The 72,089-nt window shown below is 42.8% G+C and overlaps 1 protein-coding gene across 1 annotated transcript; it reads left to right on the top strand.

Moving 5' to 3' along the window:
- Nucleotides 1-47,167: 47,167 nt before the first annotated feature.
- LOC148138179 (putative G protein-coupled receptor 139) lies at nucleotides 47,168-55,608 on the top strand. The gene is made up of 2 exons (XM_087981870.1): nucleotides 47,168-47,234; nucleotides 54,701-55,608. Exons 1-2 carry the CDS (start codon nucleotides 47,168-47,170, stop codon nucleotides 55,606-55,608), a joined length of 975 nt encoding a protein of 324 aa, XP_087837996.1.
- Nucleotides 55,609-72,089: the final 16,481 nt, after the last annotated feature.

Below are 72,089 nucleotides of genomic sequence, written 5' to 3'. Positions count from 1 at the left end.
TAGTTTGCACGTTTCCTGCTTCAGTAAAGAATCAGTATGAATATGTGTCTATTAACGCAGATGATTGAGATTTCTTTATAATTAAGATTGTACTGTAATAGGAAATAAACAGAGAATCGATTTCTTATCATTTTGCTATTTGCATCGGGTTCAAAGGGTTCGCCTTTGAGAAAGTGGCGACACAGATGAACTGGCCAGAGACAAGGTGGGTTTTGTTGATCTAAATAAAGTTAGAGCTAATGATTTTTTTGCAGGATGTATCAGAAGATAATGATAAAAAAAATGACTTTTTTAAAATAAGAGGCTATTTTGAGTACTTACGAATTGGTACCAGAGCATATCAACAGCGTATCAAACATTTATGAAAGGAACCAAGTCAGACTTATATCAAGTTTGAAAGAATTAAACAAAACAACTCTGATAAATTGATGAGAGCATTAAAGATAGAAAAGACGCTTTAGGCTCTTAGAGGTATCATTCTGCTTATCGAGTTTGCAAACTTACCTACAGAAATGATAAGAACTCATGCTGAGGAGCCGGAAGTTATAACAGCGAGAAGAGCTGCAGCGATGGCGGATGAATATGTATTAGGGCACAAATCTAAATCTAGCTTCAGAATGGAATTTCATTCCGTGAGGGCTAGAAATTGGGAAAGAGGAAGATCCTTCAATGAAAAGCAAAACTTAGATCACACTGGGAACAATTTATCACATATAATGAAAAATAAAGAAATCCAGGAGTTTGGAAAAGAGATGAAAGAACTCGTGTTTTCGTTGCAATAAGGTGGGGCACACAAAGTCAAAGTACTGGCAGTTTAAGAAAGAGACTGGGAAAAAGAATGTGGTAAAAGGCGCTGAACAAATGGGATGAGTTAAAACAATGAAGAAAATACTGCGAGAATTCGAAGAGCTGCAGCAGAATGCACAGCCTCGTTATGGGCTGGATAGCATGTTAGCACCCGATGTACTCAAAGACTTCACATGTGTATGTAAGATTAATTCAGGGGACTGAGGAAGATAAGTTAAAACATTGAGAGCTATGGGAGGTGGTCTGTTTCTAATAATAAGAGATGAAAAGATTTGCACTTCTTCTGAAATATTGCCCGAGAGAGTGGAAATCTGAGGTATAAATGGAGAAAAGAGTAATGTTCTCCTGTGTAAATTAAGGCTAAAATGTACAATCAAGACTGGGGAATGATAGCATGAGGATTGGAAAAATTGGCTATTCCAGGAATACAGTTTATTCTTGAAAATGGTGTAGCTTGACCACACGTTGGATTGATGCCTATTGTCGTAGAAATACCAGAAGAAAACAGGGGAACTGAGCAGTTACAAGAAAAGAAATGCGCTGAAATTGGAACATGGAACATAAAACATTACAGTGCAATACAGGTCCTTTGGCCCTCAATGTTGTGCAGATCTGTGAAAACAAGCTGAAGCCCATCTAACCTATAATTTTCCATTTTCATTCACATGTCTATCCAATGATCATTTAAATGTCCTTAAATTTGGCGAGTCTACTACTATTGCCAGCAGGGTATTCCAAACGCATGTTACTATCTGAATAAAAACATTACCTCTGACATCTGTCCTATATCTATAACTCCTATATCTATAACTAAAGCGACGTCCCCTCATACGAGCCATCACCATCTTAGGAAAGAGACTCACTGTCCACCATATTGAATGCTCTGATTATCTTATATGTCTCTATTAAGCCACCTGTCAAGCTTCTTCTCTCTGACGAAAATAGCCTCAAGTCCCTTCGGCTTTCTGCTCAATACCTTCCCTCAATGTCAGGCAACATCACAGTAAATGTCCTCTGAACTCGTTCCAAACCTTCTACATTCCTCCTATAACGCGGAAACCAGAACTGCATGCAATACTCCAATATTTTGTACATCTGCAGCATGACCACATGACTCCGAAATTCAATCCCTTGACCAATAAAAGCTAGCAGACTTTTTGCTTTCTTAACAAACCTATCCACCTGGTCCTATCCGACAAACCTATCCACCATAGTCCTATCCGACAACGCCTTCTCATATCACCTCCTGGATTTTCTTAGCTCTCTCTTTCGGTCTTTCCTGACAACTTGTAACTCTCTAACGCCCCAACTGAACCTTCACGTCTCATCCTAACATAAGCCTTTTTATTCCTCTTAACAAGAGATTCAAATTCTTTCGTAAACCACATCGCTAAAGTAAACATAACCGAACTGTGGTCACTATCACCAAAGTGCTCATGACCCTCCAGATCGAACTCCTGGCCGGATTCATTACCCAGGGCCAAATCAATTATGGCTTCACCCTTATTGACCTGTCTGCATACTGTGTCAGGAAACCCCTCTGCGCATAGGACAAAAACTGACCCATCTAAATTACTCGAACTATATTACTTCCAGTCAATGTTTGGAAACCACCTTAAAGCCACCACCCCATAACAATTATCCTGTTACTCTCGCTCCTATCCAGAATCATCTTTGCTACCCTTTCTGCTACAGCTCTGGAGGTTTGCAGAAAACTCCCAAAAGGTTGAGCTCTCCTTTCCTGTTTCTAACCTGAGTCGACATACTCAGTAGACGAGTCCTCAAGCGTGGTTTCTGCCACGGTAATACTATACTTAACGAGAAATGCCATATCTCTCCCTCTTTTACCATTTTTTATGTTCTTACTGAAACGTCTAAATCCTGGAACCTGCACTAACCATCTCCGAAATGGCCACAACATCGATGTCTAAGCAATTAACCCATGCTGTACGTTCACTCACCTTATCCTGGATTCTCCTGGCGTTGAAGTAGACACACTTCAAACCACCTGACTGCTTGCGACCTTGAACCCGTATTTCTATCCTCACCACTCTCATCCTCCTGTACACTGTAACAATGATTCGGTTACCAAACACCTGCTGAATTAATTTTAACCTTCCCGAAGACCATTAGCAAATTCCTCCCCGCCAAATGTATTGGTATCTCTCTGGTTCAGGTGTCGAACATCCTGTTTATCGATGTTCCATCTACCTCAGAATGAGCCCCAAATATCCAGGTATCCGTACCCCTCCCTCTTTCGCCATTTCTGTAGCTAAGTGTTGAACCCCTCTCTCTCCTTATTCCTCACCTCGCTAGCACGTGGCACGGGCAATAAACCAGAGATAGCAACTCTGTTGTTTCTAGCTCGAAGCTTCTACCCTAGCGCCTTGAAGTTCTGCCTTAAATATCTATGCCTTTTCCGACCAGTGTTGTTAGTGTCTACATGGACCACGACTTGGGTATGTTTACGCTCACTCTCAACAATCCCAAAAACATCACGAACGCTGACACCTGGGAGACACCACACCAAACATGAGTGTCTCTCGTTCGCACAGAATCTCCTATCTGTCCGCCTAACTATGAAATCCCTAATGACTACACCTCTCCCCACTTCCCTTCTGAGCAACAGGGACAGACCCTGTGCTAGACACCTCATGGTTTTCCCCTGGTGAACCGCCCCTCCCGACAGTATTCAAAATTATAAAATTGTTGCGGAAGGGAATGGCCGCAGGGATCCCTGCACTGTCTGCTGTTTCCCTTTCCATTCCCTGACTGTGACCCATCTGCCTTTTTTCTTTTACCTGGTGTGATTACCTACCTGTAACTCCTTTCAATAACACCCTCTGCCTCACGAAACAACCAACTTTCATCCAGTTCCATTTCCAGCTGCCGAACACGATTTGTGAGGAGTTGGAGTTTGGTGCGCTTCCTGCAGATGAAGTCAGCACGGACGCTACTGGCGAGCCTTACCTTCCACATTCTGCAGGAGCAGCGTTGTAGTGCCCAAACTTCAATTCCCACTATTTTAAATTTCCAAAGAGACTTTTGAAAAATAAAGAACGAAAAACTAATTGCCTTACCAAACCGGCACACAGAACATATTGTTTTGGTTAGAGGAGGATGGGTGGGAGACAGTATGTAAGTAGTGTATCAGATAACACAGCCCCCCAAATATTCACCAACTTCACTTACTCAGCAGTCTCGGGTTTGCTCCTGCTCAGCGTGCAGTCTGTCTGTTCACTTGGTACGTTTTTCAGTCAGTGATTCACGTTCCCGGCAGCTCACTGGTCGACCCTCCAGCTCTTCCTGCTGCTGAACCAACAATTGAGGTCGCCGATGCTCAAAGTCAGTTTTTAAATCAGTGATTCACCTTTCTGGCAGTCCCCTAGTCGACGTTCTGAGACTTTCTTGTGACAACGTGCCACAACCAATAAGTCCAAAATGAAGGGAAAACCAGAAAGAAAGATGAATGAGTTGAGGTTCATTTTGCAGAGATATTTGCTGAGATGGGAAAAGAAAAACCTATGCAGGTGAGGATAAGGTAGAGGTGTTTAGTTCCGTAATATTAACGGATCTACAGCAAAAAGATGAGGTGGGAAATAATTTATCTCATAAAGCCAACTCGGAAAGGCACCTGAGCGTATTCCCAAACATTAAGGATAAAATCTTATGGCAGAAATGGAGATCTTGGCAACTTTTTACAGATGAGAAATGGGCCAAAGTACACGAGATTGTGTTGCCAGTAGAATACAAACAGGAAGCATTGCAGTTATCACATGAAATACCTGTAGGAGTTCATCGAGGAGTGAGGAAGGCAAAGGTACAAATGCATTTCCATCGGCCTGAATTAAAAACAATTAATGTGGTTTAATTTTTACGTCCATGGCATAAGTATCAGATGGAAGGAAAGCCACAAGTGGTGATAAAACCGGCGACTTTAGTATTAATTCGCGCATTTGAAGAAACTTCTACACGGGTTGTAATGGATTGTATAGGTCTCTTCCATAAAATAAAATTTGTGAATCGGTGTACGTTACCGTAATGGATGTATCGACCAGGTTTCTGGAGGCAATTCCATTACAGAATCTCAAGGCCAAAAAAAAAGATTGTGGAGTACTTGATTGCTTTATATACTCATTATGGACGACCGAGGGAGTTTCAGTCAGACCGAGGTTCCAATTTTACTGTCAAATTAGTTAAGGATGTCATGAGCAGTTCAATTATCAAATACTGCAAATGAAGTGCGCATCACCCATAAAAAAAGCACAAAATTTCAGTAGAAAGAACAAGGCCAGGAGACATCTGAGATTTTAAAAGCCGTGTTAATCAACGCACCAGTTTTAGCCATGCCAAATGTTTTGAACCTCTACAAAGTCGCCACTGACGCAAGCAATGCAGTTTTTGGAGCTGTATTGCTCCAGGATGACGATTACACGAGGAGGAATTGAAAGGTCTATAGTTTATTTACCAATAATAGACTCGATAATGCACTTATTCATTCACTGGGATGTGACAGTCGCTGACAAACCAGCATTTTTTGCCCGTGAATACTTGCCCTTGAGAAGGTGATGGTGAGCTGCCTTCTTGAACTGTTGCAGTTCACTTGCTGTAGGTTGACCAGAATGCCACTGAGGAAGGAATTCCAGGATTTTAATCGAGCAACAGTAACGGAACACCGATACAATTCCACTTCAGGATAGTGAGCGACTTGGAGGGGAACTTGAACGTGATGGCGGTGTTCCCAAATGCCTGCTGTATTTGCCCTTCGAGATGCAAGCGGTCGTGGGTTTTGAAGGCGTTGTCTCAAGAGTTTTGGTGAATTTCTGCAGTGCATCTTGTAGATAGTACACACTGCTGTTACTGAGTGCCAGTTGTGGAGGGCGAGGATGGTTGTCAACTCAGTGCCAATCAAAGTGGCAGCTTTGACCCGGATGATGTCAAGCTTCTTCCATGTTGTTAGAGCTGCGGTCATCCAGACAATTGCGGAGTATTCCATCGCACTCCTCACTTCTGCTTTGGAGATAGTGGGCAGGCTTTCAGGAGTCAGGAGGTAAGCTAGTCGCCACGGTCATCCAGCCTCCAGCCTGCTCTTACAACTGTGCTTATGTGGTGAGTCCAGATGAGTTTCTGATCAATGATAATGTTATGAAGTTGGAAGCGTGTACTGTGCCTTTCAGATAGAATGAATGCTACTCTGAACTGGGAGTAGCAGTGCATATGACGAGTTGGCAGTCCCAGATTGTACTGGAAAATTTGAAATATGTAACATTTGGCTGTGACAGTGATAACTGGATTTTAGTTGCTGTTTTGACAACAATTCGAATTTAACCAATCCGTTTAAATTATGCCCCAGAATCCGAAAACCTAACCGAGTTTGAGTTGATTGTTTTGCCAACATCGAAACAGTGGGACTATGCCGTGTTCTGGATATAAAGGTGGAGGCATTTTGATTATTGGAGAGAGAGAAACTACAATCGAGAGAAACCCAAGACATTAGGAAACACTCTCTATCAAAGGCATATTTTCATTTGAAACGTATTCACAGTAAAAAGAAAGCAGACGACCCAGGGAAACCTTCAGCGAGAAGAAGGCAAACACTAAAGACGACAGCGGTTGTGTGGTTTTGAGATTAAGTTGCTGCAATTTTACTGTGTGACTTATTGGAATAGCATATTGTTTTGGAGTTGGAGGAAGATAATAAGCAGTTAAGAGAAGGCGGGTGGGTTGGAGCTGTGAATAGTTATTATTTAATGTTCACATTTAGAGCTAAAAAAATTGGTATTATTTCCTTTAAGCAGTGGAATTATAGAGTTCTCTGTCACTCATAATTTAACTGAGCTCGAGGTGAGGTGAGCTTTTCTGCGTGCTTGGTTTAATTGGCAGAAGGATTCCCCATAATGTCGTAACAATAACTCCCAGAATGTTGATAGGGTTTCAGACGTGGTAACACCATTGAATGTCAAAGGCCAGTGTTCAGACCATCGCTTATAGTTGATGGTCATAGCTTGGCATTTTTGTGGCACGCATGTTACTTGCCACTCTTCAGCCCAAGTCTGGATTTTGTCGAGAATTGTTGCATTTTACACGGATTTCTTCAGTATCTGAGGATTCACGAATGTTGCTGAACAACGTGCAATCACTGGCGAGCATTCCGACTTCAGATCTTGGGTAATTGACGAAGCAGCTGAAGATGGCTGGCCCGGGGACTGTACCCTGAGGAAAGTCTGCAGGGACGTCCTGAAGCTAAGATGACCTAACTCCAACAACCATGCCTGCCGTGCTATGTGACAGGCAAAACTCTCACCACGGGAGATTTGATCCCCTGTAACACGTTGATTCCTGTTTTGAGAGTAATCCTTAATGCCACATTCATTCGAATGCAGCCTTGATATTAAGGTCTGTCACTCTCACGTCACTTCTGGAATTCTGATCTTTTGTCCATGCTTGAACCAAGGCTGTAACGAGGTAAGGAGTTCAGTGGCCTTGGCAGAACCCAAACTGGGCATCACTGAACGTGCTGTTGGTGAGTACGTGCTGTTTGATGGCACTGTTGCTGTCTCCTCCCATCTCTGGACTGATGATCGACAGTACACCGATGGGGGTGGTAATAGGCCGAGTTGGCTTTGCCCTCTTCTTATGTCCAGAACGTGACTTGGGCAATTTTCCACATTGTCAGATAGATGCCAGTGTTGTAACCTTACTAGAACAGTCTGGGTATGGGGCGAGACAAATTCTGGAGCACTAGTATTCAGGATTATTACCGGAATGTTGTCAGGGCCCTTAGACTTTGCAGCATCCAGTACCTTCTTGAAATCACGGGGAGTTAATTGAATTGCCTGAAATCTGGTATCAGTAAGATTGGTAACCGCTGGAGGAGGCCAAGATGGATAGTCCATTCGGCATTTCTGGATTGAGATTGCTGTGAAAAATTCAGCCTTGCATTGTGCAGTATTCAATGGTAAGAAATATATTCAGCCGTTGACAAATACTTATTGAGGTTGGTAATGGCCTTGCGACATTTTAATGTTTACGTGGCAAACGAAGTATTAGATATGATTATGTATACTGATCACAATCCTTTAATATTTCTGCAAAGATTTACGATAAGTACATCAGATTATTTCGTTGTAATGTCAGGTTACAAGCATTTACCCGACAGATTTTACATATTGTGGGTCGTGAAAAAAATGATCACGGATGGTTTATCCTGAATTGAAAAGAAAAATGGTTATATAGGATAGAAACGGTAGTGTTAAATATTATAAAAAATATAATGTGAACAAAACATGCAAGTGTAGGTCTAGGTCTGAGCTTTTATCTAGTAAGATAATGGAATTACAGTTTGAAAAATTAAATGAAGCCATGTTTTCATAACGTTGGTTCGTCCCTTTCCACGTGCGAGTTGTTGCGAAGTTGGTAGAGCAATTGCAGATTGGGAAGCAGGAAGTTAGCGCTTGGTGTTTGTAAAATTGTAGTTGTCAAATGGTGGTGGTGGCGGGGGGGGGGGGGGTGGGTGGGGGGTGGGGGGAAGCATGGCGTGAGCTGTTTGAGAGATGGTGCTTCGTCGGTGCAAAGAGATTGAAAATGGATGTCTGTGATCACCAGGTGAAAGTTTGTAAAGTACACAAACAACCCAAGCTGAGACATTTGAATTGAAAGACCGTGCAATTAGCAGGCCAAGCAGCAGGTTTACGAAGAATTTAACCAATCAATTTACTCAAGGCACTTCGATACCAAAAACCTATTAAATTTAACTCTGACAGTTTTGCCAAAATCTGTAAGAAATATTGACATGTCATCAAGGGTAAAAAAGAAGGTGACAGTTGTAAAAAGACCTCAGAACTAGCTGCCATCAGACAAAGTAAACGGCCTTCAGCTGTCCAGTGTCAATCGTTGGCTGTCACAGCCTCATCGTTCTCTTCGAGACATCTAAGCAACAAATGAATGAGAAGGTATTCCTGACAGACGAAACGACGGAGAAAGCACAGAACATCCCGGAAGACTTGTATACTGGCTGTAATTTCAACAGCATAAATGTTGTTCATTTTATACTTATGAATGGGAGTGATGTGGAACAGCTTACCATCACAATATTGTTTTATTCGGGGACAGTATTTAGTTGAAGGGATTTATTCTACTTGTTAATGTCTTAGTAACTGTTCACTGTTAGATTCAGATAAGCGAATTACTACTTGTTATTTTTAAAGTGTCAAGGAGTAATTTTATTCCAATGCGAGAAGTTACTGAAAAGCAGGCTAAAGCACTTTTTATGCTCCTTTTCCAGATCATTTGTTGAGGTGCTCCTCTTTGAGTGTTTCGGTTTTAGTTCACAGTGGAGTGCAAATATCTGTTTTATAATAACGATGACTACAGATACATAAATATTTACAAGAAAAGCTGTAACATAGGTTATACATGGCTTATGGATACTTACCAGGGATGCCAAAAATCGCAAGCATGGGGTAATAGCCGCCCTGTATAACCTGAAGTGCGTATGAAACTCGATGGGCTACTGTTATCCAAGGTCGATCCGCAAAGAGCCAGTGAAGACCATAAGTGAAATCCTTATCCATGGCAGAAGCATTCCGTTCCATTGTTCTCAGATTCTTATCTCTGAATCTCTTCTGTCTGGAATAGCTGGTCGCTAATAGCATCAGAGTTGCGCTTCCCAGTCACACGGAGTTATAATCCCGTCAAGAGCAGGGACTTCTTGTAAAAAGGTGAGCAGCTTCCAATGTCACAGTTAGGATTCATAGATACTGAGATTAATCGCAATCTTTGAACAAACAAGTTCAATTAACACGTTTCTAACCAAAAGTCTAACAGAAAACATGTGAATATATTTCAATTCTGTCAGAGTACTTCGAATGAGCAATAGAATTGTGAAAATAGTGCTGCATTGGTCACAAATTTTCAAACATGCTCTTATAAATGGCACATGTTTAAGAAGACTTCAACATTGGTAAATGCCTTTACTTCTGTAGAAGTGGAGAATCATAAAGCATTGAACGACAGACCAGTCAGCATAACATTGGAAAAGGAATAGCACAACTTTTGAATTCACAGTTGTGGATGAAAAAAATCTTATATTGAGATCATGTTGGGGTTACAGAGAAGAATCCACCTGGATACATGCAAACTCCGATTGTGTCCGTCCTCACAGATCTGTGGATTAGCATTCCAATATCTGTCTGTTCCGCTGAACTTCCTGGAGTCTGTGCCACCAAAATCGAGCAACCTCCATCTCTCTTCATCATACAATGGAGCTTAAAGTTAATCGATTTCACACAAGCACTTCCAGATTTAAGCAATGCGTCCTGGTCTGGAACTTCAAAACTGAATCGCTTCCTCCCGGCCCTAAACTGTTGGCATTAATGATAGTTGTCTTGTGTCTCTGTTGGGGTATTTCAATACTAGTGGGCACATTTTTTAAGAAGAGAGGAGAAAGATTTTTAAAAAGACAAGAGTCTTTTTTTAATGCCGAGGTTATTTCTCACGTGGACGATTTGTGTGCAATCACAACTAAAACGACATTTAGATGGATCAAAGAATAGCAAAGGTTTGGAGGGCAAGGATTAGGCAGGTGGGGCTGGTTTAATGTGGGATTATGTTTGACATGTACGAGTTGGACGGAAGGATCTGCTTACGTGGTGATGACTCTATGGGTCGAGATACAGCAACCGCCAAGTCATCTGCAAAGCTGACTAATCAAGCAGGAAATGTGTGTTTCTCAGGTGACAGCTGTTTCCCCTAAAACAAAAGCAAAAGTCTTTATTTTCCATTATGATCCTCAACCTGAGAGGAAAATTTACTTGTTCCACAAAGAAACTGTCCAAATTGTTAAAACCATGTACCTGGAAGTCTCTCCAGAATTCAGTACTTGGATAACAATCGCAAAAACTGCAGAAATAATTACTATTCTTACAACGCTTAAACAGCCAAATGGTCTACACCTGTTCCTCATCTCTATGCTTCTTGGATGCTTGCATAATTAAAGTGATGAAGACTCGTAGTGGTGTGTGATTGTTCATGGAGGAGATCTGAGTAGAACAAGCCGAATTTTTCAGCTGAGTAAGCAATGCTTTCAACTCCATGGAAATGATATTGATTTGCAGTGCAGCCTGTTGCCAATCACAGACGACCAAACAAGCGGGACAGCCATTCATAATGCCATTAGGCATCATGAATTTAAGAACTGTCAGGCTGGCCATCATTGGAATGCCAGAGTAGGATCAGCATTTTGAAGGTTAATGGCCTGAAGGTCATTTACTAAAAGAAGAACGTCGATCAATTTGGAATTTCCTCCCCAACCACATTTCACATTCCATAACATTCTCGCTCCTTTGCCAATGACAATGCAAGTTTTCCAGAATCATGCAGCACTAAAGAAAGACTATTCGGCCTCTCAAAAAAAAAACATTTTTATTGCATCGATTTTCTCCCTTTCCCCACGACACTGACGTTTCCCCACATAGCTACAAATGTTTTTCTTCCAGAGGAAATCTCTGGTTGTTTTCTGAGTGACCGAAGTCATAAGGAGATTGCATATCCTAACTTTTGGAAATAACCTCACGACTACCTATCCTGTTGACTCCCCTCATCTTGACTGCTACTGTCACATCTACTCTTCTCCTCCCTTGACGAGTGGCTACCTGTCACAACTTCTCCAGTTCCATATAGAAGAGGAGTAGTCGCTGTTCATTTCACCTTCGAAACTGACCTGCTATTCAATGTAATCACAACATGGTCGGATAAATCAGTTCCTGCTCCTGCTTTCTCTCTTTGATTCCTTTAGCCTCGGACATGAAGCAAAGAAACTCAGAGCACGAGGAGCCCACACAGATTTTGCAGCCGACTCATCCCTATAATATTATTATGGCTGTTCAGGTAAACTCTTTCGTAAATACACTCAAATGGAAAATGTGACGTGATAGCAAGAAATTTAGAGTATTTTCCATTCAGGTTCGAAAAGAGGTGATTCAGCTCATTGTCTTCATTTCACTTTTTGCATTTCAACAAAAGCCTAGGCAGCTTAAGCATTGTAATTTCATGAACCTTCGTGTCCTCCATTAACAGGACCATCTGTCAGGTTTTTTTAAAAAATGAAAGCTTCTACCAGTGAGGCATCCCTTTGCCATAAACACCACTTGTACACCAGGTATTCTCAGTTTGTAGAGATGACCTGATGATAGAACGATTCACAAATTTTCCAAATTTCTGAAAGCACAGAACTGTGTTGCAGTGTGAGGATGTGGCAAGGAGGGGTCGAAGTTTTCTCAACAAGTTGAGTGAGTCGGGAAACATATGGTAGCTGCAGTCCAAAGTGGCTATATGTGAAGTTTTATGGCTCGGTGTGAAAAATAGAAAGGAGGACCATTGTAGAAATGACGATAAATTGCAATATGTGGATGCTCTGATCGATCTGGGTGCCCTCCTACAACAGTCACTGGAAATAGATATGTGGGGCAGCAAGCAATGAGAAGATTAATAATGCATGGGTCTTCATTGCAAGAGAATTGGGGTTAACAAGTAGGGATACCTTACAGCAGTTTTGTAGAGCCTTTAGCGATCAGGTCTGTAGTAGTGCATACAACGTTGGCCTCCCTAAGGTAAGGAAGAGAGGATATCCATGACATTGAGGGATTGCAGCGGTGGTTCATGAGGCTGATATTGGGAATGGCAGGTCTATCCCATGAGGAAAGGTTTGGTCAACTTTGTATTCACTTCTGTTGAGAGGTTCATGAGACTGATTTTGGCAATGACAGATCTATCCCATAAGGAGATGTTTGGTCAACTAAGTATCCTCGTGTGTTGAAAAGCATGAGAAAGAATCTGACTAAATTTTCAAAATTCTATCATATTTGAACGGAGTAGTTACAGTGAGGATGATTCCGAGTTAAGGGGTTATAGAACAAGGGGATACAGTACAGGAGACGTGGTAGAGCTGAGGTGAGGCAATAGTTTGTCATAGAGAGGTGTCTGCGATTATACGATGGTTTTAATGGATGCATTTTATCCTGTGTTATTGTTTGTTAACAAGTTTTCAGGCAGACTTGCTGAGAAATCAATGCACAACCACTAGAATATGCAGTTCGTGAGGTCATAGTTATAAAGTGTGGTTGGAGAGTCTGGTGAAATGTGGAGAGATCGTGGCAGGAGTAACAGAGAAATTCTCAATACCAAAAATACGGGTTATACTTTGTAACAATATAACTGGATCACAAGTGGGAGAGGTGTTCACTCAGTTTGAAAAAATAATGGAAATTCAAGTAAATCTTGTGATTTTCCTAACTGTGTGACAATATGCTCACAAAGCCACATGCTGGAGCAGGAGGAGAAATCAAAGAATAAAGATAAGCAATTTGAAGCAGTTGGATCAAAAATCATACATCAAAGAAGAATCTGAGTGCAGTCCAGAATGTTACACTCTTAGGAATGCGGTCTTAGAGTCATTGAGTCATACAGTACGAAAGCAAACCTCTGGGCCCAACCTGTCATATTAGACATTATCCAAAATTAAACTCGCCCCACCTGCCTGCTCCTGGACAATATCCCTCCAAATCTTTTGTATTCACGTACCTAACCGGATGTCTTTTAAGTTGTTTTCATTCCCACATCGATTGCTTCCTCTAGATGTTGCAACACATGCAGGAGTTGGTTTTGCTCAGTTGGCTGGATCCTTGATTTGCAGAGCAGTATGGTACCAACAGCGTGGGCTCAATACCCATCACAGGTTTGAAGTGCCCATGAAGGTCTTTGCTTCTAACCTTTTCCTTCGCCTGAGCTCAGGTGATGTTATGGTTAAATCACCATTAGTTGCTTCTTTCTGATAAGACCCTTATGGTCTGGTAAGATTATGGCTGCTCAACAACATTCCACACACAAATTGGTCTCTGTTGAAAAGAAAATGCAGGCCATCATACAGATTTTTAAATCTCTCTACTCTCAGCTTAAAAATGTTCTCAATCTTTGGCAGATACGATATTGTGGGGATAACTGAGACGTGGTTTCAAGTGGACAGGGCCTGCGAAATGAATATTCAAGGCTACATGTGCTATCGTAAGGACAGACTGACGGGCAGAGGAGGTGGGGTGGCCTTGTTGGTAAGGGAGGATATTCAGTCCCTTGCGCGGGGGGACCTAGAGTCAGGGTATGTAGAGTCAGTGTGGATAGAGCTGCGAAATACGAAGGGTAAAAAGACCCTCTTGGGAGTCATCTTCAGGCCCCCAAACAGTAGTCTGGATGTCGGATGTAAGTTGAATCAGGAGCTGAAATTGGCCTATTGTAAAGATGTTACTACAGTTGTTATAGGGATTTTAACATGCAGGTAGACTGGGAGAATCAGGGTGGTTTTGGACCTCAAGAAAGAGACTTTGTGGAGTGCCTCAGAGATGGATTCTTAGAGCAGCTGGTGCTGGAGCCGACTAGGGAGAAGGCAATTCTGGATCTGGTATTGTGTAACGAACCAGAATTGGTCAGAGACCTCGAAGTGAAGGAGCCATTTGGGAAGTAGTGACCATAATACATTAAGCTTCAATCTGCAATTTGAGAGGGAGAGGGTACAGTCGGAAGTGACAGTACTTCTGTTAAATAAAGGGAACTATGGAGCTATGAGGGAGGAGCTGGCCAAAGTTCAATGGTGCAATACCTTAGCAGGGATGACCGTGGAGGAACAATGGCGGATATTTCTGTGTATAATGCAGAAGTTGCAGGATCAGTTCATTCCTAAAAGGAAGAAAGATCCTAGGAGGAGGCATGGGCGGCCGTGGCTGACGAGGGAAGTTAAGAAACATATAAAGTTAAAAGAGAAAAAGTATAACATAGAAAAGATAAGTGGGAAAACTGAGGACTGGTAAGCTTTTAAAGAGCAACAGAGGACTACTAAGAAGGAAATATGCAGAGGAAAAATGAGGTACGAAGGTAAACTGGCCAATAATATAAAGGAGGATAGTAAAAGCTTTTTTAGGTATGTGCAAGGCAAAAAAATGGTTAGGACTAAAATTGGGCCCTTGAAGACAGAAACAGGGGAATATATTACTAGGAACAAAGAAATGGCAGAGGAATTAAATGGGTACTTCAGATCTGTGTTCACTGGGGAAGACACAAGCAATCTCCCTGAGGTAACAGTGGCTGAAGGACCTGAACTTAAGGGAATTTATATTTGCCAGGATTTGGTGTTGGAGAGACTGTTAGGTCTGAAGGTTGATAAGTCTCTGGGGCCTTATGGTCTGCATCCCAGAGGACTGAAGGAGGTGGCTCGGGAAATCGTGGATGCGTTGGTGATTATTTTCCAGAGTTCGATAGATTCGGGGTCGGTTCCTGAGGATTGGAGGGTGGCTAATGTTATACGACTTTTTAAGAAAGATGGGAGACAGAAAGCAGGAAATTTAGACCAATTAGTCTGACCTCAGTGCTGGGAAAGATGCTGGAGTCTATTATAAAGGATGAAATTACGGCACATCTGGATAGTAGTAACAGGATAGGACAGAGTCAGCGTGGATTTATGAAGAGCAAATCATGCTTGACTAATCTTCTTGAATTTTTTGAGGATATAACTCTGAAGGTGGACGAGGGAGATCCAGTAGATGTAGTGTACCTGGACTTTCAGAAAGTTTTTGATAAAGTCCCACACGGGAGGTTAGTGAGTACAATTAGGGCGCATGGTATTGGGGGCAAAGTAGTAGATTGGATTGAAAATTGGTTGGCTGAAAGGGAACAAAGGGTACTGATAAATGGCTCCATTTCGGAATGGCAGGCAGTGACCAGTGGGGTACTGCAGGGATCCATGCTGGAACCGCAGCTTTTTACAATATATGTTAATGATATAGAAGATGGTATCAGCAATAACATTAGCAAATTTGCTGATGATACAAAGCTGGGTGGCAGGGTGAAAAGTGATGAGGGTGTTAGGAGATTACAGGGTGACCTGGACAAGTTAGGTGAGTGGGCAGATGCATGGCAGTTTAATGTGAATAAATGTATGATTATCCACTTTGGTGGCAAGAACAGGAAGGCAGATTACTACCTCAATGGAATCAATTTAGGTAAAGGGGCAGTACAGAGAGATCTGGGTGTTCTTGTACACCAGTCAATGAAGGCAAGCATGCAGGTACAGCAGGTAGTGAAGAAGGGTAATAGCATGCTGGCCTTTGTAACAAGAGGAATTGAGTGTAGAAGCAAAGAGGTGCTTCTGCAGCTGTACAGGGCCCTGGTGAGACCACACCTGGAGTACTGTGTGCAGTTCTGGTCTCCAAATTTGAGGAAAGACATTCTGGCTATTGAGGGAGTGCAGCGTAGGTTCACGACGTCAATTCCTGGAATGGCGGGATTACCTTACACTGAAAGACTGAAGCGACTGGGCTTGTATACCCTTGAGTTTAGAAGACTGAGAGGGGATCTGATTGAGACGTATAAGAATATGAAAGGATTGGACACTCTGTCAGCAGGAAACATGTTTCCGCTGATGGGTGAGTGGCGAACCAGAGGACATAGCTTAAAAATACGGTGTAGACCATTTAGGACAGAGATGAGGAGAACCTTCTTCACCCAGAGAGTGGTGACTGTGTGGAATGCCCCAGCGGGTAGTGGAGGCCCAGTCTCTGGATTCATTTAAGAAAGAGTTGCATAGAGCTCTCAAAGATAGTGGAATCAAGGGTTATTGAGATAAGGCAGGAACAGGATACTGATTAGGAATGATCAGCCATGATCATATTGAATGGCGGTGCAGGCTCAAAGGGTTGAATGGCCTACTCCTGCACCTATTGTCTATTGTCTATTTTCGAAATATCCCATTCCGGGGCAACAATGATTAACTCTGTAACCTTTGTTATGGACCAGGCCAGGCCCCCTCACAACATTTCAAGAAAATGGTCCAGATCCTAACTTTGCTATTTGTTACAAGCAGGTGTAACGTGAACATTCCTGTCGGAATGCAACTGGTCAAGTTACTTATTTGAAACAAAACAAACTTTATTTACAAGATTACCGAATTAAACACAAAAAAGGAGAACCGAATAGTGAATAACTTATACGATCCGAAAGATTATCTAACCTTCATGATGTTCTTATAACTACTTCCAAATATCCCCATAAATACCCCTTAGCACAAAGTTGAATTCAGACATAAGTGCTTACAGGAGAGGAGGATCAGGGAGAGAGAGAGAGAGAGGAGGATCAGCATGGATCAGCTTCTTTGGGCCCAGCAACTTCACAACTGCCTGACTGGCGTCAGTGAACAGCCAGATCAAATCAAATTGAAATATTGTTGAGCTGGGAGAAACGGACACTACCCTTTGCATTACACAAAAATTTTTCTTTTGAAAGCTTAAAGTCTTTTATCTGAATCAGTATCTGTTGGCTACAATTAAATTGGCCCTAAAATTCATCCTTCAAACCCAGACTTTGCAGAATCTGTGTCTTTTATGATCTCCTCAAAAAAAAAGAGAAACAAGGAAGAAATAACATTGCAGAAGGAGCGTCATAATTACAACTTTATTATTGATTAAACTTCTCTCAGGCTGCCTCTCAACCTCTAATATTCCTGGGAAAGAAGTTCCCAGCCGATTCAATCGGTTTTTTGCAACTCAAGCATTCTATAGCCGGAATACCCTGATAATCTCTTCTGACGCCTCTCCAACTCAATAATATCCTTGGTATAACTGGATAACAGAGCTAGACACGACATTCAAGAAGAGGCTTCACCAATGTCTTGCAATACCTCAACATGAATTCCTAACTCCGATACTCATTTGACTTAATAATGCCTTTTAACTAATTTGTTCATATGTAACGCGATCCTCAAAGAATTATGTACCTGAACTCCTCGCTCTCTTTGTTCTGCAACTTTTTCCAAGCCCCTACCAGCAATTGTACCAAATAAATCGATTCTAACAATACTACCTTAGTTTATTGTATAAAATCCAAAATTTAGCATTTCTCCAGACTGAACACCATCTGCCAATTTTCAGCCCATGGAACCATTCGATCAAGATCCCTCTGTACTCTTTGAAAATATTCTTCACTCTCTAGTAGACTACCAATTTTGGTGTCATCTGTAAACTTATTAACAACGTCTTCTATATTCTTGTATAAATCATTTTTTTAAACGACAAAGAAAAGAGAACCCAGAATCGATCCCTGTGGAACATCCCTGGTGACAGGCCTCCAGTTTGGAAAGCAACACTCTACCACCAAGCTCTGCCTCCTATCAGTAAGCGAATGCGTCCAATTCACAAACTCTACCAGAATCCGAGGCGACCTAAGTTTACGAATTCGTCTACGATGTGGAACTTTGTCAAAGGCTTCACAGAAATCCAAGTAAACATCGCCTACTGCTCTGCCGTCATTAATATATTTGAAAACTTTCTCAAAAAAACTCAATTCGAGTTTGTGAGACATTGTGAGCGTAACTGTCACTGTCTCATTGTCTACTGTCACCAGATCTCGCGACAGTCTTTGTTCCCCAAAGACACAAACATGAATGCTTGTGTGGCTATGAGTGTTGGTGTGTGTATGTGAGAGGCTCAGGTAGAGTGGATAGCCAGAAATCTTTTCGCAGGCTATCACGTGGGGACATAATTTAAAGGCGATTGGAGGAAGATTTTGGGGAAAGATGTCAGAGTGAGGTTCTTTTCACTGCAAATTGTGAGTGCATGTAATGCCCTGCCAACGTTGGTAGTAGAGTCGGATACTTAACTTACTCTTGGATAGCTGCATGTTTGATAGTAAAAGATTAGAAATGCATATTAATTTGATCTTCAAGAGGATAAACGTTTGGCACATTATCGAGGGTAGAAGAGCCTGTAATGTATTGTACTGTTCTGTTCGATGTTCTATGTACATCGTTAAATGAAAGTGATATATGGCTGAAAGCTGAATAGTGTCCTTTGGTGTTTGTTTACTTCTGAAAAGACAGGAACAAATGTAATGTTTCCTACTTCAGTCACTTCTCTCTGTATTTCTCTCTCTCTCTTTCTGTCTGTTTCTCCCTTCATGAGTTAAAATCAATAAGACTGAGTGAGTAAGACTGCGTTTCCTTTCTGCTGCAATTGCTTAATAATCTGCCAACTTGATACACACAAGATGCAGGCAATCACTTTTATTGATGTCATTATTACTGACAGATACGTCGTGAACTTATAAAGAGAAAGCTTGAGGACTAACTTCGGCCACGAGATATGAGATACTCAGTGGAGAATGTTGATGGCAGGACTCTTCGCACTCGGTTTCCTGATGCTCTTTCGGTCCTTTGCTTCTGATACACTTTTCTTACTTCCAAAAATCGAAGATCCGTATTATTTTTATATCACTGCATCATTCGCGGGTATATGAGAAGGCCATTCAATCCCTCTATTCCGACCTCGCAGAAAATTCTTTCAGAAGTGAGACAGGGTCCTAAATTCATTTATTTCTTTAAAAATAATTCACTTTCACCAATTGAAACCTGTGTTTGCCTGTTGGATCATTGTGAGTTTCGCAATTTATTCATTAATATTCTTCTACTAGTGAACACTTCTGTCAGTCGTCCGCACATCAATCATTGCCTACTCCTGACATCATCCATCCGCTCTTCTGTGTGATTATCTGGGCAACCCCATTACTTTGAAATCAGCTTTTTCAATCTTCCAACTGATACCCCTTCTATCAGAAATCGGACAATTGAATTAAAAAGATATAAGAATTGTTCCAGCACAGAGTGCAGCCACTTAGCTCTGGATCTAACACTAACTCAAGTGTTGATAGCATCTCGGAGCAAGGAATAAATCGGTGTTTCCAATTTATTCTTAAACGAATCTACTATAAAAGAAGTCTGTTTCTGCAACGGTAGAAGGAATCAATGACTCTGCCGTGGGAATATTGCGGAGAATTTAGATCACCTTACTTGAGAAGGGATGCAGTTATATTGGAGGCAATTCAGAGGAGTTTCAATCAATTGAGTCAATTAGTGAACATTTGTCTTGTGAAGAAAGTTTAAGCAGTCAAATCGGAGTCTGAAAAATGGTGAGTACGATTGTGCAAGTGTATGTAGAATGGATTATTCGATGAGATTACTTACAGTATGGAAACAGGCCCTTCGCCCCAACAACTCCACACCGATCCGCCGAAGTGCAACCCACCCATTCCCCTACGCCTAACACTGCGGACAATTTAACACGATCAATTCACATCTTTGGACTGTGGGAGGAAACCGGAGAAAACCCACGCAGACACGGGGAGAATGTGCAAACTCCACACAGTCAGTCGCCTGAGTCACGAATTGAACCCAGGTCTCTGAGCGCTGTGAGGCAGCAGTGCGAACCACTGTGCCACCGTACCGCCCAAAAGGGATGCTTCCTCAGGTCGGGATTTGTAGAAGGATAGGTCCAAGTTTTAAAATAAAGGGTATGATTTCAAAGCATAGATGAGAAAGAATTTTTTTCTGAAAGAGCCATCGATTTGTGGAACTCGCTGACGCGGGATGCAGTGAATGCTGGGATACTAGTAAACATAAAGAAGAGGTGGACAGATTTTTACCTGACTTCAGCTGAAGAGATGGGACTGGAATCTGGAGTAGTCTGTTGGGAAAAGTTCAGCCATGATTGCATTAAATAATCGCTGGCTTGAGGGATTGCCTATCCTTCTCCTTTTCCTTGTTCTTCTCCACTCACACAACACGGTTAACGCTGGGATCGATTATTGTAATGAGACATTGGCATGTTCCCTGCACCCTTCCCTCCAACATACCAACTCTGTTACCTCCACTATACCGAAATGATTCAAAATGTTCCATGTGTACTGACTGTAATTGGCTCGCCTGTGCCAAGCAATAGTCACAGATATGCTGATGTTGTTCTGAATGTATATTCAAGCAATGCCTCAATTTCAATAGCATTTGTTTTTTTAATTATTTAAAGGCAACCTACCCTCCCCCTCCCTTTCGGCACCACCAGATTTCCAAATGTCCCATTTCTCTGTTTTTCACCAATTGCAGTTGCTTGGGACTCACCGAGTTAGATAAAACTTTGTCTCAAAGAATATATTGTTAGGAATTTGTAACAGAACATTTGAATGATTTCAAAGGCAATCATTGTAAAAACAACATGGTTTGTTGAAAGATCATGGTTTGAGGAAGTATTTTGAGTTCATTGACAACGCGCATTGTAGACAGAATTTAATCCTTGGATATGGTGTAAGTAAGTTTCATGAAGCCTGGATATAAGATGCTCCTTCGCAGATATAGAATGTTCAGTGTGCAAGCACGGTATATACAGGCATGGAGAGAAGAATGACTGCTCTGGCAGGAAGTAAACAGAAGGTTGGCATCTTGCGTGTTCAACTTTGCAAGTTATGCAACAGAAAGTGACCGGCTGAACCCTCAAATGTTTGCTGTTTTTCCACACCGTTCACACAAAGGGACGTGAGATACTGTTTCCAAATTTGTGGATGGCAGAAAGATAGCCCGAAAGAAAAATAACTCAATAAGACAGTTCTGAACATGAGTGCAGAATTGGATTTAACATTGATAAGTTTAGGAAATGCTCTTGGGAAGAAGAATCAAAGTAGGAGAGTACTCATGATTCCTGGGTCATGAGGAGGCTCAAAGGAATAGAGGAATCTTCGGGGCGTGTCCACATGTTAATAGTAGAATTAAGAAGGACCGTGTTGTCTTTACCATTCGAGACATCGATTATAAAAGCAGGATGTTTTGTTGGATCTGTACAGAACTTCAGTTTGGGCACAGCTGAAATATTGTGTGTACTCCTGGTCATCACGCAACGGGAAGGATATCTTGTACTGGAAGGATAAAAGAGGAGTTGGCAAATTTAATTGGGTCTCAAGCTTGCAGAGATGTAATTTCTGTACATTTCTGTCTTAATTCTGAAGTCCCTTATTCTCAAACTATAGCCTACCGTTCTCGATACCCCGACGAGAAGAAAAATCAGCTCGACCATAAATTTGACTTTCTTTTTATGCAGATCACACAGACTCACAGATTCATACAGTCTGGAGAATATTGTTTTGTTAACATAGAAAAAAACGCAAGAGGAGGAAGTCTATACTTCAGTAATACAGGGCATTGGTGATACTGCATCTGGAGAACTGAGCAGTGAACAATTTCGACGCATGCAGATGACTCGAAACCTGGTAGAACTGTAAACTATGAGAAGGACATTGCAGAAATTCAAAAGGACACTGGCAAATTGGTAGAGTTGGCAGGTAAGAGGTAGACACATTTCAATTCAGAGAAGTGAAAGGGGACGCACTTTATTGGAAGATTACTGAAAGGCAATATAAAATTGGGATTGCATGGTACAGGTGGCAGAAATTTAAAGTGGGGCAGGCGCAAAGGGACATCCATGTATCTGTGTGCAGATAATAGACTTTGGTAGGACAAAGGGAGACAACTGCAAAGAAAGAATAAACTGGTGCAACTGCTTTCCCTGGAGAGAAAATGGCTGAGATGAGATATGACGGAGATTTCAAAATCATGGCATGGGGCTGAACTGTGTACACAGGGAGAAGGCTTTACCATTTGTAAAAGGATCAAGAATGAGATGGGTGTATGGTCGCATCGTTAAGGTGGGTGCAAATGAAACAATAGTGAAGACAGTAAGATCTTTTCCACCCAGTGAGTACTTCGGGTTTGGAATGCATGGCCTGGAGGTATACTCAATGCAAGTTCAACTAATACTTTCAAGACGGAAGTCGGGTATTTGTTGGTGTGGAAATGAGATGCAGAGATCTGGGGAAAGCTTCACGAAGTTTACATCGGGGATAGAACAGCAGTGTAGACAGCCAGCCGAATAGCATCCGAGTGCGCCCGAAATATTCTGGGGGATTCTGTGACCTTGGAATTCGACTTTCTTCCCCATGCTTCCAGCGAGCCGAACAGACGAACAAACTGTTTGCTTCCTTACCGATTATGAAAATGACTGTAAAAAAGCTAGTGCCATGTGCTCAGTCAATGTGTGCCCAACAGTTTAGGTATAACCTGTTCTGAGGCTGTGCCCGCCTGAAGAACACTGTTGCAAGAATCGGCGATCTCAGACACAGGTGCCGCACGAGAGCCATGAGGATACTGACTTCAGTTGATTCTTAATTTGACTGTGGAGTCAAAGTAAGGTCGGACTGTTTAACCGATGTTCACGGAGAGGTGTGACTTAAAACTAGCTGAATTGTTAACCAGTCCTTGTCCATGCCGCATTCGGTGCCAAATGCACAGAGAACACTGGTGAAAGCACAGGACGTCTGGTAGTTTTAGCGTACAGAGAGGAAATCAGACTTACCATTTCGAGCCTGGTTGGACTTTTCTGCAGAGAGAAACCCCAACTATTCTGGCAGCAAATACATGCAGAGTGAGAAATGAAGGGGGGTGGAGGGAGAGAGTGAGAAAGAGAGAGAGAGAGAGAGCGAGAGAGGGATAACACAGAGGGCGGAATATTGTTCAAGATCAAGGAATGAAAGATTATCGCAAATGCAGAGGAATATGATTTAGAATGTAAACAGCCATGATCAGGGATTTGATTAAAAGTTACAGAATACTGAGCGACCTGGATAGAATGGGCATGACGAAGATGTATCCGTCTTTGGGAAAGGCTGGGATCCGAGGGCAAAGCCTCAGAGTAACGGGGCACACCTCGAGAACTGATTAAGGAATAACTTCTTCAGGCAGAGAATTGGTGAATCGTGAAGCTAATATGAAGCCCATCCCACCTACACTATTCCATGAATGTCCAATGACGACTTAAATGCACTTTAACTTGGCGAATCTACTAGCGATGCAGGCAAAGCATTCCATACCCTTACTATTCTCTGAGTAACGAAACTACCTCTGACATCTGTCTTATACCTATCTCCCCTCACTTTAAAGTTGTGTCCCCTCGTGTTTGCCTTGGAAAAAGGCTCTCCCTGTCCACCTTATCTCACCCTCTGATTATCTTTTATGTCTCTATTAAGTCACCTCTCAACCTTCTTCTCTCTGACGAGAACAGCCTCAAGGCCCTCAGCCTTTCCTCGTAAGACATTCCTTCCATACCAGGCAACATCCTAATAAATCTCCTCTGCACCCTTTCCAAAGCTTCTGCATCCTTCTTATAATGCGGTGATCAGACCTGTACACAATACTCCAAGTGTGGCCATATCAGAGCTTTGTACAGCTGCAGCATAACCTCCTGGTTCCGGAAATCAATCCCTCTATTAATAAAGGCCAAAACACTGTATGCCTTCTTAACAACCCTGTCAATCTGGGTGGACATTTTCAGGGATCTGTGTACATGGACACCGAGATCTCTCTGCTCAGCTTCACTCCCAAGAATCCTACCATTAGCCCACTACTTTGCATCCCGATTACTCCAGTCAAAGTGAATCACCACACACTTGTCCGCATTAACTCCATTTGTCACCGCTCAGCCCAGCTCTGCATCCAATCTATGTCTCTCTGCAATCTACTACACCCTTCGTCAGTCTCCAGATAGACAGGCTCTTGATTGGTAAGACGATCACGAGTTACTGTAGGGGTGGGGTCGGTTGGAACGCATGAGGTCTGATCGAATGTTGGAGCATGTCCAGGAGCAATATGGTCAAATTCTGCATTTAAGTTTCACAATTGTATGATTCTATGGAATGAGGCAGCAGGCTTAATGACCAAGTGAACGACAATGGTCCCTTATGCGTGTATCTGCAGCTGTTAAGTGCAAATGGGGCTTCACATTGTCAGGCGTCAGTGGTAATGAATGTGAGCGAGTCGAGGTTGACCAAAAAAAGAGTACCACAGTTTCCGAGAGCTCACACTGAGAAAATGATCTCACTGTCAGTGGGCTAAAACTGTGGGAGTGCCGCATTATCGGAGTGTCAGTGTAACTTGAATAGAACGGGGGAGTCATGAGAATTTACAAGCCGCTCTGAGCTGCACTGAGCACAGTCATGTCAAAGTGTCAGTAATGAGGGAGCAAAAAATCAGTCTGTCGGATGGGCTGCACTGAGGTCAGCACTCGGTACTGGAAAGCCAGATCTGGTGGAGCACCACACTGTTGGAGAGTCAGTTCTTATGTAATCCTGCACATACACAAGTGCAATCCAGCATGATTTGCTGAATGATGGTGAGTTAGGTTGGAATACACATGGCAGGGGTAGAAGCAGGAAATTGAGCAAGGGTTGCTCTGCACAGAGATCTCCAGACATACCAGGATGACCACAAAATGGCGAGACGATTATATTGATATTTCTGATTCCTGTAGTTATTCCGTGCCCTCACTGACCAACAGACAAATTCATTAACACATTTATCCCGTGAGAATCCAAACCATCATCCCTGACAGTTCCAAACCATCTTCTTGGCATGTCTATCTGACGACAGGGTCGAACCAGCGAGAGTGGGCTGCAAAGTGGCAAACCAATGGGAGGAGATTCCAGTCGGTTGGAGCAATTCTCGGGCCCCAAGAATTGATTGGACCAAACGTGGCCGTTGGCAGAGGTGGGGGCCTTGATTGTGCACCCATCCGAGAAACACTGGGAAGAGATAAAGGAATACGACCGCAGGAGAAAACATCAGTGTTAATCTCGCATTCGACAGCAGCTTTTGAAACATACGTGTGTGTGTGTGTGTGTGTGTGTGTGTGTGTGTGTGTGTGTGTGTGTGTGTGTGTGTGTGTGTGTGTGTGTGTGTGTGTGTGTTTGCTCTTCTAATAAAAACTTGTTCAAGCATTATTAAAAAAAGTCAATCAGAAATCAGTTTTAATGGGCGGAGAAGTTATAGACATGCATCGTTTTTACTCACTCATGCCACGTGAGCATCTCTGGCTATCCAGCATTTAATGCCCAACTTTAGTTTCCCCCTTAACAAGGTGGTTGTGAGTGCTAGCTCGCCATGGTCTCACATTGCTATATGGGAGACTGTTCAGAAATGAGACTCAGTGACATGGAAGGAAAGGCCGGTTTGGATTGGGGAAGATCACTCAGAAATCCATTACAGTTCAGACTTGTTTCAAACATCGACAAAATAACTGAATTTCAGAGCTGCCATGAAGGTCGCAAAACTGGTCTCAATGGATATCAAGGGGCAAACTCTCCATTGGTTAGGGTGATAATCATAAGATATGCCAAATGTCAAGGTTGTTGGAGGTCAGTAACCTCAGAACCAGAACATCTCTCCTCAGGGTAGTGACCAAGGCTAAATTATCGTCAGCTACTCTACCATAACGTCATGATTACAGATGTTGCTGATGACTGCCCAATGTTCATCATCATTTGCATCTACCTAGTTACGGAAGCAGTCCATTTTAAAGTGCAACAATATGAGTACGATGTCTAGGCTCGGCTGACAAGTGGCAAGGCAAACAGAAGACTGCAGATTCTGGAGATAAGAGCCCAGAGTGTGGTCTGGAAAAGCATCACTGGCCAGACAGCATCTGCGGAGCAGGAAAATCAACGTTCAGATTAAAGCACTACCTCAGGGCTTTTGACCAAAACATCGATATTCCTGCTCCTCGAATATTGCCTGGTTTGCTGTCGTTTCCAGCACCACACCCTCAACTGACAAGTTGAATATCACATCCACGTCATGCACATGCCAAATTATGACCCCTACAAATAAGAGACAATCTAACAACTGACCCGACTCAGTCAATGTTGTTACATCAATAAGTCCTCAAAATGAACATCCTGCGCTTTATGTCTGATAAGGAACTCAACTGGACTCACCACGTAAACACATTAGCTACAGGAAGCGGTCAGCGACGAGGAATACTGTGGCTAATAACTCAGGTCTTAACTCCACTAAGTCTCTACATAATCTAAAAGGTACAGATCATGAGTGTGATGGACTACCACATCACTTGTGTGGATAAGTGCAGCTGTAACAACGCTTAAGAAGTTTTGAACCATCCAGGACAAAGCAGTGCTTGAATGGCATTATGTTCCCAACTATTCAAACTCTCGAACGCCCAAGCTCAGGAGCAATAGTGTGTACTTTATATCGGAAGTTATGTCAAAATTCAGCAAATTTCACTCAGATCGCACTGTCAAAATTCATGACAAATTTGCCTTACAAGAAAAAGTGTAGCAGATTAATGGTGAAGCTATCACCTGAAAGGTTTCCTCCAAGCCACTCATATCCTGACTTAGAACAAACAAAAGGAAGTATATCACAGGAGCCGGCCCTCAGCCTTCCAAACCCTCGCCGACCATTATGCCCTAATTAATATAAAACAAAAGCCTTATGTCCTTTTTCAGTCTGTATCCCTCTATTCCCTGCCTATTCACGTAATGATCCAAATGGCTTTTAAATATTGCCTACGTGATTGTTTTCATCATCTCATGTGGCAGTTGTTCCAGACTCCTACCCATCTTGCTGGAAGTTCTTCGCTCACACATCTCCATTAGTGAATACCGATGCAACGTTTTCATTAAAAATATTTCCAATTTCTGTGGTCCATGCATAATTTCAAATGCACGCCCTTTATTCTCGGGTGTGCCTATTCTTTCCTTGCTACACTCTTGTTTCTCATTTATGCATGAAAGGTCCTGGGATTCTCCTTGACCCTATTTGCTAAAGACATTTCGTGGTCGTTTTTAGGATTCCTAATTCCACATTTAACCTCCTTACTAATTTACTCTGTACTCCCCAAGTTCGTTGTCAGTTTGTAACTGCCTAGATATATTGTACTCTTATTTTTACCCTTTTTAACTAAGCTTGCAATTCGCCTTGTTACCCACAATTCTGAATCTCGTCAGGCCTCAAAATTTCCAGATGCAGATTGGCCCTCAAATAACCGTCCAATCCACATTCACCAGTCATTATCTAATTAAATGCAATTGGTCTTTTCTGAATTTAACACTCTCATCAGACGACCACTCTTGTCCATGACTGCTAGAAATCTTATGAAATTATAGTCACTAAGTCCAAAACGTTCTCCTACTGAAACATTGATCAACTGTTCTGCCTCATTCAGTAATCTCAAGTCTAGTATGTACTCGTCTCTCGTTGTATTGTCAATGTACTGTCTCAAAAGCAATCCTCCTGGACACATCCAATAATTTTCTCTCCATCTAATCCCCTGCATCTAAGTGAGTCCCAATCAATAACAGAAAGGTAACCGTCACAAATCACAAGTACCCTGCTTTCTCCAAACGTTTTCAGTAACTCACTACCTATCTGTGCCTCTATCTCCTCCAGTCACTCCGAGCCCAGCGACGTCTCTCTGCCTATTCTAACTCTAACCTATGCCTATCTCAGTCTCACATTTGTCCCTACTCTCTCCACTGACTCGCTTGTTGTTCCGGCTCTGATCCAATGCTACAACGGCTGAATCCTACAGAAGATCTCCAGCAAATATATTTGGAACTGTATAGTTGTTGTGTCACTGTCGCTGGGCGAAAATCACTTCCTGATATCATTGTGGGTCAACAATGGCCTGCAGCCGTTCAAGATGTATGCTCATCACCGTGTTCTGAAGGGAAGTAAGGATCGGCAATGAATGCTGGCCAACCAGTAAAACACACGCCCCATAACCACTGCTACAAATAAAATTCCATGTCATGTTCAAATTCAAGTATCCAATTTCAGTGGGTAAGAGAGCAGTCAAGGAGAATATTGGCCGATATTTCAAAGAGAATAGTGTCCAATATTAAGTTGATCAAACTATACAAGATACTATTCATACAACTGCGGGAATTTTGCAAACAGTTTTCTTTCATCGCTATGATAAAGAACGATGTGCTTATTGGTTGGGCCAGAAGTTATTACTCATCCCTACTTTCCATCTGTCCATTGCCTACTCATCCAATATATATTTAACTATGTCAGCTCTGGTCAATGATTCAAAACAGGTCATCGTTCAATCGAACATAACGAGCACGCGCCCAATACACGAGAATGGTAAACCTTGGACAGTGGGAATGGCGTTGCTTTTGAAGGTTTGTGTTGGAAGGTTTGCATTTTTAATCTGTCCAAAGCATTAATCATAAAGTAACTTATGGTGGACGCTGGAAATCTGAAATAACGCCGGCACAATGTCCCAGTAAAGAATTCTACACTGGAATGTTTACTATTTTCTATCCTCCCTCAAGTAATTCTATTCGACTTGACGTGTATTCCCGGGGTTTCGGGTGTAGCTTTCAGCGGAAAACTGTTGTTAAATCACCTTAAAGTTTCACTGCACATCTCTGGTCACCGCAGCCCTGATGCCTTTCCCACTATATGTATTTTTGTCTTCCTCATGTTAATCTGTCCACCACATGTAGTGTATCCAAATCATTCCATACAGATCATTTCTTACTCCTTGATCACTCTTTCCATTTGGAAGAAAGGTGAAGATATACATACGTACAGCAAGATCCAGATTTTAGCTGACTCCTCTTCTACACATGCGTTTGCAACGACTGAATGGCTTTTCTAGCAAGAGATTTCCTAATTTTGTGACCGTATACCCCACTTTGCATTGAGTGTCTGATTTATTTTGTATGCGGCACGCGTAGAATTTATAATCTGGTTCGACGGAGAATCATAGAACGTGATTTGAAATCAACGCATTTGATTTTCTTCTAGTTTGGATTACTCTAATTTCATGTTGTGACACTCAAACAAATTAATAATATCACGGGAGCGATTGCTCAATATAAAAGTGACTTGCATTGAAGATGCGTCTATTTTTTCAGCAGTAACCATCAATGAATTCACAACATAAGAGCCAACTTGAAGTAGTCAGTAATCTAACAGATAGAGGGTATGTTTTACCCTATACTTGAAGCTATTGGTGTTACTTGTAAAACTATCACTCCAGTGTTGGTTATATAAGAAAATATTTAACTGTGTTTTAATGTTCATGAATACAATTTAACATGTTTGCCAGAATTTACTCATTTCCAAGCCAAGTCATTCTCCCAGAGGCTGAACGGGCAAGTCTTTTCTTGTTTTGCTCAGACTACAGAAATCTGACAGATTCATAAACACTGTGGAAGTTATGTGATTCCAAAATAAAACATTTGCTCTAAATTATTTCCTTTGTTACATATAATGGCATATGTGTGAGTGCAACGGTGGCACAGTGGTGAGCACTGCTGCCTCACAGAGCCAGAGACCAGGGTTCAATTCCCGCCTCAGGCGACTGCCTGCGTGGGGTTTGCACATTCTCCTCGTGTCTGAGTGGGTTTGCTCCGGTGTTCTCCCACAGTCCAAAGATGTGCAGGTTAGGTGAATTGGCCATGCTAAATTGCCCGTAGTGTTAGGTGAAGTGGTAAATGTATGGGTGGTTTGCGCTTCAGCGGGTCGTTGTGGACTTGTTAGGCCGAAGGGTCGGTTTCAACACTGTAAGTAATCTGATCTAATTGGTTGAAAGAAAATGCTTGATAAGTATCCTTGAGGGCGTTTACGAATGTTCTATTGAAAATGCATAAATTAAATGATTAGATGTCAACGTAAGTCACTCGGTGATTATCTTTTCTTTATCATCATATTTTATGTGTCTCCTGACCGCCACACATAAATATACCTGCCAGTCTTGATGATCCATTGAACCTGTTCTCATTTGCCACAGTTTTGACTGACTACAATATGAGTACACTGCATAGCAAAGTTTAGTTTAGTTACTTTTTGTTATATCATCCTTAACTGAGAGATACAAGAAGTTAGGTTTAGAAACATCCGGGTAAGTGATTTCTTTTTTTTTCCATCAGGCAAAAATAACGTGACGTGCAATTATCTTGGATAAGTACGCACACTGCATTATATCTGATGGTATATAAAGTATAAATCTAGAAGATGAATATTAGAATTATCTTATAATCAGTTGGAAAAGATGTGCTTTATTCGATCTGTGTTTATTTGTGTCAAGCATTTACATGTTGATATTGCTGGGTCTATGTTTTGTGTGTTGTAATCTGCATGGGTTACTCTGTCCATTTTTTTTAACTCTATCATCTGCATGTCAGATTTCACTCTATGATCTTCTTCTACTGATCACAAAGAATCTTTTCACTATATTTAGTTACACGGGACAATGAATCAAATCAAATCAAATCATAGACTGTTCAGAAGAAAGTGGAATAATACTGTTAAGATGCAAAATCACGGTACATTTTAAGGAATAAAAGAAGTTTCAACTACAAAATACCATGAATTGCACGGAACCGACTGACATCACTCGCAGCATCCTATAACTGCATTCGCTATTCTCTTCCTGTAGTATCTGGATTTTATGTCTGACCAGAAATGTAAATCCATCAACTGTGAAAGCAACTGTGAACCAGCTAAAACAGGGCAGGGCCATAAGAAACAGACCAATTCTGAATGCGTACAGAACGGTCATGTCCAAGATTGCAACTGGGGAATGAACATTGCTAATTCGGTGCAGCACAACATTGCAAATGACAAGTATTAAATCTGTTGCTGGCACTGCCCACAAGCAGCAAGGCACATATTTATAGAGGTTTCAGTATTCTTGAATCAGGATCACAGATCCAATTGCAAGGGCGCACAGGTTCAGAGTGTAGGAGGGAAGGAATAAGTTTGGGGAGATGTGCCTCGAAAGTTTTTCACGCAGACAGCGTTAAGAGACTACGTTTAGCTTAACTTTCTTCAATGTTCAATGGAACAAACTGCGTATACCATGAGGCTGTTTTTACAATCATTCAGCATGATAATGTGCCCCTTCCAGTTTCAGCTGCCATAAACATATATGTAATCTTTCCCTGGAATATAGATAAGGGACACTCAGTAAATAAATAATTCATCATCTAATAACTTGTTGTATTTACAATAAATGAAAATGAAGGGTAATTACATGAGAGAATAGTTTAGTGACCATAGTTTAGCCAAGTGAAACTTCATATAAGACATACTTTAGGCCATTTCCGAATCCCAGCTATCTCAGGAAATGTATTCTTAACTTTGTTTACCACGACGGTATTTTCCTCCACTTCTCAATTACAATCATCAGTTTTTCCTTGGAAGTAGAATAAAATAAAATGCTATAAATCACTAACTTTACCCAGAACTCTTGTACATCGTTTTTGGAAACCTGGCTCTTTGTTTTCCTTCCAAATTTAAACTGTGGTCATCAGTCGAGAAAACTGAATCCTTTCTAATGTGGCAATGCCATCAACACATCTAACACTTGTAATGTTCAATCTCCTATTGGACAGAATTAGCGTTCTTAATACCCCAGTTTCATTCTTCGACATCACCCTTTTGTATGTATTCAGAGTTGTTGTGTTTCTTATGGCACTGTCCTGTTTTGTTCAGTTCACATTTGCTTTCCAATTTCATCGATTTTTACGCATTTCTGGTCACATTTATACTCAAGATACGACAAGAAGAGAACAGCGACTGTGGTTGTTGGATATTGCGAGTGCTGTCAATTGTTTACACTTAATCCCTGATAACTGACATTTGAACCTTCTTTTGTTTTTGAACATGTGTTTTAATGTTGCAACTGAACACCACAGTATTATTCCACTTTTTTTGGACTATGATTTCACTTGATTTTATTTTATTTTACGTATAACCCTGTGTAACTGAGCACAGTGAAAAGCATTTTTGTGAACAGCACATCATAGTAATCAAGGATATGCAGATAATAGATTGAAAAAAAACCTGGACAGATAAAGCCATGCATTTTACAACACACAAAACATATACGAGGCAAGATCAAGATTAAAATGTTGAGCAATAATTGAAGTTAAAGACTTTATTCATCAGTCTAATAACAGCAGAAAAGAAGCTGCACTTGAACCAGTTAGTTCGTGTTTTCAAGCTTCTGTTTCTTCTGCCTGACAGAAACTGCTGCCAGAGAGCATTTCCGAGTGGCATGGGTCTTTAATGATGTTAGCAACGTCTCCATGGCAACGAGGCTTGAGGATGGAGCCCATAAATCGGGGATTGGATTCCGTGATCGTCTCAGCTGTGCACACATCCTTCTGTAATTAATTTAGGTTCTGCGCAGAGCAGTTGCCATATCAGGCCGTTGTGCATTTGGCAGAATGCTCTCTATGGAGCAGCTATAAAAGTTGGTGAGGGTTGTTTTGGAGAAGCCAAATATTCTGCGCCGCCTGGGGAAGAAGAGACATTATGACACCTTCTTGACTTTCCTATCTACGTGGAAAGTCCAGGACAGATTGTCGGTTATCATCATGCCAAGGAACTTGAAGCTGTCAAATTTATCAAACTCAACTCAATTGATATAGATGGGGTTGTGTTCTCCTCTTCTTTTTTCTGAAATCTATTATCAGTACTTTAGGTTTGCCAACATTGAGAAACAGATTATTTTCATTGTACCATCGAAGAAAACCCTCGATCTCCTTTCTCTCTGCTGAGCTCTCATCATTGTTTCACATTCTTCCTCGCGAGGACATCTCGTTAGCAAATTTGGAGATGACGTTCGTTCGGCAACACAGCCGTGGATGTGCAGGGGCTGAGGACCCATCTTTCGGGGCGCCAATATTGAGAGTTTTGACGGAGGAGATGCAGTGGGCTATCTTCTGGTCAGGAAACTCAGTTGGAAAACGTCGGGCCGAGGTCTGACCTCTTAATTTTCAGATCTCTCTTCTTTGATAATGGTATTGAACAGAGAGCTTTCGTCAACATTACAATTGTGAAAATATGACATACCTGATATTTTCTTTGCAACACAGAAATATCTTAACATTTAGTGTTCCCAGATTATCGAAAAAGAATGAGATTTTTTATCAGCCACTTCCACATCTCTTTTAGTCTTTCTGCATTTCGCCATTTGACCATGTAGTTTCCACCCCTATTTGTCAGTCTACTGTACAGAAAAATTGTCAAAAGCTCAGAAATGGACTTCAACAAAACCTGAAACATGAATAGCAAATGGCTTAAGTAAGAACTCATCCGATGTTCGCAAGGATTTGAACTTGGCTTCTAGAAGACAAGCAATCATTGGCGAAGTGGGGCACATTTACTTACTTTATCAGAGCCATAATTTGTATGAAAACCTAACTTTCTTCCCAATTCTCTTTCTCTGTTCTGATTATTTTTCTTTCTCGAGGTGTCTCTAAACTCTTTCGTTCACAGTCTAGAGCTATCGTTCCTCTATCTCTCATCTTTCTTTGCCTTTCTCTGTCTGTCTCTTATTGTCTACTTTTTTTCTTCCCTTTTCTTCCTCTTTATGTCCTTCTTTCTTCCTCTTTCTCCCCACCTTCCTCTCGGCACTTTCCCTCACCCTTTCATTCTGTCCAATGCTCTATCTCTTCTCTTTTTTTTCTAAGGCTCACTTTCGTCTCTCGTTTCTTCTTGTCTTTTTTTAACCCTTGGCTCTATTTTGCTATAGTGTCTCTTTTCTCTCCTATCTTTCCGCCCATCCCCCGTCTTTGCTTTCCCTGTGTTATTTTCCTTCTTCCTCATTTCTGCTCTCTCTTTCTCCCCTGCCTCATTTTTTTTCCACGGACTCGTGTTTTTTTTCTTATTTCACTGACACTTTTTCTCACCCTTTTCACCTGCATGACTCTTTCTCTGTCTTATGCAGCCATCCACAATTTTGTGGTCACCTTAATTTCAAATTCCCCCCCACCCCCCGCCATTTGTATGACCCCAAAACATGTTGCATCCACCAACTTTGCTGTGGGCCCTACCAGGTTATTCAGCTTTGTACAATTTCGCTGCTGTCTTCTGCCGAATTTCATGACTCCAAACTTTTTCAAATCCTATATTTTTGCACATCCGAAAGTTTTTTGACCCTCTCAAATTTTGCTCCCCTAAGACTTATCCCTATATCTTTTGCAGTCGTTCACACTTTGTTGCGTCCTACGTAGTATTTCTCAAGCCGTTCGTCTTTTGCACCTTAGTCTCCCAGTTTATCAGACCCTTGCATTTGCACAACCCTTCAGGTTTCCCCCTCTCAATTTTTGCACTAACTCCAAAATGACATTATCATCCCCTATTTCACAGCCACCAAACCACCATCCTTCATTTATGCACCACCTCTGACTTACCTCAATTGTTTGCATGACTCCAAATATTGGAACCCCCAATTATTTCAGATATTGTTCCTTCACTCCATTAAAACGTGATGTGCTTAAATTTAGCACTCACTCTTCCGAATTCCCCAAATATTGTGAAACACCTTGCATGCCTGTCTTCACTTAGCACTCACTCCAAATGTTTTACTGCCACTCCTTGCTCAATTATTCCCGCTGAAATTTCCTTTCAATAAATTTCAATCTTACAATTTTCCACCTCCATTTGTCAAATTCCCAAATATAATCCACACGCAGAATTTGTGACTCTTCTTTAATTGTGTGCGTGCCGACATTTTGGCAGCTGCCAGTGCAACAACTTTTGCATTCCCTCATAACTGCCGCTGAAAGCCGTCCACAAAAGCAGGGAGAACGAACCCCTCCAGATTTTCAGTCCATAAATATTTGCAATCGGCAACATTTTCAGATCCCTTTACAATACTTGCTTAACTCCCACATGACTTACAGCCCCATTCTTCCTACCTTAAACTCTAACCTTCATTCTCTGTGTAACTACACTGACAATGCTACTTCCGTCTTTTCCTCACGCTCTGTCTGCCTCCAAAGTATTGCTCTCTCGATTTTGCAGTCCCATAATTTTGCAAACAACGTGAATGTAGTTTGTACGCCATATAATTTCAATTTTTACAAAGAATGTTTGTACTCTCGATACTGCATTTTCCTCAATTTTATATCTCGCCAGTATTGCCACCTCCCTAAGTTTTGCCCGCTTCCCCGACGTTATGTCTGCTCAAAAATGTTCTCGCTCAAATATTGCACATCCTTCCGAATATTTCGCATTAAAAATTATACCCAAACTGTCTGGCCTAATTCAAAACTTTACTGGCTCTTAGTATTGCAACTGATCTCCTTCATCTAAGTGGGGTGCATGCACGTCATATACTGTATCACTCTGTCCCCATGCCTGCCCCACAATATGTAAAAATATCTCTGTATCATCACACTCTCCACTGCTCCATTTGTTTGGTTGAAGGAAGATGAAGGGAGTGAGGGAGACAGACAGTCACGGACGCATTGTGGGGAAAAGAAGGCAGATAATTTAGAGAGGAGGAAGAGTGAGGTGGGATAAAGGGGAAGTGAATCAAAGAGAAAAACGTAGTTAGGTAGCTGAAAGACCAGATTAAGTGAGAGAAAATTTAAGTGGAGTGGAAAAATAGAGAAAAAAGGAGAGCAAGAGAAGACGTGGGAGTGAAATCCCGGGAGGGTGATATTTCTTCACTACTTGCCCCTCAGAAACCTCGTGTAATATCCAGTCCTTAATACTCTGCACCATGTTATACTCTACAACCATCCTCCATTTTCCATTCCTGCACACTTTCCATGTCAATCTTTTGCCCCATTCAATATGCCTCTCTGTCAGTCCTCTGTGGAGCAAACACTCAATCACATCGATCACCCAGTCCAAAATTGGTAGGGATCAATGCAACATTATACTGATCTACCAGTCCTCCACGGAGATGGTCTACGCCCTACCACTTCAGTCGCCTGGTAATGAAATATCCATCCCCAATCAACCTTTTTCTCCTATTGCTGAGTTCGAAAGGCTTTTTAGTTGACTTCACAGGTCTGTTGTCCTATTCCATACAATATTTTTGCCACTTCTTTCTGTTTGATGCCAAATCTAATTTCTCTTGCATATCATGGTTCTCACCAGTTTTGCAAACATGCAAGACATGACACTGCAGTTCGACCATGCGGTGTTAGGATGCCTTCCATTGCTTTTATATCTACAACATTTCAATTATGTTTCCGAATCTGACATCGCTATCATGTATATCATACCGTTGTACTTTCCTCCATTGTGATCAGGAATCTCGTCACAGAGTTAAATATGTCACTCTCCATGGTTGTCATTAATTCTCGAGGGATGTCAGGCAAAATAATTATTAAGTTCATTCGCATTATCCAGCACCCATACTGGGTTGTAATGTTTGGAAACGGTGCTGTTTCAACTCCAGGAGCTCCCCCTCCATGGAGATGTGACTCTTTGATTTCGCCAATCCGGATGCAGATTATAGTGATCAGTTATTATTCATTATTATTTCCAACGTTGTTCTTACTTTTTTTCCAGTTTAATGTCACTCCCAACAAAGCAATTCCAGACGTACTACTATTTTGGCATCTTGGTGTATGTCAGCTTAATCCAGACAGTTTCCAAATGATCGGAACTAATATCCAATCCCCTTATTATATTAATTTCTTCATTATCAAACAATGCCGTTACATTCATTTTGTTGTGCTTGTTCTGGCAGGAGGCCACGAGCCATTTAGGCCGATTTTCTTTTAACATAAGATGTCAATTTGTCCTCTTTTGTTTACTGTGGCGTTATTTGAAAACGGCTTTTGATTTGCTAACTCACTTTTCTTATTCACTATTGTTTCTTGTCTCTTCTCCAAGATTCCACATCCTCTTTTTTGTCCAGCATAGATTCCAGTCCTCCTATCATTTATCGTTTAAATCTTCACAATCACTATCACCAATAATTCCTCTCAGACATGAAGTCCAAATCTCTCTTTCCGAAATTTGTTGCACAGCCCACGCAGGAGATGGAGGAATTGCAATGTGCAAACCTGTGATAATAATGTTCAAGCCTGCATTGACCTTAGTTTATTATCATACTGACAGTTTGTTTCTTGTCTGGATATTCCAAATGAAATGGACAATTCATGGATTGTATGATCTTTAAAGGAATGATTCAACGTATTTAACTACTCTCTGAACTTAGTCTGCATAACTGAGAAGCTGTAAAATGAAACCCAATTCCAACATGTACCCATGTAAATTAACAGACTGAAATCCAAAATGATACATACTTCTTCAAATAGAAAACACTGTGAACATTGAACATAACAGATGAAATTGTTTCAGATAACAACGAGTAAAATGACGGATTTCCTTCGAATCTCAATCTCTGCATCTCGACAATTTTCTTCTCTGCTGTGAGCCCTGAGACTCCTGCGGGCTCTAATTGTCACTAAATTGGCCTGTCAGAAAAAAAAACATTGAGCAAGAGAATCAGGGAAAATGGGAGAGTAAGGTGTGGAGGACACACTTGATTGTGACCGAGGCATGAGACAATGGAACATTGTTTTTATTACACCAAATCAGAGATTTTCAGAGGACAGCGTCGTAAATATTCATACATGGTATGGAGAACAAGAAATAAAAAAAAACGATAAATAATCAGAATGTGTCTCAATGTCCGGCCAAGGATAATGACCATTAGATCTGACAGAAACATGACGACCAGCTTACGACTGACGGATGGAGACAATCCACAGGTTATTTTTATGAAGCAGGATGAAGATTGTCACTACATTAACTTAGAAGAAATCAAGAAAATCACTACAAATTCGTTGTTAGTCGCTATTTGATTGCAAGTTTGTTCAGAGTTTCAATTCATCAGTGCTTTGGCCAGACTTTTGGACTTCAAAAAGGAAATGACCATACCTTAATTATGGTAACAATTAGTAGTAAAAAAAAATCACGCCACTGTCTTCCCAAACAATCAGCACACATCCATCGGAACAGACAATTTCGATAAAATTCCCAGGGCAGAAACAGATCACTTTTTTAATAGTACAGTGATGACTGTTGAAAACATTGCTATCCTAAAGAATTATCTCCAAATATCTTGAGCACAAACGTAAATTGATGTCGACCTCGATCCTGAAGCAATGTAAACGGTTGGACATTATTTGTACTCTTGTAACTGATTGAAAGGACTTCAAAACACTGTCTCCTTCTCATTGGAACAAGATTTGTTCCTCCAAAGTTTTATCATTTGTTCAATATATACATTAACAAAATTAATCAGTAATGATATCAGGAATAGAATATCCGAGATGATTTTGCAAACAACAACCAGGATCAGGACAAGACCAGTCTCCCTCCCAACCATTCAATGATTTCATGACTGATCCGATTGTCTACCGAGTGTAACATTGTCATCCACTCCTCGATAACCCTTGATTTTATTGCTATTCATGAATCTATCTGTATTTATTTCAAAAAATATTCAGTGGAAGGTAGTTAATACACTGTTTGTTCCTCAAATGAAAAGAAATGTAAGCAACTCGATATTATTTCGATGAAGACTTACACAAAGGCGAAGCACAATTGCTCTCCCAGGCTGACAGAGGGAATCCTGAGCAAAAGAATCATAAATAATGAAAAAATTGAGGTTAGACTATGTTAGAGTGAATCAGTAATTATCAGGTCGTGAGATATCAGTAAAAAGTTCGTTCACAAAAGGACAGCTTGCGTCTATATCAAGTTCTCCCATTGATTCTAAAAAAAACCCAATAAAAGCGTTGATACTAAGTACATCAAATAGCAATTATTTAATTTTCCCTCTTCCTATTATTCAAGACAGGTGTTTGAGGTCAAAACAAAATCATCACTGTTTCGGCATGAGGTACAATGAAATATTTTTGGGATTAATTTGATTTAATTCTCGGCAATTACTTCATGTTGTCTGCCACGTGTATAATTTTTACTTTCATTCTGTCGTCTTGACACGTGTATAATTTTCAAATTGAATCGTTGAAATAATAACTTCCTTTCCTTAAAAAGTAAATGTTGAAATGTTGCAAGAATAACAGCAGACTCAGGGCTCCATTCTCAATTGGTTATTTTGCTGATGATTATTCATTTTTTTGGAAAAATACTCAATAGATAATTCTAACCCTCGTCATCCTCTTGTTAGACATCAGCAACGACATCCACATCACTCGCCCCGATAGTCACCCTGAACGGCTTTGTGTAATTAGGTGTGGCTAACACTGGAGCAGTATCATGGTTCTCAATCTGTCAAATGCCTCAAAGCAGTTGGCCGTCCAGTGAAATTTTCTGCAGTTCTTCAATCAGTCAGTCAATGAAGAAAACACACTCCCAATATTCGATGCGAATTTCCTCAAACAACACTTCATCTTAATAACCTTAGCACTGCATCTACTTTGATGGGTTGGGAAACTCCTGATTAACCTTTCTTTCCACATCACGCGAGGCCATTTGTTCATGTTCAAGGTTATGGTCCAGATATGTGGCTTGGACTTTCACAAACTCACTGTTAGCCAGGTTTCTAACCAGGTTTACCTCCAAATGTCGACAGAACAATTCCTATTGATGTTGCAAACGTTTCACCTGAAGTGGCTGAAAATCACCAGCACTTCCATGTATATCACACAATTGGATCATATATAAATGTCTTTATTGATAATTTTGGAAATGTGGTGGTGCATTTTTTAATGGAGAATTGCATGACTTGTGACATTCAGTGTCGGACATGCTTGAACTATCTTAGTTCAAAAGTAAATAATCGTTCCTGCCAGTATCACCTGAGTAAGGACAACTAAGAAATATAAATTGCTTATCCCACCTTCTCAATGCAGTCTTCCAAAGGTAGAATGGCATCATCATCAGCTCAATTGTAGCTGCATTGACTTTGTGATATTCCACACATAATGATTGGATACCATTTGGTTTTGGACTATTATTCTGGGTGAGCTCCAGTAACTGGAACTCTCTTTGGAAATTTTGCCGTTGAGCACGCTTTTAAACTCGTTTAAAATCTGTGCCCATTTTGCAGTGTTAACCCTGGAAGGGTGTTGTTTATCTGAAGCAACACTTCGTCTGTCAGCATTATGTGTTATTAGATTAGTATCTCCCCATGAGATTGTATTAACTCTTTCAGGTCATTTTGATTTCTCTCTGGAAGATAAACTTAGTATTTTATCACAATTTTTGAAATCTTCTTTAATGCCCAATTTAAATTGAGGATTTTCAATTCCGAATCATCTGCACCTTATACCCTTTACTGTCTTCCAACAAGTAACACATTCCCGTTTTTGCTTTCCTTTCTATCAAAATACTTTAAAACATCTTTACATAGCATACTCTGTGGGAATTCATACTGTCCAGCACTATTATGAAGTAAATCACCTTACTCAATTTCCTTTTAATTTGATAAGGTCCACTTAAGCTTGCTTTTAAAAGTTCACCTATCACTGTAAGTAACACGAGCACTTTATCTCCAATAGCAAAATGGCGATATTTTTTCTAGACTTGGCTGCTTCCTGTTTCATCACCTGCTGTGTTGGTTTTAAATGCAGTCCATCCACTCACTGAATCAACCATCTTGCTGTGGATCTGGAGTCACATGTAGGCCGGATCAGGTAAGGGTAGGATTTTATTTCCCTTAAGAACATCCATGAATCAGATGAGATTTTACCTGACAATTGCCAATCGATTCATGCTCGTAATTAGTCTCTTCATTTCAGACAGTTTTCTAACTGAGTTTAAATTCCATTATCTGGTGTGCTAGGATTCAAACCCCGGATCCACGGAGCATTGTGTCGTTCTGTAGCTTACAAATCCAGCAACAACACCATGATGCCGTCGGCTGCACGTGAATATTGAAGTTGTCACGAGTAGGGCTTTTAAATGTGTGATGACATATTTACTATAAATATCACAACAACTCGACAGATAGTAACTGATTATTATAAAATATTCCTGCCTGGAAAGGATTTGGACAAAAATGTGGTGAAAAATCACTATATTGTGCTAGGTATGATCTCGCTCATAAAACCACTGAAATTAAATGCTTGATGATGAATGAGTTAATTTAATTCACCTCTGCAACTTACTTCCTGTTTCTATTTTGGAACTCTGACTGTTATAGCGACACAGCTTCGCAGAGTCATACAGCACAAAAGCAGAGCCTTCGATCCAACTCATCTACGCTGGCAATACTCACAAACAAAACTAAACCGACTTGGATCCGCTTGGCCCATGTGTCTCTGAACCTGTCCTATTCATGAACCTGTCCAAACGTCTTTTGAATGCTTTAACTCTGCCTGTCTCTTCCATTTCGTCTGGCAGGCCAGTCCAAATGCGACCACTCTCTGTATCAAACGTTGTCCCACCTATCCCTCTTAAGCATTTCTCCTGTCACCTGAAATACATGCCCGCTGGTTGTGAACTCCGCCACCCTGGAAAGAGCACCATTGGTATTCAACGTATCCGTATATCTCAAAGTGTTAAAATCCTCTATGTTGTCACCACTCAATCGTCTCCCCGACATTGATAAAAATCAGAGGCTAACCAGCCTGTCGTAATTTAAAACGCTTCAGTCCAGGGAACATCCTGCTGAATATTTTCTGAAACCTTTCCAATTAAGTAATAACCTTCTAATAACAGAGCGACCACACGCACAATACGCCAAACGTGGCATCACCAAGATCGTGTACAACCTCAAAATTAACTTCCACTCCTATACTCAATGTTATTAGCAGGGACGACAAACGTGATAATGCTGTTATTAACTACCCAGACGACCTGTGATGCAACTTTCATCGAACTATATGCAATAAACCCCAGAACCTTCCGTTTGACAAAACTCCCAGGTCCCTGTCATTATCTATAAATGCAGCCATTCTTCGTTTTACCAGAATGCAATGCCGGCTATGTTTCTAATTGAATTCCATCTTGTCAAAAAGTTTTCTAACGTCCATGTATATAACGTGTAGCATTCTGTCCTCGTCTATCTTTTGGCTTCCGTCCATTAACAACTAAATCAAGTTTGTGAGTCACGATTTCCGAGGTACAAAGCCATGCTGACCATTCCTAATATGTCCTTGCCTCCCCCCCCCCCCCGCCAAATGCGTGTAAAATCTATCTCTCCACATCCTCCACTAACATAGCAGCCACTTTTGTCAGACTCTTCGTTCTATAGTTCCCAGGCTTCTCCTTTGACATTCTCTGAAATAAAGACACACTATTAGCCACCCTCCAGTCCTTTGTAAACTTAACCCGAGCTGCAGATGGTGTGGGCATTTCTGCCAGGGCCTGCACGATATCTTCCCTAGCTCGTATGATGAGTCTGTCACTTTAAAAAGGTAGTTTTGTCCTTTTTTTTGAAAGTTCATAAAGGCAGAGGTGCCGGTGAGTATCATTTAACAATTGAATAGGTGTGTCCAGGCCTTATGGTTAAGGCGTTTTCTAGTTTGTTTTTGCCGTAGCTGTCACAAGATGTGTGAGTACATGGGAGTTACAAGCTTCGTTGAAGGATTCGTCTGACTTTCTTCTGAAGTCTTTCTCTGGATATTGTTCCAACCTTCCTGCAAGAATTTGTTTATATTTACCCTTTTTACAAGAAGTGTGTTTATGGAATGCTACTGTTTTGGAACAGTTAGTTAGTCATTGTTACTTTGTTGGGTCGTTTAAATTTTGCAACAGTGCACTTATTCTAAATTCCTCTTTCTTTTTGCTCGTATTCTAACTATAGTGTTAAATGAATTCTGTTTTGTTTATTCCGGGTCGTATGAATAGTTGTGTACAGGTGAAACGTACAACTCACGTCTGTCTTTAAAATAAGGAAACGTTATTTTCGAGACAACCTTATATAAATATATTCCATCAGTCTGTCATGTTGGAGGCTTTGTCGGGATTAATTCTATAATTCAAAATTCAACTTTGGGTTTGTAGGACACAAAGATGGCAAGTGGGAGGTGTTGGTGTCTATTGTTCCGTGTGTTGAATTCAGTTGGTTTAGACAGTGCTTTCTGAAATACTGGCTCATTCAGTGAGTAAGAGTTTTCTGGGAGTGGAAGAAATGACTGTAGGGGTTTCACAAAAGTTGAGCAAGGGAAAGCTGTTGGAATTGGCAGACACCGTTGCATTTGCACTTGCCTTCGTCTGTGCAAGATGGAGAGGTAATTGTAGGAAAATTACGGGAAAATTGACAGCTCTGCCACAAGCCAGTTTGTCTTTGTGTGGTTTTGTTGGTTCTCTTTCACAGGTTAAAGTCTCACGCCACGACTGCTGAGGTTCCGATGGGGTTGGTTAGTTTCAAACGCCAGCTGGAAGGACTGCCCCGAGACATATTCGCTTGGAATTGAGATCCAGGAATGTTTTGAATTTGATTTGCATTTTGGGAATTTAGGATGATTTCTTTTAAGGGTAAAGAACCATCAGTGATTATGAAATGAAATATTATCGCTCCCACTCCCCTGTTTTTCTTACAGACCATGTCCGTCCTACTATCAATTTCTAACTAATCAGGTTTATGCTTACATGAAAACAATTCTAATTTCAATTGAAATCAGTTTAATCTGGTGAAACACGACATTACAATTTTGTTTTAAACAAAAAATATTCTCCTTAGATTCTGCACCATTTGACATTAGTATAACCTTGGTCTCAAATTCACTATAATTTCATGCGACTGCCAAAGTTCATTTTCACCATCCCGACATGTTGGACAAATTTAGGAATTGACGAAAGGAATTAAAGTAGTAGCACACTAAATCTTGGCCTCTGGCTCAGAATCATTTTGTTCCAGGATGAGAACAGATCTCTGCTAAATTTTAATAAAGATCTAAACCAACCATTGAGGAAAATCAGTTCAGACTTGAACATTTGATCATTTAGTGGAGGAAGTCCATGAGCTTCATTTAATATGCTTAAATATTGTAAAACTGGGAATATAAGGATAGATCCAAAATATCCCGAACCAACAGTATTATTTTCAGAAAATGATACTAGCATGTTTAATTTTTGTTTAGAACTCGTTTGTATCCACTTAATTTTAAAACTGCTGCAACTCATTGGTGACGATGAAGTACTAGTCATGGCTTTACTCTTTCTCAATTTTCTTCCCTCTCTGACAATTCCAATATTATGTTCTGATAAATCATGTAACAAAATCAATATCCCATTGTTCATATCTGTGCCTTTGGATTTGCCATTATTTATGCATTCGAAGTATTTTGTTGCCATGTGAGTAGACAAGACATTTTAATGCTGCTGCAGCGATTTCACGGCCTATAGAATTGTAAATGAGCAATGTTTGTCAGGACCACTTATGGAACCTAATCTGGGATTTTAAAAAAGGAACTAGAACCAGGTAATTATAATGGATTTCAGAGTTGTTAACTGTGTACATTTTAAAATTGAATTTTGACTAAATGAATTTCCAGTTAATATTGAAAAATATTAAAATGTCTCAGACACTTGTTCAGTTTCAGATTACAGATCTGAATTACAGATAATGATTATTTTGTTATTATTTTTAATAGCCAATTGTATCAGCCCTGACTCACAAAATGAGAATTAATTGCAGGGCAAGTTGGTTTTATTACTGTACACATTGTCAGTGACAAGTGCCATTGCCTCATGGTTAATTTGAAGCGTGGCTGCATTAATTTATTGTTAATTAAAGATTGGAAAGATATCTTAATGCACTGTTGAAGGAATTCTGCATGTGCCTGGGGGATAGAGATAGGTACAGCAGATGGAAATCTCAAAAGCTGAGGCAAGTTCACAGCTGACTGTGGATGATTAGATGGAAAACAAAGGAAACATGAGAGACAGTGTAAGGTCACGAAGGCTGAGGAGGATGCAAAAAGAGTTAAAGCAACAACACTGTAAAATAAATAACTTTCATTTCTCTCGGACTCTCGGGCTTATTTTTGGCATACCGATCCTATTAGAGAATGGGGATGTCACTAATAGGAATGAGAGATGGAAATTTTATTCTAGTATACCAACTGAGCCCTAACATCTCTTGATTGTACCCAGCACATGCCTCATTACAAACCTTTCCATCTTTTGAAAATAAAGCATCCGGCCTTCATAGCTGATATGATGGCGATGAGCGGCCTGAACCATCCAAAACCATGGGCCATCCCGAGATTCGGGTGTAATGGTAATGAAGCATGACCCTGACTGCAAGAACAAACCGGCCCAATTTGCTCAATATATCCAAAGGACGATACAGATGCAAACGCAGAAAAATTCTGAGAGTAGCCTGAGAACGAATGGTTTGTGTTATGAGACTGGAATAAGCAGCCATCTGTCTGACGGAAGTGTTATACACCCCACAATGTTACAATTACCGAGTATGAATCACCTTTACTGTGATTCTGTTCGCCGAGCTGGGAATTTGTGTTGCAGACGTTTCATCCCCTGTCTAGGTGACATCTTCAGTGCTTTGGAGCCTCCTGTGAAGCGCTTCTGTGATGTTTCTTCGGGCATTGAAATTGGTTTGTCTCTACCGCTTCCGATTGTCAGTTCCAACTGTCCGTGGCAGTGGTCGCTACATTGGGCCCAAGTCGATGTGCTGATTGATTGAATCTGTGGATGAGTGCCATGCCTCTAGGAATTACCTGGCTGTTCTCTGTTTGCCTTGGTCTTATAATAGTAGTGTTGTCCCAGTCGAACTCATGTTGATTGTCATCTACATGTGTGACTACTAAGGATAGCTGGTCGTGTCGTATATGTGCATCTTTTACAGAAATCAAGTGCATTTTATGATGGTTCCACTTTATCATCCAACGCCCCATCGGTTAATTTTGGAAGTAGCTGCTGCTGCAATCCAGGTACATCATTGAAGAAGGGATTCAATTCGAGAACAAGAAAACAGACAGATGTGATAACTACAATGTGGGGTTCACACATTTCAAACAAAGAGGCATTGCTCCCACCTTTGTACATGTGAAAGAAAAACTCATGGAGCCACATTTTATACATTAGTAAAGCAAAGGTGGTACTGGAGAACCTTCCTTTTACATCCTTTCCAATGTGAATCCAGAAACATAACTGAGAGAAAATGCAGCTACAACAAATTTCCTCAAAGCGAGTTGAACAAGCAGCTATAAGATAAAGTTCAGGAGAAAAAGAAGGAAGTGGGTGAGAGAGCTCAGCTGAGTGAAAGCCACAGAGAGCTGTGAATGACAGTACTGGCTGGATAGTAACTTGCTGGGCTATGAATATCTTAATGTGTTTATCTTGGGGTTCTGATTTGTTTAAGTGGATTCGTTAGGTCCAGCACAAGAACAGTATAAAATACAAATCTTAAACTCCTGTTGTAGTTTCGCAGTTTCCAAGTGTGAGCACATTTTTAAACTGATCAGTAGAAAGTGAAGACTGCAGATGATAGTGATTAGAGTCGACAGTATGGTGCTGGAAAAGCACAGCGGGTCAGGTAGCACAGAGGAGCGGGACGATCGACGTTTTGGGCAAATGCTGTTCATCAGGAATCTGATGAAGGGCTTTTGTCCGAACGGTCGATTTTCCTGGTCCTGGGATGCTGCCTGACCTGTTGTGCTTTTCCAGCACCACACTCTCGACTTTAAAATGATCAAACCTGGCCAGTTTGAGTGTTTCAGGCTCTAATTAATTCACAGCACCCTGTGTATTTCATCAACAGGGGATGTCACGCATGTTGTAATGTGTTTACCCAAAATTTACCAAATGAAAAAAAACTTCAGCGTCGCGATGGATGCCCCTGAAAGTATAAAATGAATGCATTGGGATGGAACATTTCAGAGTTTAACTGTGAAAATTGTCCGCAGTACAAACCAGCACAGCACTTTCACAGATAAAATGCATAGTACCGTACGAGCTGTCAGGAAAATGTTTTATGCGATCCTCACTAAAATTGGTATTCCTGGTAAGTGTTTATAAGGCTTGAAATTGTTTAATTCTTTATATGCATTGGCTTTTGATATGTACAGTGACTTCATATAGTATTTGCTGGACATTCTAATACTGACGCAATAGCATTATTACTGGTACCAATACTTCATTTTTATCTGTACAATGCGACTTTTTTTTTCCTGAGAATTCCTGTCTTGTTTAATTGTTTCTCACTCGCAGAGATGTGTGTCTGCGAATGTATGTGTCGGGGTGTGTGTCCGTCTGTCGGTGGTATGTTTGTGTGTGTGTGTGTGTATGTGTGTGTTTCTGTATGGTCTGTCCTGTGAAGCCAGATTCAGGAAGGGGGAAATTCCCTGATAATAGGTATTGTTGGAGATTATCAATGTCAGATTCCACTGTATGCGATGAAAAATGGATAACCGTAACAGCAATCGTCTTTTGATTCTGAGAGGAATTAAACATTAGATTGGCTCTTGTCTGGGTGATTGCATTCTGTTTCACACGTCATTTACTTTCAATCTAATTAGATGAAATTATTTATTGACAGCACTTTCTCACGTGGACTAATCTTCTTGCTGGTGCACAATTTTAAATAGAATTGAGTGTCGCACGTCCTGCTTTAGGAAATAATTGATATCAATTCACAAAGATTAACATAGACGATTAAAGACGGGATTCTTGGCAGTGTGGAGAAACAGAGGGATCTGGGTGTGCACGTACATGGATCCCTCAAAGTTTCCATCCGAGTGGATAGTGTTGTGAAGAAAGCATGTGGTGTTTTAGCTTTCATTAACAGGGGCATCGAGTTTCAAAGCTGCGAGGTTTTGCTGCAGCTCGACAAGTCCCTGGTGAGATCACACTTGGAATTTTGTGTCCAGTTTTGGTCGGCCTACGATAGCAAATATAAGAGGCTTTGGAGAGAGTGCAAAGAAGGTTTACCAGGATGCTGCCTGGACTGGAGGGCTTGCCTTATGAAGACAGGAAGAATCGGATCGGACATTTCTCTCTGGAGAGAATGGGGAATAGAGGAGACCTGATAGTGGTGTAAAAAACAATGAGATCAATAGATCGAGTCAATAGCCGGAGTCTTTCCCCCAGGGCAGGATTGACTGGTACGAGGTCTCATAGTTTGAAGATATTAGGAGGAAGGAATGAAGGAGATGTCAGAGGTAGGTTCTTTACACAGAGAGTTATGCATACATGGAATGCATGCTGGAAGCAGAGTCATTGGGGACATTTAAGCACAGCTTTGGACTGTAGGAGGAAATCGGAGCACCGGAGAAAACCCATACAAACACAGGGAGAATGTGCAAACTCCACACAGAGAGTTGTCCCAGGTTGGAATCAAACCCGGGTCTCTGGTGCTTTCCTAACCCCAGAGAACAGACTTGAATGAGAAAGTTGGAAAAGAAAAACGCTCTGCAAGGAAGGAACTGCTCAGATAATTGATTTATTGTCTGTGCTCAGGATTTTCTCATGTGAACTGACCTGGTACTGTGAGGCAGCAGGACTATCCACTGAGCGTTAGTGTCCAGGGATGTACACGCTTGATGAATTTGCCATGAGAAATGTGATATTACCGGATAGGCATGGAAAATTCTCGTGGGGGTTCTGGTTGACATGTTATTCTGAGGGTCAGCACAGGGATAAAGTGAGGACTGCAGATGCTGGAGACTAGAGATGAAAACTGTGATGCTGGATAAACACAGCAGGACAGCCAGCATCTGAGGAGCAGGAGAATCGATGTTTTGGGCATAAGCCCTTCTTCAGAAATTAGGCTGGTGTGCCAAGCGAGCTGAGATAAAATGAGGGGAGGAAGGAATTTGGTGGAAGGGCGCTGGGAATATGATAGGTGGAAGGAGGTGAGGATGAGGGTAATACACCGGAGAGGGGTGGGGCGGAGAGGTCAGGAAGAAGATTGCAGGTCAAGAGGGTGGTGCTGAATCCGAGGTTGGGACTGAGATAAGGTGGGGGAGGGGAAATGTGGAAGCTGCAGAAATCTACATTCATTCTGTGAGGCGCTCTTCCTCCAGGTTGTGTGGTCAGGGTCTGGCGATGGAGGAGGCCAAGTACCTGCATGCCCTTGGCGGAGAGGGAGGTGGAGTTAAAGTGTTCAGCCACGGGGCGGTTGGGTTGGTTGGTGTGGGTGTCCCAGAGGTGTTCGTTGAAACATTCCGCAAGTAGGCGGCCTGTCTCCCCAATGTGGATGAGACCATGTCGGGTGCAGTGGACTCAGTAAATGATGTTTGCGGAGGTGCAGGTGAATTTGCAATGGATATGGAAGGATCCATTGTGGCCTTGGAGGGAGGTGAGGGGGGAGATGTGGGCGCAAGCTTTGCACTTCTTGTGGTTGCAAGGGAAAGTGGCAGGAGTAGAGGTTGGGTTGGTGGGAGGGTTGTGGAACTGACGAGGGAGTCGCGGAGGGAGTGGTCTCTCCAGAACGCTGATGGGGTGGGGAGGGAAATATATCTCTGGTGATGGGGTCTGTTTGGAGGTGGCGGAAATGACGGAGGATGATACAATGCATCCGGAAGTTGGTGAGGTGGAAGGTGAGGACCAGTGGTTTTCTGACGTGGTGGAGATTGGAGGGGCGGAGTTCGAGGGCGGACGTGCGGAAAGTGGACGAGATGAGGTGGGGAGCATCGTAGACCACGTCCGAGGAAAAGTTGCGGTCTTAGAAGAAGGAGGGCATTTGGGTTGTTCGGTAGTGGAATTGGTCCTCCTGGGAGCAGATGCGGCAGAGGCGAAGGAATTGGGACTGTGGGATGGGGTTTTAAAAGGGGGCAGTGTGGGAGGAGGTGTAATGTAGGTTGCCATGTGAGTCGGTCGGTTTCCAGTAAATGTCTGTGTTGAGTCGGTCGCCTGAGATAGAAATTGAGAGGTATTGGAAGGGGAGGGAGGAGTCTGAGACGGTTCAGATAAATTTAACGTTGGGGTGGAAGGAGTAAGTAAAGTGGATGAGCTGTTAAACCTCCTCGTGGGAGCACGAGGTAGCACCAATACAATTATCGATGTAGCGGAGGAAAAGGTGGAGCGTGGTGCCGGTGAAGCTATGGAAGATACCCTGTTCCACATATCGGATGAAGAGGCAGACATAGCTGGGGCCCATGCAAGTGCCCATGGCTACTCCTTTGGTTTGGACACCATGGCCACCCGCATGGGCCCCAGCTATGCCTGGCTCTTCGTCGGATAGGTGGAACAGTCCATCTTCCACAGCTACACTGGCCTCATACCCCACCTTTTCCTCCGGTACATCGATGATTGTATTGGCGTTACCTCGTGCTTCCACGAGGAGGTTGAACAGTTCATCTGCTTTACTAACACCTTCCACCCCGACCTCAAATTTACCTGGACCGTCTCCAACTCCTCCCTCACCTTCCGCTACCTCTCCATTTCTATCTCGGGCAATCGACTCAACACAGACATTTACTACAATCCGACCGACTCCCACAGCTACCTAGAGTTCACCTCCTACCACCCTGTAAAAACTCTATCCCACAGTCCCAATTCCTTCGCCTCCATCGCATCTACTCCCAGGAAGACCAATTCCACTACCGAACTACCCAAATGGTCTCCAACTCCAAAGACCGCAATTTCCCCTCCAACATGGTCGATGATGCTCTCCATCGCATCTCCTCCACTTCCCGCACCTCCGCTCATGAACCCCGCCCCTCCAATCACCACCAGGACAGAATCCCACTGGTCCTCACCGTCCCCCCCACCAACCTCCGGATACATCGTATCATCCTCCGTCATTTCCGTCACCTCCAAACAGACCACACCACCAGAGATATATTTCCATCCCTACCCCTATCAGTGTTCTGGAGAGACCACTCCAGCCACGACTCCCTCGTCAGGTCCACACACCCCACCAACCCAACCTCCACTCCTGACACCTTCGCCTGCAACCGCAAGAAGTGCAAAACTTGCGATCATGCCATCCCCCTCACCTCCCTCCAAGGCCCCAATGGATCATTCCATATCTGTCGGAAGTTCACCTGCATCTCCACACACATCATTTACTGTATCTGCTGCACCCGATGTGACCTCCTGTTCATTGGGGAGACAGGCCGCCTACTTGCGGATCATTTCAGAGAACACCTCTGGGACACCTGCACCAACCAAACTAACTGCCCCGTGGCTGAACACTTTAACCCCCTCTCCCACTCTGCCAAGGGCATGCAGATCGTTGGCCTCCTCCATCGCCAGACCCTGACCAAACAACGCCTGGAGGAAGAGCGCCTCATCTTCCGCCGAGGAACCCTCCAACTGCAAGGGATAAATGTAGATTTCTCAGCTTCCTCATTTCCCCCCCCCCCACCTTATCTCAGTCCCAACCACCGGATTCAGCGTCGCCCTTTTGACCTGCAATCTTCTCCCCGACCTCTCCGTCCCCACCACCTCTCTGGCCTATCACCGTCACCCTCACATCCTTCCACCTATCGTACTCCCAGCGCTCCTCCCCCAAATGTCCTCCCCTATCTTTTATCTTAGCTCGTTTGGCACACCAGCCTCATTCCTGACGAAGGGCGTATGCCCGAAATGTCGATTTTCCTGCTCCTTGGATGCTGCCTGACCTGCTGTGTTTTTCCAGCAACACATGTTTCAACTGCGGGTCAGTACAGCCTCGGTAGGCCAAGTAGCTTCCGTAGTTATTCAATGATTCTATGGATATAAAAATATCCAGAAGTTCATATCAGTAGATTTGTCGAAATCCCGCGTTCCATGTATGAAAGAAAATTAATGTATTGACAATTACCTGGCAATTTCCAGCTCCAGTCCCACACCAGGTCCCAGCTCCCCGCCCTGCCGTGTGTTCACCATCCCTCCAGACTTGCCCCTCTCTGAGGATGAAAGATCAGTCCTCAGCAGAGGTCTCACCTTCGTTCCCACACGTTCTCGGGTCAATGAATTCAATACACGGAGTGACATCGAACAATTCTTCCGCCGCCTTCGCCTCCGTGCCTTCTTCTTCAATCAAGACTCTCGCCCACCCTCTGACGACCCCTTCTCCCACCTCCAACACACCCCGTCCACCTGGACACCCCGTGCTGGCCTCCTACCTGCCCTTGACCTCTTCATAGCAAACTGCCGCCGCGATATTAACCGCTACCTGAACTCCCACACCCCTCCCACCCACTCCAACCTCTCACCCTCGGAACGCGCAGCCCTCCACTCCCTCCGTTCCAACCCCAACCTCACCATCAAACCAGCTGACAAGGGAGGCGCAGTAGTAGTTTGGCGCACTGACCTTTACACCGCTGAGGCCAAACGCCAGCTCGCAGATACCTCCTCCTACCACCCCCTTGACCATGACCCCACCCCCCACCACCAAACCATCATCTCCCAGACCATCCATAACCTCATCACCTCAGGGGACCTCCCATCCACCGCCTCCAACCTCATAGTCCCACAACCCCGCACCGCCCGTTTCTACCTCCTGCCCAAAATCCACAAACCTGACTGCCCCGGACGACCCATCGTCTCAGCCTGCTCCTGCCCAACCGAACTCATCTCGGCATACCTCGACACGGTCCTGTCCCCATTAGTCCAAGAACTCCCCACCTACGTTCGTGACACCACCCACGCCCTCCACCTCATCCAGGATTTCCGCTTCCCCGGTCCCCAACGCCTCATCTTCACCATGGACATCCAGTCCCTGTACACCTCCATCCCCCATCACGAAGGACTCAAAGCACTCCGCTTCTTCCTTTCCCGCCGTACCACCCAGTACCCTTCCACCGACACCCTCCTTCGACTGACCGAACTGGTCCTCACCCTGAACAACTTTTCTTTCCAATCCTCCCACTTTCTCCAAACAAAAGGAGTAGCCATGGGCACCCGCATGGGCCCCAGCTATGCCTGCCTCTTCGTAGGGTATGTGGAACAATCCATCTTCCGCAACTACACTGGCCCCACCCCCCATCTTTTCCTTCGCTACATTGATGACTGTATCGGCGCTACCTCGTGCTCCCACGAGGAGGTTGAACAGTTCATCCACTACACGAACACCTTCCACCCCGACCTCAAATTCACCTGGACAGTCTCGAACTCCTCCCTCCCCTTCCTAGACCTTTCTGTTTCTATCTCAGGCGACCGAATCAACACGGACATCTACTACAAACCAACCGACTCCCACAGCTACCTGGACTACACCTCCTCCCATCCTGCCCCCTGTAAAAACGCCATCCCATTCTCCCAATTCCTTCGTCTCCGCCGCATCTGCTCCCAGGAGGACCAGTTCAAAATACGTACAACACAGATGGCCTCCTTCTTCAAAGACCGCAATTTCCCCCCCGACGTGGTCGACGGTGCCCTCCACCGCATCTCCTCCACTTCCCGCTCCTCCGCCCTTGAGCCCCGCCCCTCCAACCGCCACCAGGACAGAACCCCACTGGTCCTCACCTACCACCCCACCAATCTCCATGTACAGTGCATCATCCGCCGTCACTTCCGCCACCTCCAAACAGACCCCAGCACCAAGGATATATTTCCCTCCCCTCCCCTATCAGCTTTCCGTAGAGACCACTCCCTCCGCGACTCCCTTGTCAGATCCACACCCCCCACCGACCCAACCTCCACTCCCCGCACCTTCCCTTGCAACCGCAGGAGGTGCAACACTTGCGCCCACACCTCCCCCCTCACTTCTCTCCAAGGCCCCAAAGGAAACTTCCATATCCGCCACAGATTCACCTGCACCTCCACCCACATCATCTACTGCATCCGCTGCAACTGGTGTGGCCTCCTCTATATTGGGGAGACAGGCCGCCTACTTGCGGAGCGATTCAGAGAGCACCTCTGGGCCACCCGGACGAACCAACCCAACCACCCTGTAGCACAGCATTTCAACTCCCCCTCCCACTCCACCGAGGATATGCAGGTCATTGGGCCCATCCACCGCCAAACCACAACAACGCGACGGTCGGAGGAGGAGCGTCTTATCTTCCGACTGGGAACCCTCCAACCACAGGGGATGAACTTGGACTTCACCAGTTTCTTCATCCCCCCTCCCCCCACCTTGTCTCAGCCGAATCCCTCCAGCCCGGCACCGCCTTCCTGACCTGCAGTCTTCTTCTTGACCTCTCCGCCTCCATCCTACTCCGACCTATCACCCTCACCTTGACCTCTTTCCACCTATCACATTTCCAACGCCCCTCCTCCAAGTCCCTCCTCCCTACCTTTTATCTTCTCCTGCTGAACACTCTCTGCTCATTCCTGAAGAAGGGCCTGTGCCCGAAACGTCGAATCTCCTGTTCCCTGGATGCTGCCTGACCTGCTGTGCTGTTCCAGCAATAAAGTTTCAACTTTGATCTCCAGCATCTGCAGACCTCACTTTCTCCTCAATTACCTGGCTTGCCTTACTTATTTTTTGAATTGTGAAAAGGGCCGATTTCCATGTTTTTAAACAAATCTCAGTGCTTACTATCTCCACACGAATATGAACAATATTGAGACCCTTCTGCCTCTTTCCTCTTACAGCAAATCTCGTGGCAGTTGTCATCCTATCCCAGGGAAAGTGTGGGATCTCCAAATGCACCACTTGTTACATGGTCGCCATGGCAATGGCGGATCTACTGACGATTATCACTGAGGTGATGCTTCTCCGAATCAATTGGTATTATTTCCCGATGCCTCTCCTGAAACTCACTGCTGTTTGTAAAGTTAACTACCTCCTGGCTCGCTTAGCAATGGACTGTTCAGTCTGGTTCACTATTGCCTTTACTTTTGATCGATTTATTGCAATTTGTTGCCAGAAGCTTAAATTTAAATATTGCACCAGGAAAACTTCAACAGGAGTTCTTGCAGCAATCAGTATATTATTTAGTTTAAAAAACATACCAATTTACTTTCGATTTAAGCCTAAACGAATAATTAACAATGTGCCTCTGTATTGTTCTAACAAACGAGCCTATTTTACTGACCCAAGATGGAATGGATTCAGAATGTTTGATAAGATTTTAACGCCATTGTTACCATTTGGTTTAATTCTGTTGCTGAATGCTCTGACAGTAAGGCATATATTAGTGGCCAGTCGAGTCCGTAAGGGACTGAAGGGTCATAGCAAGGGACAGAATGATCCAGAGATGGAGAGCAGACGGAATTCTGTGATTTTACTCCTGACCATATCGAGCAGTTTTATACTGTTGTGCTTACCGTATATTTTGTTCATTTTTAATGTTAGTGAACTCCTCGATGACAATTCTGAATATATATTTGAGGAAGTTGCACATATGTTGCGGAATTTAACTTGCAGCACAAACACATTAATTTATGTAGCGACGCAGTCCAAGTTCAGAGAACAGTTGAAGAGAATGATAAAATATCCGGTTACATTAATTATGAAACTAACTTCGAATGGAAACAACTCAGAGCTGCTGAGAAGATGATACACGAATGGAAAGGGTGGCTTGGCAGAGAATCGCTGGGAATGAAAATCGAGAAGCAAGATACATTAACGTGTCGTGACCAATCCACATGGAGGAACAGCGGAACTAATAAAGAACAGTGGCACCAGGTCAAACAGAAACCTTCTGAAGGCCTGAAAGAAATAAGCAGGTATAATCCAAATCCACAACAACAGCAAGGCATATCCTATATGAACTTGTATAGCAAATGGCAAAAGAGCAGAAAAATTCTCACATCCCAGAGATAAGAGGAAAAGGCCGCAAGATAACACCCGTCCTGCAAACTGGGTTGTAATGTACATATGAGCAAACAAAATGACGGGTTAAGCTTGTGTACTGCAGGACACTGTTCCTTACATGGTAATCAACAATATCATTTTCTGTCAGACAGAGCTAAATAGTTCAACAAAGAAAGGATCAACGAGGCGTTCAACTTTATTCATGATATTATTGACATTGATACTGGAGCAGATTAGATGCAATGGTTTCTGTGGTGAGGAACTCATCCCAACTCTCGAAAATGTGTATGCACCATCTTGAAGGCAGACGTCTAAAATATGATGAGATACTCGCAGATTTGCTCGGACTGTTGCGGCTCGAAAAATACATGCGATTTTCAACCGATGCAGCAGGAATTTAACTGGTAAACGTTTTTTTTAATCAAGTTAAATATTCGCGTCAGAGCCGGATTCTGCCCAGAGAGACATAAATTTAAGTCGTCTAGTTAAACATTCAGATCCTGATAAAGCAGTTATCCATCTATCACTGGAAACCCTTCACCTGCATACGGCCCTCAGGACTGTCTTCACGTCTTTTGATTACTGAGGGGGTGGGGGTTTGTGGGAAGCGAATCCATAGAGTGATTCATTACAATCTTACTTACATAGGGTTGAATAATGATATCTGGGAATTGGTTGACAGTGAGAATTGTGCACAATGCGGGAGGAAGTGATTCACTTAGCATTTCTTCCAAATTTTAAAGTATGCTGAGCAGAGAGTTCGGTGCAGGATTGCAACCCCCCCAACCCGAACGCACACCGAAGTACCACGTGCTGGTGAGTTGCAGAAAGATGAAGTTTCAGCAACTGCACACGTTGTGAGAGAAATGATCAAAACGCGAAAACAATCCTGGAGTGCTTTTGCTTTTTGTGCATTGGATCTTGCCCTAAGGCGTGCTCCGTAGTGTTCAAGCACCAAGCGGACTGGGAGAGATAGGCATACCGAATTGGAATCTACAAATAGATTGAAAATAATAGGAACGTATTTGTTTCTGAATGAAAGTAGTAACAAGTGTCCTTGTGGAAACGTCATTGAACTCAGAGAACCCATGCTGATGCTCTGAGGATGCATCTTCAAACAGGACAATTGTCAGATGCAATTGTTTCCCTGAGGATCCCTCTTCCAAGAATATAACACAGAATCTGCTTAGACACTCGATCATTTCGACATTTTCGCATTCACTGTATTCATCTTTTATAGCACATCAGAGCCGTGTATAAGTTTTAGTATCTGTGAAACCTGCAGTCTAGCCATCAGCACTCATTGCTATTTGTCATTGGGTTATTTCAGATAACTGTTCTGCGAAATCTGACAGAAATCTTACTTCATCATCATTAAAAGCTATGCATGAAATTTCCAATCATGGAACGAGTGAAGAAAATCGTGTATTCTTTCTCGAATCTTCTGCTTTTTCTCTAAGTAATTCTAATCAATAAATGGCAAAAAAATGATCAGACAGAAACTCAAATTATGCATTGTTCTGTTTCTATAATACTGAGACTAAATGTAAATTTGACCAATGATTGCCCTCACAATCTTGAATGATAACATTTACAGATCAGAGAATGATGCACACAAATGAATTGTGATAATCTTGTACAGGTCCTTTTGGGAATAGTAAGGAAAGAGACGAGTTCTAGGTACATTTTGTTCAATAAAATGCTGGTTCTAAAATCGTTTAGTGGCGCTTCCCTACTTGATTGAATGGTTTTATACAAAAAAAAAACAGTCATTCCAACAGTAGTTTGACGATTATTGGTTGACGTTTGTGCAAAGCGCATTTTGTCAATCTCTGATGATGTAAGAGAATATTGAATTCCTCCAGTATTATCCAGTGCCTGGTATTGTATGTAACCAAGAACCTTTCATTTGATCCCCACCACTTATTATTAGATTCACGAATCTTGCGACTGTGGAACTTCGCTTCTAGTCATACATTGAAAGTGGGATTCATTCTGTCTCTGAACCTTGCTGTCTGTCAGTGTCAATTGCAGCGTTTATTTCAGAATCTCTGGTTTTGTGTATGTAAGTGAGATCCACTCTGCACACAGGCCCTGCTCAAAATTGAGTTTCCACCCCCATTTGCAGAATATCTCCGGTCTGTATACAAACATGACTCTAACTTTGCTGTAGCCCAGACATTTTAACACAGCATCCTGCTTGCAAGTTCATTTGTCTATCCTCGGCATGTGACCATACTCCAGTGACTCACAGCACAAACTGGAGAAGCAACATCTCGTCTCTTCTTTATTTTGCTGGAGGTGGGGATGAAAGGATTGTCAGAGAGGCCTCGATGAAATTCTAAAATCTTATTCCCATTAAATCTAGGTCTGATTTTGGACCATGTTTGATATTGACCAATTCTTCGTGCTCAGTGCTAGGCCCCAGGCTTCAAGTCCTCAACAGCGCTGCCCACCAGGCTTGGCCTTCCGGTGCGTCATACTGAGCATAGGACAGAGCACCCTTTGGGGCTGCCCATTGTACTCCTCCTTGCTGGAGCCCACCGAGGTCAAGACGCAGCCTAGATTGGCATCCAGGCCCTGGAGGACGGTAATGTTGAGCTTCAGCTGCTGGTGGAGGTGGTGCTGTGTCTCATTCAGCTACTGCTGCTCACCCATGACATGGTTCAGGTGACAGATGGACCCCCAATCCTCCGTGTTGTTGCCAGGAGTGGGCGAGTTCCTGGAGGTGGAGGTCTTCGTGGGTAATCATTGAAACTGTGTCGGGGGCTGGTGAGGCTGCACTCAGCAGTGGCGCAGTGGTGGTCCACGAAACCAATTGGGCCACATCGAGGCCTCAGCCAAATGCACAGCCAATTGGGGAAGCAAACCTAAAACGGATCCAGAGCCACGATTTCATTGTACTGAGCGGCAAGATCGGTCCTGCAATCTGATTGGCTCAATCCGTACTAGGACTGATAGGCGGCCTTGTCCTATATTCCCCTGCATTATCTCCACTACTGGGATTGAAACTGGCTAATTGGCTATCCCAGCCCTATGCCAATGACGCATCCTGAGCCGATATTTCCCTGCGTTGTGGACATATTGGCTAATTTACTAACACAACACGAGGTCTGAGATGCATTCTCGACCTGCCTCATTGCCAGGGTGCAGATGGGATGTGGCTCAGTAAATCCACCACCACGAATCACATTGGCTGACAGGGCACAAGCCACAACCTGAGCCGTTATGTTCCTGCTCTATCGGTGATGGTTTGGGCGGTGGGGATGATTATTCCATCCAACCGACACCAGTGGTGAAGTTGAGCCAGTCAGAGTTAGGCCGAAAATTCAACCTGCACTCTCTATCGCTGATTTGTGCAGTTCAGCTAACCTTAGATCAACTGTAAGCACTCGGCCCAGGATCTGGATCTTTGGTCGAAACTTCCCAGCACTGTGGTTCTCAATTCATCCCACATCACTAAGTTGGAGATTGGTTTCGGAAAGGGCTCGAGAAGGGAGCCTGGGATGACCAGGAATGTTAAGACCTTGGTCAGGAAGAGAAAGGAACCATTCGTACTGTCCGTAGGATTGGAACAAATGAAGCCCATGAAATATGTAATGAAAGTGGGAAAGAGCAGAAACAAGGAAGTAAAATGACTAAAAGGGGTCATGAAAGGTCGTCAGCAAACAGGGTGATGGAGAATTCAAAGATTTTTTAATACTTGTACAAAAAGCAAGAATGTAGCCGGGAAAGAGTTGGCCAACTCAAGGACTACGGAGGGAATACATGGCTGGAACTAGAAGAGGTCGGTGGGATCCCAAACGAATTCTTTGTCTCAGTATTCAGCAAAGAGAATGAATTGGTGGAGGATGATCTCAAGAGGGGGAGTGTCGAGTTTCTAAGACAAGTTAGTATTAAAAAGGATGAGGTGTCATGCATCTTTAAAAGGTTCCTGATGGGATAGAAACCAAAATATTGATGGAGGCAAGAGAACAAACGACAGGAGCATTGACAGACATTTTTGTCTCTTTGGTCACAATAGCCAATATCGTCCCTTCATTTATGAAGGGCAGCAGGGATAATCCTGGAAATGGCCAGACTTGTAAATCTCACATCAGTGGCAGTGAAATTATCTGTAATTTGGTTACACACACACACACACTCTCTCCCAATCTCTCGAACCACCTCCATCCCCGATACCCCTCCTGTTTCACTAATCTCCTCCAGCTCCCACACCCCTCCTTATCTAAAACCACCTCCATACCTATCTCCCTAAATACCTCCAGCTTCTAAACGCTTGCCTATCTTGAACCATATCCCGCCCCCACACACTTACCTATCTCACTAATCACTTCCAACCCAACACCATTACATATCACTCTAACCTCCTTTTGCACCCGTACCCCAATTTTTTTTCACCTCCTCCAAACTCTACGTCCCTTCCAATGCTTCTGACCTCCTCCAAATTCTACAGATCTCCCCATCTCTCTAAAAACTCCAACCACTACACTCCCTTTCCCTCTACCCACCTTCAGACCCCACACCACCTCTATTTGTCGAAGAACCTCCATCTCCCAAACACTTCCCTATCTCTCGAAACACCTGCAGCCGTATACCCCAAATCAGTCGAACCACTTCCAACCATTAAATAAGTCGCTATCTCTCTAACCTCACCCCAAGTGCTATAGCCCTCCTTATCTCTCTCACCTGCGCTGCTGCAACCTTTCGCAAACTGTGGGAAAGAATTAAGAAAACATCAGTAGCCTATTCGAGTATGCACATGCCTCGCTATCTCTGTAATATGGAGTAATCTTCAGGTTTGATTTCCTATTTCTGGAACAACTCACAGACTAGAAAACCACGATTACCTCCTGCAGATTTTGCACATCTTTATTTCTGTAATTTCCTCCAACATCTACTCAGTTCCAAACTGCTGTTATCACCTCTTTTCGCATCCGGTCCCTCTCCCAATGAACTCCTGCAGCTTCTATTCCACTTTCTATATCCTCCAGCCCCTGACTCTATCTCTGTCCCTGCTACATTCTCCAGCACCTAAACCCCAACCTATCTCTGTAACAATCCCTAGACCTGACACCAACTCCTTGTCGCTGTAAAACGCTTCAGCACAAACACATACTCCCTATCCTGTAACATTCTCCAGCACCTGCATGCACTTGCTGTCAATGTAACATTCTCTAGCACCTAGACCTCTCCCATCCCTGTAGCAGTCTACATCACCTATACCACTCCCTATCCCTGTAACATTCTCCGCCACCTACACCCCTCACTACCTTCGAACAACCTCCAGCAACTAAGACCCTCCCTAACCCTATGACATTCTCCGGGACCTGCAATCCTCTCGATCCCTCATACCATTCTCCAAGCCCTACACCTCTCCCTATCACTGTAACATTCTCCAGCACCAACACTCACTCCCTTCCCTGTAACATTCCCCAACACCGACACCCACTCCCTATCAATGGAACGTTCTCCAGCAACATCACCCCTCCCCATCAATGCTACATGTTCCGGCACCTAGACCCCAAGTGTTCTCTGTGACATCTTCCAACACCTACACTTCCCCCTATCCTTGTAAAATTGTCCCGCCCCTACACCCCACCCAATCTCTCTGCCTACCTCCATCTTGCACACCACTCCCTATCTCTCAAACACCACCAGTTCCCGTACCCATCCCTGTCGCTCGAATTAACTCCAACCCATGTACTCCCCATCAGTCTAACCACTTCCAGCACCTACACAAGTTCCTATGTCTCTAACCTGAGCTGTTGCCAGCCTCCCCCCCCCCCCCCGCATACCCTGTGAAAGAATTAAGAAAAAATGAGTAGATTGTTGGAACATGCACGTGTCTCTCTATCTATGTAAGATCAACTCCCTTGCTTTCCCATTTCTCGAACACCCCCCACACGATAAAAACATGATTGCCTTCTATAGGTTTCACTCATCCTCATTTCTGTAAATTCCTCCAGCATCTATGCAGCTCTAAAATTCTGTTACCATCTCCTTTGCGTCCTGTCCCGCTCCCAAAAAACTCCTCCGGCTTCTATTCCATTTTTTAAATCCTCCAGCCCCTGACTCCATCTCTGTCCCTAAAACATTCCCCACCACCTAAATCCACCATAACCTTTTAACAATCTCTAGACCCGACACCAACTCCTTGTCACTGTAAAACGCTTCAGCACCAGCACACAATCTCTATCCCTATCCAGTGACTCCATACAGTCAACACAGGAATTCTTGGACATCATCAGAAATACACACATAGACAAAGAAGAAACCATAGTCTCATTTGATGTAACGGTACTGTTCACCTCTATCAACAAAGCCCTAGCCAGATAAACAACAGCCAACCTGCTGGACATACAGAACAGACAACAAGACCGGGAACCTCCCTACAAAGACTGCATACTCAAAATACTGGACCTGTGCTTCACAACACACTTCACATTCAAAGCCAAATATATGAACAAATCAACGGCTCACCCATGGGCTCACCCATCTCCGGACTCATAGCAGAAGCAGTAATGGAAAGGTTAGAACAAACAATCTTACCGCAAATTCAACCCAAACTCTGGGTCAGATATGTAGATGATACCTTTGGAATCATTAAAAACACAGAAATAGAGAACACACACCGGATCATCAACGCCACACGCACAGGAATCCGATTCACTGGAGAGGAAGAAAAGGACAACCAACTCCCATTCCTAGACGTGATGGTAAAGAGAACACGAAACGGAGAATTCACCACAAACGTATACAGGAAAGCCACACACACAGACCAAGTCCTAAACTACGAAAGCAACCACCCCAACACACACAAATGAAGTTGCATCAAGACACTGTTCAAAAGGGCCACAACACACTGTAGTACACCAGAACTTAAAAAAGTGGAAGAGGAACACCTATGCAATGTATTTGCCAAAAACGGATTCCCTGCAGTTTCATCCAAAGATGCCTAAGGGAAAGAAAACGGAATGAGGACATGCCACAACCCAAAGGACTAGCCATACTACCATACATCAAAAACATTTGTGAACTGACAGCCAGACTACTGCGACCACTAGGACTCATAACAGCACACAAACCAACAGCCACTCTCAGACAACAACTCACCAGGACGAAGGGCCCGAACATGAGCAAAACCAATGGAGTGTACAAAATCCCATGCAAGGACTGCACAAAACACTACATAGGACAAACAGGAAGACAGCTAACGATCCGCACCCATGAACACCAACTAGACACGAAACGACATGACCAGCTATCCTTAGTAGCCACACGCTCAGATGACAAGCAACAAGAGTTGGACTGGGACAACACTACTGTTATAGTACAAGCCAAAAAGAGAACGGCCAGGGAATTCCTAGAGGCATGGCACTTATCCACAGATACAATCAATAAGCACATCAACTTGGACCCAATATACCGGCCACTGCAGCTGACAGCTGGAACTGACAACCGGAAGCGGCAGAGACAAACCACTATAAATGCCGGAGGAAACATCACGGAAGCGGTTCACAGGAGGCTCCCAAGCACTGAGGATGTCACATAGACAGGGGACGAAATGTCGGCAACAGAAATTCCCAGCTCGGCAAACAGAACCACAACAACTATACACCTTCCTATTTCTGTACCCATCTCCAGCACTAACAGGAAAATGTGAGGACTGCAGATGCTGGAGATCAGAGCTGAAAATGTTTTGCTGGAAAAGTGCAGCAGGTCAGGCAGCATCCAAGGAGCAGGAGAATCGACGTTTCGGGCATAAGCTTTTCTTCAGGATTCCTGAAGAAGGGCTTATGCCCGAAACGTCTATTCTCTTTGCTCCTTGGATGCTGCCTTACCTGCTGCGCTTTTCCAGCAACACATTTTCAGCTCCAGCACTGACACTCCTCAGTACCGCAATCATCACCTCCACAGTATTTCCTTCACTATCTCAGTCACCTCCTCCAGCATCTGTATCACTCCACTTCAAGTCGTCTCCTCCAGCACCTGCATTACTCACTATCTTTGCATTCTCTACTGGCACCTACAGTCTTCTCTATTGCTGAAGCTTCCTCCAGCCTGTGTCTTACGGTCTGAAAATACTGACCTGGTGAATCAGCAGCCCCAATTTCACAAGCGGGATTGCAGAGAGTGTCTTTCTGGAGCAACAAGGAAAGTTAATTCGTATATAAAATACTGATCTAGCGAATCAGCAGCCCACACTTCACCAGTGGTGTGGGGAGAGCGTGAACCAGGGAGAAACTGGGAAGGTATATTAGAATATAAAATACTGACCTGTTGAGTAAACAGACGTATTTCACCTGTGGGAGTGGGGAGAGCGTGAGCCAGGGCAGGTGGGAAGTTAGATTTGAATATAGATTACTTACCTCGCGAATCAGTTTAGCGAAGGTTGAACAGGAGCGGAAGTGGATACATGATGGGTAGGGAAAGTGAACTAATATATTCGGAGGTGGTGGTGGTGGTGTGGGCTGTAATTTGCACGGGAAAAACATAGTGACCAGGTCTCTGTGGATCACAAGGGAAAGGGTAAAATAGGAGAGCGATGGTGACAGGAGATTCAATGGTAAGAGGAACAAACAGGAAATTCTCTGGTCGCGAAAAGGACTTCCGGCAGTATGTTGCCTCCTGGTTGCCAGGGTCAGGTATGTTTTGGATGGAGTCATCAAGATTCTTAAGTGGGAGGGAGAGCAGGCAGAAGTCGTCGCAGAGATTGTCACCAATGAGATAGCTAGGAAAAGGAATGAGGACCTGAAAGTCAATATAGGGAGTTATGCTCGAAGCTTAAAGTCAGGATGAGCAGAGTAGAAATCTCATCATTGCCAACGGTGTCACGCGCGAATGAGGCTGGGAAAAGAGAGCAAGTGCTGCTGAACACGTGACTGCAGGACTGGTGTGAGGCGGAGGGCTTCAGATTTGTGAATCATTGGGATATATTCTGAGGAATTCAGGAACTGTAAAAGGTAGATTGGTTGCACCTGAACTAGAGAGGTACCAAGATCCTGGGTGGGACGTTTGCTCATGCTCTTCAAGAGGTTTTAAACTTGTTTGGCAGGACGATTCGAACCGGAGGTCGTGGTTGCTTGTGAACAGGCAGATATAGCGTGTAGAGTCTTTGAGGAAGGATAGATGGTTGATAGGGAAAAGCTTAAGTCAGTGTGATGGGTTAAAGCGTGTTTATTTTAAAGCCAAGAAGTATCTAGAATAAGGATAACGAACTCAGAGCATGGATTAGTACTTGGAGCTATGATGTTTTGGCTATTACGGAGAATTGGATATCACACGGGCGGGAATGTTTGTTGGATGTTCTAGGCATCAGATGATTCAGAAGAAATAGAGAGTTAAATAAAAGCGCTGTGGGAGTGGCATTTACAATCCGAAATAGTATCACAGCTGCAGAAACAGAGATTGTCGAGAAGGGTTTTTCCACAGAGTCAGTATGGGTTGAAGTCAGAAACAGGAATGGAGCAGTAACTTGATTGGGAGTTTTCAAAAAACGAATTGCCCTTCCCCCACCCCCACCCACCACACTTCCCCATTGCAAAAAAGACACAGAGGTGCAAACTGGGAGGCAGATTTTGGAAAAATGCTGAAGCAACAGGGTTGTTGTCATGGATTACTTCAACATCCCTAATATTGGTTGTAATCTCCTTAGTTCAAGTACTTTGAAAAGAACAGTTTCTTTGTCAGATGTGCCCAGGAAGGATTCCTGATTCGATAAGTAAATAGGCCGACTAGAGGCCGGCCACACTGGATTTGGTGCTTGATAATGAACCAGGTGAGATGTCAAATCTCTCGATGGGGAACACTTCAGTAATTGTGATCACAACTCCCTGACTATAAGCATGGGGAGCGAGAGGTGCAGATTGCATCAGAAAGTATTTAATTGTCGGAATCTCTCATGATGAATATATTCGGATGGATTAATTATTCACTAAAAGACAGTTAACAGACTGAAGGATTTAATAGATCATTCTTGTGTGGGAATGCGTGCGATGTGGAAGATGTAAATATTTTTGAAGATTGAACAGGCCTCCGCATGGCCGAGATTAGTATAAATGACATATGATGCGTAAACTTGAAGTTATCCAATTTGTTGGAGAGATTGGTGTGCAGTATATTTCTTAAATCGTAAAATCTTGGAAACTACAGATGTCCATTAAACCCAAGGTGTCCTCGTCTATCAGGAGATGATAAATAACTTACAGGTGCAGCAAGCTCTTTGGAAATGATAAATTTTATTGTGAGAGGATTTAATTGCAAAATGTCTTGCTGCAGTAGAATAGAAGCTTGACAAGAGGAAGAGCTGCACTCTGTTCATCCTATCCACACCCTCATGCTCTCAAACACCTTGATCAGGAGCTCCTCCCAACCTCCTCTGCTTCAAAACAATTCCTCTTTTTATAGTTTGAGTACTCTCTTGTCGTGTTAATTAAGAAAAGCATTACCCGATATGTAATCAGTGTTGAGTTTCATCGGACATTAACGGGGCCACCTGAAAAATCTGTTTAGTTTCGCATGTCGCCTGACACTTTCCTCGTCACTGAGAACTTCCTAACTATTCTTTCTGTCATCCACACCATTGCTTACCTTTCCCGCACTCCGTCCCTCACGTTCATTTCATTATCATTTATGAAGCTCACAAATAAGCCTTGGTTTTCTACCTGTTCTTCAGATGTTATATATAGAAGAATTGAGAATTGTAGTTTCTTGTTTTTCCTATTCTGATGAACTGACAGCGTGATGCAATTGAGGCCTTTTTATGAGGGAGCCACAATTTTATTTTGGACATGAAGCTGAATTATCCTTTTATACTATGCTCCTCCATATGTTTTATTCGTAAGGCTTGCATGTAATTTACACTGAACTAGGTACAGGTGACTTGCACTGCAAATTTATTGTTTTATTTGGATCTGGATAATGATCTTTATAACATTCCCGGCAAAAGTCAGAGCTGAAAGAATTTTTCGTGAGCAGGATGGAAACAGACTCATAAGGCTGTTTGAAAGAGCGAGAGTAATAAGAATAAAGACTCAATTGAATTCTACACGATTGACATAGTGTCGGAGATCAATTCATATCATTAAGTTTACCTTGAATTGCAAACAAATATTAGAACATACGGCTCCTGGGATTGCCGGCATAGTTAAAGATTTGTTATAAGCTTTTCTAAACTTTATATAGTCATTTTAGCTTACTTATATAAGATAATTGAACACGTTTTGTTTTTTTAACATTCAACAACAACCACAAGATAACAAAAAGAAGCAAACAAAATTGAGATGTTTTTTCCAAATGACTTTTTGAACGAACTTTCTAAGGGTGGTCTAAAATGAAATCAGAAAAGTCTGTATGTGTTTTAAAAGTTTCATTTTTAAAATTAAACTGCAAAACTTCTTTTGTTTCTAAAACCGAAGTTTCTTTTGTCAAATAAGAAGTTGTGCTTTCATTACGGATACACATACTCAGCTCTGTAGGAGACATTTTTCTTCAAGGAATTTATTGAAGAGGAATATTTTTTATTTAGCTAATTAGCTAAATGGTTGGTTTAATTTAATGATTATACGTATATGCATATACACTTGTAAATGCAACCTATTTCAACATGACATGTAATATTAGTAATAGTAACATATTAAAGCCACATTTAAGCGACAGAAAAGATGGCTGAAGGATTTAGAAAGTTGTTACGCATCAAAAACAATCAGACAGATGGGAGATTCTCAGAAAAGTAAAGAAGGTCGTTAAAAAGTCTTCGGTGGCTACTCCTCTATGAAATAGATATTCAGTCTTTGCAACTGTTGAAGGTGGTAGTCCCTCTGAGGAAAATGGAAGCGGCATCATTTGTTCGACACTTGGAACGATTCTTATGTTCAGCAGCATTTGGCAAGAATTAGTAGAAACGTTGCTACAGGGGAGTCTTCTGTCAGGGGTATCAATATGACATTCTGGGGCAGTGAGCAGAAATTTTGAACAGATTGTTGGTTTCCCGGTGCGAGGTTTAAGAACGTGTCTGAACGTTTCAAGCATATTGCTAAAGGTGAGATCGTAAAGCCAGATCTTTTTTACATATTGGTAGGAATGACATGTTCAGGGAAAAGTGAAGGTGATAGATCAGAGGGAAAAGATTAAAGCAGTGAATCTAAGAGGTGAGGTATACGACGAAACAAAATTCTTAGTGAAGTCCTTTATTTCCGATTTACACCCAATGCAAAATGCAACCGCGGGATGGAACAAAAGGTTATCGAGAACAATCAATGGTTGAAAAGCTGATGTGTTGTTCAAGGTTTTGTGAAATTGGGATGTCATTTGGAATAGAAAAGGCCTGTTCAAAAACGATTGCTCGAATCTAAACTGGAAAGCGACCAATATCTGAGCAGGAAGATTTGCTCACGATATGTAGGGAGACTTTATATTGATAGGGAAGGCAAGTGCCCGTATTCTAAGTGGCAGTATAAATGATAGGATTGGTGGAGCAGATTCTGAATGTGAGGAGAGTGCGTCAATTAGAAAGGAAAGACGAGAGAATCAGAGTATGGAGTAAATCTGGAGACCTAAACTACATTTATTTCAATGAAAGGGGTTTTACAGGGAAGGCTGATGAACTCAGAGCTTGTTTAAGAACATGACATTGGGACACCATAGCAATCACAGAGATTTGTCTGAGAAATGTTCAAGAGTGGCAATCCAATGTTCCAGGTGCTGGTTGTTATGAGAAGGATAGAAAAGTATTCATGGGTTGGGGGCTGGAGTTTTTGATTAAGGAATAAATTATTGCTAAAAATAGGCAACTATTGTTGAAAACTTGTCCAGGAAAAATATCAGGGTAGAAATTAAAAATACACAAGTAAAGATCACTTTGCGAGGTTAGTACTATATTCTCATTTCTGAGAAATATACCGGCAGAAATTAATAATGAGAAACTAAAGATCACTTTGATGGGATTGTACTGTAGGCTCGCAACAGTAAGATAGAAAGTGAAAAACAAATATGGAGGGAGATCTCAGATATATGCAAACATAATGAGGTTGTACTAATGGAGAAATTTAATTTCCTCAACGTTGACTGGGACTAACAACATGCTAATGGTATGGATGATGAAGCATTTGATAAATGTGTTCAAGAACTTATTTCTTTATCATTATGCAAATGTTCCTCCGATAAAAGGAACAAATTTCGATCTTCATTTGACAGTAAGGCAGGGCGGGTGAGTTCAGTTAAAGTAGGGCAACACTTTGGATCTTGCGAACGTGATTCCATTAATTTGAAGATGCCTATTCAACTAATAAGCCTTTCATTAAACAAATCATTTTTATAATTGGAGTACAACAAATTTTAATGGCATGAGACAGGGACAGTAAAATGTTGACTGCAGTAGACTGTTCGCAGGGAAAAGGATCTCTGAAAGGTTAAAGGCGTTCAGCAGTGTGACGACGAGAATACAGAGACGTTATATTCCTGGAAGAGTGAAAGGTAAGGCTGGTAAGATTAAGGGTTTAGGTTGGAGGGATGCTGGAAAATCACAGCAGGTTGGCAGCACCTGAGGAAAAGGAAAACCAATGTTTTGGGCAAAATCCATTCATCGGGAATGGAGGCAGGGAGCCTCCAGGGAGGAGAGATAAATGGTGGGCGGGGTGGGACTGTGTAGAATGTAGCAAAGAGTATATGAGGTGAATGGGGATGGGGATGGAGTTGATAGGACAGAGAGGAGGGTGGGGGAATTTAGCAAAAAATACAATTGGTGGATGGACGTGTGTATGAAGGTGATAGATCAGAGGGGGTGGAGCGGTTAGGTGGGAAGGGAGATCGGCAGATAGGGCAGGCTAGGAGGAGAGTGCGAAGCTGGAAGTTTAGAACTGGGGTAAGATTGGCGGAGGGGAAATAGGAAACTGGTGAAGTCCACATTGATGCTTTTGGGCTGAAGTGTTCCGAGGCAGAAGATGACGCGTTCTTCCTGCAGGCGTCGGGTGGTGAGGGAGCGGCGGTGGAGAAGGCACAGGATCTGCGTGTTCTCGTTAGAGTGGGAGCAGGAGTTGAAATGTTGGGCCACGGGGTGGTGGGGTTGATTGGTGCGGGTATCCCAGATATGTTCCCTGAATTGCTCTGTGAGGAGGCGTCCAGTATCCCCAATGTAGAGGAGACCACATCGGGAGCAACCGATACAATAAATGACATTGGCGGATGCGCAGGCTCTGACGAAGCAAATGTGGCTGTTGTAGCGAGTCTGTTTCAGTACAAGGTTGAAGAGCTTCAGGGCAGAGGAGATGACCTGGGGGTTGCAGTGGGAGACAGACTCACTAACTTTTTTTTGTGGAGAGAGGGGTACGTCTTCAGGGTAGGCATCCTTGCAAGAAGATTCGCAGTAAGGTTAAAATCAAGTAGGCAAAAGTGAGGTCTGCAGATGCTGGAAACAAGAGTTTATGTTAGAGTGGTGCTGGAAAAGCACAGCAGTTAAGGCAGCATCCGAGGAGCAGAAAAATAGCCGATTATAGCAAAACAATACATTCAGCAAGAATGGCGGCAGGGAGCTTCCAGGGTGAAGAGAAAATGGGGGTGGGCTGTGGATGGGGAGAAGGTAGCAAAACATGCAATAGGTGAATGGATGTGCGGATGGAGTCCCTGCGCCACACTCCATTTATCTCCTCCCCTCTCCACAAGAATGCCAGTGAGTCTCTTTCTCACAGTAACGCCCAGGCCATCTCCTCTGCCCTGAAAATCTTCAACCAAGTACTGAAACAGACTCGCTACCACAAGCCACATTTGCTTCCTCAATGCCTGTGCATCCACCAATGTCATTTATTGTATCTGTTGCTCCAGATGCAGTCTCCTCTACATTGAGGAAACTGGGCGCTTCATCGCAGAGAGTTTTAGGGAACATCTACGGCACACCCGCACAAAACAACCCCGCTGACCTATGGCCCGACATTTCAACTCCCCCTGCCACTCTATCGAGAACATGCAAGTCCTGGGCCTCCTCCACCGCCACTCCCTCTCCACCCGAAGCCTGGAGGAAGAACGCCTCATCTTCCACCTCGGAACACTTCAACCCCAAGGCATCAATGTGGTATCACCGGTTTCCTCATTTCCTCTCCCCCAGTTCCAAACTTTCAGCTCAGCACTGTCCTCATAACCTGTCCTCCGTGCTGATTTCACTTCCACCTATCTCCTCCGCCCACTCTTCTGACCTTTAACCTTTATCCCCACCTCCATCCTCCCATTGTACTCTTTGCTAACTTCTTCCACCCTCTCCTCTGACCTATCACCTCAATCCCCACTCCCATTCACCTATTGTACTCTTTGCTACCTTCTTCCTGACCCCACGCCCCTCGTTATTCTCTCCACCCTGGGGGTTCCCTGCCTCCATTCATGATGAAGGGCGTTTGTCGGAAACATCGGTTTTCCTGCTGCTCGCATGCTGCCTGACCTGCCGTGCTTTTCCAGCACCACTGTAATCTAAACTCTGGTTTCCAGCATCTGCAGTCGTCTCATTTGCCTGGTAAGGTTAAGGAACGATGGATAAATAAAATTATTGAGGTACTAATCAAAAATAAAGGAGAATTTTAATTTAGACATAAGCAACTTGGTTCAATTGAATCTGTTAACCATTGTAAAGAATGTGGGTGACTCTTAAGAGTGAAATCAGGAATGCCAAAAGGGGATATCAGATAGCATTAGCAGATAAGAATGAGGATAATCCAGGGAGTTTCAACAACTACATGAACAGCAAGAGGGGAACGAGGGAGAGGGTAGGTCCTCTGAAATGTCATGGAGGGCATCTTTTTTTTAAACCCAAGAGATGGGGATCACGACCATCTTGTTACTGATGCTTCAGACAGCGGCAAACCCACACTATTGCGTGCACCTCGCATTTATCCAGATTGATCTCTCTCTGCTATTTGTAAGCCGATTGATCCATTTGATCAAGATCCTTTTGTAATCTTAGAAAACTTTCTGCACTGTCCACTGCACCATCAATATTGGTGCCATCTGCAAACGCACTTACCATGTTTTAGATTCTCATGCAAATCATTTATATAGATGACGTACAATGAGAACACAGAACTACCATCAGTGGAACTCTGTGGGTCAAAAGCCTTCATACCGAAAAGCAACCCGACACCATTACTCTCTGTCTTCTGCCATTAAGCTATTTGAAAGTGCTGGAAAGAAACCCAGCAGTTCTGGCCCCATCGAAGGAGAATTAACTTTTTTAAATTCAAT

Source organism: Chiloscyllium plagiosum, unplaced genomic scaffold (assembly GCF_037043375.1).
Source record: "Chiloscyllium plagiosum isolate Xiang-an unplaced genomic scaffold, Cpla_swu_hap1 HiC_scaffold_41, whole genome shotgun sequence".
Lineage (NCBI taxonomy): Eukaryota > Metazoa > Chordata > Chondrichthyes > Orectolobiformes > Hemiscylliidae > Chiloscyllium > Chiloscyllium plagiosum.
Note: the sequence above shows the minus strand (reverse complement) of the source record. Positions and strands in the feature narration are given on the sequence as shown.

Bases quoted from the DNA above. Each gene is read 5' to 3' on its own strand.
- LOC148138179 (XM_087981870.1), top strand. From the start codon at position 47,168: ATGCATAGTACCGTACGAGCTGTCAGGAAAATGTTTTATGCGATCCTC. The intron at 47,235-54,700 runs GTAAGTGTTTAT...TTCCTCTTACAG, and splicing joins CACTAAAATTGGTATTCCTG to CAAATCTCGTGGCAGTTGTC.